The sequence below is a fragment of the Chlamydotis macqueenii genome, chromosome 14, assembly GCF_036417535.1.
Source record: "Chlamydotis macqueenii isolate bChlMac1 chromosome 14, bChlMac1.mat, whole genome shotgun sequence".
In the NCBI taxonomy this organism is placed as follows: Eukaryota; Metazoa; Chordata; class Aves; order Otidiformes; family Otididae; genus Chlamydotis; species Chlamydotis macqueenii.
In genome coordinates, this window is record NC_141569.1 from 375,356 (window position 1) to 447,444 (window position 72,089).

General features: G+C 38.3%; 2 protein-coding genes across 2 annotated transcripts; one reads left to right on the forward strand and one right to left on the reverse strand.

The window, feature by feature from the left end:
- Nucleotides 1-18,167: 18,167 nt before the first annotated feature.
- Nucleotides 18,168-23,020, forward strand: C14H5orf58 (chromosome 14 C5orf58 homolog). Its single transcript, XM_086759221.1, has 5 exons — nucleotides 18,168-18,370; nucleotides 19,171-19,280; nucleotides 19,662-19,744; nucleotides 20,532-20,625; nucleotides 21,065-23,020. The coding sequence occupies exons 1-5, from the start codon at nucleotides 18,168-18,170 to the stop codon at nucleotides 21,169-21,171; spliced, it is 597 nt and encodes a 198-aa protein (XP_086615347.1). The 3' UTR covers nucleotides 21,172-23,020.
- A 134-nt stretch (nucleotides 23,021-23,154) lies between these two features.
- LCP2 (lymphocyte cytosolic protein 2) lies at nucleotides 23,155-53,934 on the reverse strand. The gene is made up of 20 exons (XM_086759131.1): nucleotides 53,668-53,934; nucleotides 51,367-51,429; nucleotides 47,880-47,926; nucleotides 39,693-39,758; nucleotides 38,090-38,121; nucleotides 37,437-37,471; nucleotides 35,865-36,063; nucleotides 35,023-35,123; nucleotides 33,785-33,854; nucleotides 33,492-33,575; nucleotides 32,697-32,722; nucleotides 32,587-32,606; nucleotides 32,376-32,480; nucleotides 31,427-31,488; nucleotides 29,627-29,747; nucleotides 27,311-27,360; nucleotides 26,349-26,452; nucleotides 25,687-25,764; nucleotides 24,464-24,619; nucleotides 23,155-23,730 (listed from the first exon to the last, which is right to left on the reverse strand). Exons 1-20 carry the CDS (start codon nucleotides 53,743-53,745, stop codon nucleotides 23,608-23,610), a joined length of 1,620 nt encoding a protein of 539 aa, XP_086615257.1. The 5' UTR covers nucleotides 53,746-53,934; the 3' UTR covers nucleotides 23,155-23,607.
- Nucleotides 53,935-72,089: the final 18,155 nt, after the last annotated feature.

A 72,089-nucleotide genomic window follows, 5' to 3' on the forward strand; every position in this document is an offset into this window, starting at 1 on the left:
TCGACTTCACTGTTGCAAGTAATAAAGGTTATTAGGATGGATATACACAATAGTGTGCATAATGAAAATGTGAGAAACAGGAAGCTAAATTGCAAAGCCAACAGTGGAAGAAACAAAGACTAGCAATTTTGAGTGACTCCATTTTGGAAGGCCAATATGTTTTCAAGGCCTCGTTTTAAAAAACGTCACTGAAGGTTCCTGCAGTGCTGAGAAAATTTGTCATCATTTCTTACTAATCAGACTAAGTCTGAAAAACACACTCTGTACATTTACAGAATGGGTGTCAAACTACTTAACTAACTGAAAAGAAAATGAAAATCTTCCATTCTCAGAAATGCTGTGACTTTCTTTTCGTATTTCCTACACTAAGATAAGACAAACTGTCCTAGAACTTATGTTCAGTACCTTCAGGAAACACCTCTCACATCAATACAACTCTAATAAATCTTATGAGACTGCCTTCTCAATTGCTTACATGTATGAGAGATTTTTGCCATTTGGTGTTAAAAGTAGGCTTCATAAAGTAGGAAGAGGAAGAAAAAAATCTTTAAAAGTTATCTAGAAATTGATTCTTTCGTTTAGTGAAAAAATGAGACTAAAAAACCAGGAAATTAATAAGCTTTGAAAGAATTCTTAAACAAGAGGATGTATTTTAAAGAATGTGGATAATTATTTCTGAAAATAAAAATCAATTTCTTATTTCTAGGCACATGGCTTAAGATTGAACAGAATTTCCAGCTACCTGGCTTAGGCATCACTAAAATGTAAAAGTAAGTAAAACCAACTTAATTAAACATATATCTTCATGCATTAGAAAACATTTATTAGCTGCAGCACAAAATGTGCATAACTCTTCCATAAAAATAAATGTTTATTGGTCATTTCTTACTCTGTCCCCTCCCAGCGCCACAGTGGCTTTGCTAAATCCCAGAATTACAAGTAGTAATAAAATTATTTTCTTGTTCTCCCCTTCTCATCCTTCCAATGATTATCTAGTAGATTTAAAGCCATAATTAGACCGAAATATCTTAAGATTACTTTGCATTAGGAATATTCACCCTTGAAAATCAATCATGTGAAATAATTTGACTAAAAAAACCCCTTAAAAATAACCTTCCTGAGTTGTACTCCAAACTCATATCCACAATTCTTGCTGAAATAACTATCCCAGAGTCTCAGCCAGTAAACCGTACTGAAATGCCATATGATCACCTGTGTCATTGCATGATGCTATCCCAAGAAACGGGGCTTTCTCAAAGTGAGCTTAGTGGATCTCTGCTCTGGGATTTATAAAATGCAATAAAAAATGACAAAAAACACAAATGCAAATATATTTTAAAATATAATATTAGCATTGTCAACATGAAAGACTTTATTTACTGCACAGAAAAGAAAATATTCAGAATAGTGTAATTTGTTTCAGGGAATGCACAAAAAAGTTTCAACAACCAACACACAGTGTTTCTTTGCAAAATAGCCCTTTGCATGATGCTGAAGCCGAAATGGGTTTTGCCCACTGGTATCTACATTCTTGTAAAAGAAGGTCATTAGTCTCTATTGTGACTGCTCCTTTTGAATTACCTGTCTTTGTCTATACAGAAGTTAAATGATAAATAAAGGTAGTCTGTTAATATAGATTAGAGGTTAAACTGTTATTTATTGCCACATTTTATGGAGAGATTTTGTAGAGGTTGTTATTGACCTTCCCTGCCTACAAAACAAGAGTCATATATTTATCCCAGGCAATCCATTTGCAATGAAAAAGAAATTACAGTCTTCCGGAAGAGGTACTGGCATGCATGCAGAAACTGAGGTACAATGATAAATCCTGAGGAGGAACAGTTCCTAAGTTAAAGTGTGTTACAAATTTACATCATGTTATGTCTCTAAGCATATCAGATGAGGAGATGGTTGAGAAACAACAAATTTCCTCCTGTGGTTTTTGAAATCTTATTTTAAATGTCATCTGGGATTTGGATAGAGTTGAGCATGAGAGAAATATATAGCACATTTTCATTCCTTTGAGTTTATGTAGTAAGGGGCGCTATAAAAGTAAACAAAAAAAAAACCCCCATTCTCTTTCATATGTTCCTTTAAGTAGAAATAGCGGAAGAAAAATCAACTTAACAGCCACCCACTTACTGTGCCTTAATCACATTAACAGCATGGGCTTCTATTGCTTTGTGACAGTACTTCTGCAACATACTCTAAATCAGAATGCAACTCAGAAATAGATCTGCAAGGGTTGCTATGACCTTGGAACCATGAAAGTACTTCCTGACTGCTCATAGTATGGAAGCTTCTCGTTAGAATCAAAAGCAACTCCTTATCTGGACATCCTAAATTGTGAAGATGTCAGAAATGCAGACTAAGCCTCCCATAATGCTATAAATGGAGATGAGAGAAAGAAGACCTCATAAAAATGTAATTTTCTATTGTATAAAGCAGCCACAGCCTTCTGTTTCCTCACCCCATCTGTCTTTCAGGCCCAGACCTGACCAAATTCTGACCATTTAAAAAGCTTTAAAAGCCACTTCCTTCTGTAGGCCTTGCAGACTGGCTAGTTGTCACTTCACCTGTGACCACACCACAGTATTACGGACAGAAGTAAATGGACCGTGATGCCTCTTTGAAGAAGAAATTATATCCATCCAAGACATGGCCTTCTTTCCTAGCCTGGCTTATCAAAGGGTGTGAAAAATTGCTCAGAGGAGGCAGTATGTCTTACAGGCAGCTGGATAACTACTGGTAGTATCGCTTTACATCATAGCAAAAGGAGAGTAGGCAAGGGAGTGCTCTACAGCCAAGTACGAGATAGGTTAGAAGTGGTGGCAAAGAAACTGTCTAACATTGCTTCTGCATTACGTCTTTGCAAAGGATTGCACGACTGCGTTGTTCCCGTGTTGTGCAGAACTAAACAATCTGCAGGACACTGATTGACTGCTCAGGCTAACAGAGGTAAGAGGACAGTTGTGTTACTTACTTCATTTTCCTTGTTTCAAAAGTGAAACACAGAAAAACTAAAATATTTTAAATGCTTGAATAAGTAAGGTCATGGTTCATTTCCCAACTGATGTCTGGGCAAGTACCTCTGAAGTTTGCAGCATGTGACTGCTGGAGAAGCACATTAGGTTAAGATACTTACTTATTCTTCAGAGTAAACCCCAAATTCTCAAATTCATTAAATAAGACGTATAGAGAAGAAAGTCCTTATCCAGTGCTTTCTTACAAAAAGCTTTCTTGCTCTATCTTTACTACAATTCTATGAAAAACAGCCAGGAAACATTATAAGGAAAGTAAGAAACTGTAGCATAAAAACAAGACAACCACATTTTCCAGAAACTTCTGAAGTTCTTAGGAGGATGTTTATCTGGAAAAAAATATTTCTGTAAAGGAGAGTAGGCTAGATCTGACTGTACTAGCCACAACCCTGGAGATAAGGTAAGAAAAATGTGAGATAAGACTTCAGCTCCTCAACAGAATTGTAATGGTATGCTCCTGCGAACAACCTTGTTCTACCTGAAAGTTTCTTGAGTCCGATTGTGTTGCCCTCCTTGCAGCATGTATTCTAATTTGGAAAGAATGTCTACACATTGGAAAGCTTTCAGTAGTCCTGTATTTTTGATACAAATCATACCAATGAGATATTAGTATTTTGTGTGTGAATGGATTGTTATGAAATATGTCTTGCTTTTCATTTTTATAACTGTTTTCTTGGACAATCTGTCAATTTAATGACCAAAGTTTTTCTTTTTCCCCTCTTAAGTCTTGGAAAAGACCAAAATATCCAATGGAATTCTTTTCATGATAGCACACTGGTTCAGATATGTGCTTACTCTTGTTTCGAGACTCCTCAAATCAGGATCTGCTTAATGTCTCCTAATTTTGTTTTTGTTTCACAGACAAAAGATTTGGTACTTCTTTGCTTATCAGGTACTTTAAATTGAATCCTGTCTCCAAACACCTTCCAATATCCCCTAAAAATTTCTTGAGAGTTCATCCTTTATAGATTTCTCACTGGAGTATCCGAGCATTTGTGAATAAGTAAATTCCACCTGACAAGATGTTGACTGAGGAATAAAAGAAATGCTTTAATAAAAGTGATTACCTTCGTCTAAAAGTGACAAAAAGTTCAACAATTTTGTGGGGTGTATCTGGCTCTAGGTTGCCTGTTAAATGCATGAGTTGTACATTAAGATTGTTTTTCAGGGTCAAACAGGTGGTGAGGGACGTTTAGTGAAACACTGCTCCCTTCTGGGAGTTTTGTGTTATTGCGCCGGATTATATTGGGTTTGAAAGCTCATATGGAGATCAGTTTCTCATTCTAATGAGTTCATTCCTAGAGGGAATATTAAACACGTTATTGCTAACCAGACGAACCACCTTGCTTATGTCACTGAATTATATTAGTACTGGCTATACAAAGAGGTGGGTAAGATTAGGAATGAATGATATTCCCTGTTCACAAGCGTACGTGTTAGATCTGTCAAAGTGTACATCTGTAAAACTGACTCACAAATGGCAGTATGGGCTTCTTCCCTGACTGTGCCACAGGAATCCAGACTGTTTGTCTGGATTGTTAACAGTTATTAATTTTTCGTACATCATATGTCCTGGCACACGTGTTCCTGAGTAATGTGCATCATATTTTATGTACACTCACATATACAATGAAAACTCTGTATTTTTCAAACTCAGGAAGGTAATTTGAAATACAACCTTGACTCACTTGTTCTGCTGTCCATGTTATCATAGGTAAATATGGATTTTTTTTTTTTCCTCAAATAAATTTTTTTACTCAGTTATTTCTAATATAGGTCAGCCTTTCTTTGACCTCAAATACAGAGTCACATTTTACTGGCAGGTTACCGCTACTACTGTACTTATTCAGGTTGATTCCTTCTGAAAACAATTGAATGGGTTCTTACTAGGCATACTAACCAGGTTACTGTTCACATCATCAGCTGTTTGCACTGTCCAAAATTTTTAGCCATTTGACATGTTTACCGAGCTTTATTTAAAGTGACCTTATGTCACTTGTCCAGCTACTGTGTCCTGTAGTCACTATGTTACTTGTGGCAAACTTGCTAGGCTAGCAAGCTCTGCAGAGAGACGAGGTAAGAATGCATCGGTGACACATACTCACAATCAAGCTTTGCCTGGGTAGGCAAAGTTTGGAAGTTTAAATTTCTTCTGCATCAGCTGTAATATTTTATTTGCTCATTTTCAGGTTGCCTATTTGCAGCCAAGTAAAATCCCATTTAGGGAGCTTTTTAAACCAAGATTTGAACTTATATATTCCAAGAGCTCTAGAGCTGCATTGCACAGAATGTTAAAGATGCTTCATTGCTGCCAATTCTGCTTCCCAGCAGTAAGGAAAGAGGGATCTATTCAGATGAGAGTGCCTGGAGAAAGTGGTAAATCATACAACACTTTACAACAGTGGGCAATGCCAGTCTAATTAGGCGCAGTAGACTCTATGTCCAAAGTACTTCAAAGACCTAACAGACATAGCAGTTGCCAACAACTCCTTGCTAATGTGATCAAAATGTTAATGAACAATGGCATGAATGTTGCTTCTTGCAGCTTTTTCCAAAAAGTCACCAAGGCCATGCTATCATGCTACTTAGAGAGCAGTGTTCACCTGCTGATAAACTTTTGTGTCAGAGACACTTTTAAGAAGGAAGCAGTAAAACAATCTTACATGAATCATCTTGCTGAAGTAAATTGAGCTCCTTATTTTGGAATGACTACGTACTTGTATTTGTGAAAGTTTTTATGGCACTTTTAGTCTTTTTTTCCACTGGTGTAGTTATCAAACCCAAATGTATAATGGTTAGAAGATGGACTTCTTGAGAGTAAAACCAACAAGTAGTTAATAAAGCATTGACTATCAGAGAACTGATGAATTTGTTTTTCACCAAAGGTTGATTTGCAAGAGGGGCTAGGATTTGTTATAAATATAAAATCCATATTGCTCTGATAAGATACGATGATTGAAATAATATCCCACATCAGCATGGGATTTTACACTTCTAAATTCCTCTCTTTACTGTTTTTTATACTTTTCTTAAACATTTACATTGAAAGTTCTTATAGAGGAAGAAGCTATAAAAAGCAGCCACGAAAACAATACAACCTAGGTGTTATAAAAAGCTTGGGCAGTAAAATGTAATAATTTTTCTCCAGCAAGTAAATGCTCTGATGTCTTTCAGTGGAGGCTCATTGCTTCCTTGAAAGAATAATGTGAGCCAGGAGAGCATGTGGCCAGTGAAAAGAAATAAAAAATGATGAGCACAGAGCAGCGACATTTAAATGATCCTAAAGTTTAGTGATCAGTTGTTGGTATCAGCCATGCCAAGGTAGCTAAAACCACAACTTATCATCATATGATAAAGCATAAAAAATACAATATGTAAATTACTGAAGGATATATACCAGACTAATGTAATTATCTAAGCAGAGCCCTTTTATGCAGTGATACTTATTCTTCCTACTTTCTTTTTTTTTAATGATTTTAGAGACACAAACAGATTTTAACTGTTCAGTTGCTGAAATGACACAGTACTTTAGCCCTTAAAGGCCAAACTTTTTGTTTTATTCAAATCTTCACTAATATAAAGCTAAAAATAAAAATCTTGTACTTCTGTTTGAATACCATTTTTATGCTTTTACATGTTGAGTTCCAGTTCTTCCACTCTTCAGCAGACCCTGGATTCTGAGACAGCTCCTTAGGGTCCCTTTAGGTCTCTCCTTTTGTAGGCAAAGCCCAGGCTGGAGTCTGGGTTCTGCTCTGGGTCCAGGCCTCCACTTTGAGATAGCAACTAGTTTCTATAACTTCTCAAGTCAAGAGATTTTGTGGTTTCTTGGACCACTTCCTAATTCAACCACTGGCTTTTCTGGCCTCTCTCACCTCCGCAAGAACAAGATAGGTTTGTTAAAAATACAGCTGGGCTTGGGTCATCCTTAAAAGCATTAGTTGCCCTGTGGCAAAAGATGATGTTAATTACCTCCCTGTTGTGTTATATTTGCTTGGCTGTTGGTGCTGTGAGGTACTGTACACTTCAGTATTGAACGCATTGTTGGCTAACAAGCCACGAGGTGTTAGGTAGGGAGCATGACGAGTTAGACAAATCGTTGTATCACCTGCTCCTCGTGAAAAGGGTGTTTGTGTGAATCTGCTCTGTGCTTTCTCTCATCTCCTTGAGACACAGAAATGGACAAATGTTAGCAGATCAACATCTCTGTTAAGTCATATTCAGTGGTGGTCTTGAGTCTTTGTGTGACTTCATTTAGAAAATAAAAATACAAACACATGCCCTGGAATCTGTAGTCTTGCTTTCTGAAGAGAGGAAGGTTGCTGGGTAGGAAGTCAATGTTGCAATGTTCCTCAAAATGTCACAACAAAGGAAGGAAATGAATGTCACAATCTTGATTTCTCAAGTTTGTGAAAAAAAATCTGGTCTAATTGGGACAAAATTCAAAACTTAAAAAAATAGTGGCTTGACAAATCAAGACCAAAAAAAAAAACAAACCCAAACTAGTAAAAAACTGTTTATGTCAACATAATGAAACCGTTTACTTCTGATACTTTAAAGATGGGAAGTTCATAGAATCATAGAATGGTTAGAGTTGGAAGGGACCTTCAAAAGTCATCTATTCCAACCCCCCTGCCAGGAGCAGGGACATCTCCAACCAGATCAGGTTGCTCAGTGCCCCATCCCTTGAATGTTTCCAGGGATGGGGCCTCCACCACCTCTCTGGGCAACCTGGGCCAGTGTTCCACCACCCTCATTGTAAAAATTTTTTTCCTAATATCTAATCTAAATCTATCTCCTTCTATTTTAAAACCATTACCCCTCGTCCTATCGCAACAGGCCCTACTAAACAGCCTCTCCCCATCTTTCGTGTAGGCCCCCTTGAGGTACTGGAAGACCGCTATCAGGTCTCCCCGGAGCCTCCTCTTCTCCAGGCTGAACAGCCCCAACTCTCTCAGCCTGTCCTCATAGGAGGGGTGCTCCAGCCCTCTGATCATCTTTGTGGCCCTCCTCTGGACCCTCTCCAACTGGTCCATGTCCTTCTGATGCTGGGGGCTCCAGAACAACAGACCAGGTGGGGTCTCACCAGGGCAGAGTAGAGGGGGAGAATCACCTCCCTCAACCTGCTGGCCACGCTCCTCTTGATGCAGCCCAGGATGCGGTTAAAGAGATTGGCTTCTGAAATTCAGATTCACAGATTCTTACTCAGTTAATCAACAATTGATATTTGAGTCTGCGATTTTTAATAGGATAAGTAGGAGGAAATTTTATAAAAAATTATTGATCAACTGTCCTGACTACCTGAAGACTCTCTTTTAGAGCATTTGTAACTTGCTGTAATTATTTAAATCTACTGTGATGTTTTAAAAACAAATTTGCTATCAGTAAATGTGCTTGTGTTTTATGTATGTCCCGTTACACATAGCCTGCCTACCGGTAACTGGATGTGGGGAAAGGTAGCACAGAGTTCCTCAGAAGCATGTTTCAGGAAAGCTTTGCAGACGCAGGATGTAGAGCATGCAGAATGGAGTACACTGCAGAATACACTCATGAAAGAAGTGCTTGGCTAACCTAAAATAAGACTTGACACAAAACAGGAAAATGTATAAAAAGGCGTGATGGCACTGTCAGGGAGCTGGAAAATCTAATCTGAGGCACAGTAACCTCTGCAGTTCTGTAACAGTGACCTGCAGATTAATTACAGTCATGAACAAGGAGCCTGACCAGCAGTGAACAATTTATTATGTAGCTGCTCATTTTTAAAATAATCTCCATTGCGAGAGTGTAAATTCACAATAAAATATCTTCATGTGCTACTAATTCAAGTGAAAATTACAGGAGGGATAATGTGAACAAAATATTGAAATAAGTTTGCTCAGAAAAAGTAAATACTTAGGTAAAGAAGTTTTCAACTTCAAGGGTGGGTTACTTATTTAGAGTTAGCTCTTACAATTGTCGGCAACAAAAAACCTGCAATATGATGCATAAATTGGCAATTAATGTCAGAGTATTCTTACAATTTCTGTTTTACTTCATTTCAGTATATGACATGTAACTTTAGAAGGAAATTAGTAGTGATTTACATGTCCCAGAGGTGTCAAAAGAGATATTAAGTAGTATTAGGCACAAAGAAATAATCCCGCTTTATTTTCATTCCTTCTGCAGACTGTGCAGTATAATAATGTGAATGGATTAGGAAACTGGTGTAATAGCTGTCAGGTAATGTTATGTGTGAATGTCTATGAACTCTCAAAAGTTAAAGTAACTATTTTATTTTAACTTCCTCAAGTGCTTCAGGAAGAAAGGAACAAAAATAACCTACTGTCAAAGTGGCTTGTAAAGATCCACTTTCAGTTGGCCATTTTTATTTTCTTGGTGCATACAGAGCCTAGTCCAGCGCGTTGTAAACATGCTGCATCTTGCTGAACCCAAAATTCTTTGCTGCAAGGATCTTTCTGCATCTTCATTGAAAGCCAAGCAGAAAAGGGGTTAGCTTTGAACACGTCATTTCAACCTTTGCAGCCACGTCAGAGTGAAAGATCTGCAAATGTTTGAGGGTATGCAACTCTACTGGCACATCCAGTATTTTGTGACAAACTCTCTGCAAGGCTGAATGACTAACCCTGTCCAAGCACATAGTTGGGAGCAAACAGAGCACCCTTTTATTTAGACATTATATCACGCTTCCAGAAGGCATACTTGTGATGTCAAGGGAGAAAGTTTCACAATGTGAAGGTTCAGGAGATGGACTTGTCTCCTACTGAGACAACTAAAGCATCTGCCTGGTCTGGAGTAGGATATTTTGATTGCAAGCATTCAGGAAATATGCAATTCTGTAGAAGAGCTAGACATTCTAGATTTTAAAGAGTATCGGTGATAAGGGTAGAAGGTAGAGTGTGTGAGCAGTGTAGTTCTGGATTTGTCAAAGTCCAAGAAATAACTTTTATTGGTCTTTTTATTGATGTCAGCTGTGTGGTGACTCCAGTAGACTGCAGCAGAAAACATTTTTTTGTGAGTTCACTGAAGTGGCCACAGCTGACATTACAGAAAGCAAAGAGGCAGTTAGTATGGCTAACATGCCATAACTTGTACCCGATGATGACTGGAATCAGTTTCTTACTGTGCTGGAATGATACATCATGTGCAGGGAAAGAAAGAGGTGAGGGCTCTGAAAGGATGCCTGGATTCGTAGGATAAGTATATTGTCAGGTGTTAGTAACTCTTGACAGCCTTATTCCACATTCCACTTTGTTAAATTTATATATGGTGTTATTTCTTGTTCATACGATTTGTGAACATTAGGACTGACTTCCTTTATTTAGAGCTAAAGCCAGCTCCTACATTATTTGTGGGAACTGGAAGCCTACCATTGCTTTGTGCTGTGATGTTATTTGAGGGTGTCTGTAGCATGCAGTAATTTGATAACCAAATTGCATGGATCCTTTTTATGATTTATCTAGCTTCCAAACTTCTTGAGAAATGAGCATAATAAAAAAGGATTGTGAAACATTTCTGTGGTTAAATGTTAGTGCTAATATATCAGAACACCCAGAAATGGGTATTATATATAACTACAGACATTTTGCTGCATTTAAATGTGCCTGATTTGTAATAAAATAATTTCTCTGTGGTTCCAAAGAAATCTAGTAGTGTCATAAGATAATTCACCCATTTAGAGTTTACAGGAGAAATTATAATCTCTCTCTGTTCCTGGAACAGTCTTCCAAATTCTCATTTTTCTCTCTTTGAGGGGTTTTGCATTCTTTTTTCTTTTCGTTATACAATTTGATGATACCTTTTAAATTATTTTTATTAGAGAAAAATTAAAGCAATGGTATTTATGTAAAATTAATCTGAACAGGAGAGACTCTGAAAAGAAGTGTAATTTTAGCATTAATTTTTCGTGAATTTCCTAGCTATAAATCAAGTGTGGTGAAGCAATGGGGAATTTTTGGAAACATGATCAATAATATTTCAAAGAGAGATGTAATTGTTCACTTTACATTTCAGTTTGTGTAGGAACCTCAAGAGAAACCTTAACTTTGACACAAAAGCATTTGTTAAATACTATCTGCCTGCTCATCAGTGGAGTCTGAAATACTGGGAGGACGATATTATCATAACTTAATTGGCCTCTGAGCCAGACAGACTTCTGAGACGTTAATGACTCCATTTATCCTTTGCAGGGAGTTGAAGCTTGATTAGACTTGTGAAGATCTCTTTTGTGTCTTATTTCAGCTGTTTTTCATGTTGACATCCTTGTAAAACTAAACAATAATATGGCATACATCATTGCTCACGATACATCCAGCAGACAAAACAACATTTTTCATCGTTGCTCCCATCTAGACCCACCAAGCCTTGTACATTATGTGTGAAGTTCATTCAGTTGGCACCTGCAGCTCAGTGACACTAATCACACAGCAGCACAGTCTCTCTCTCGCTCAGTGATCCCAGGTGCCAAATGCAAGAGAGAGACAGAGGCCGTTGTTGTCATTTCTTTTCCACACTGCCTCCTCTGCTAAGTGATGTATATGCAGGTACAACCTTCATGGCATGTGATTCAGCTTACTGTTTCAGATATTGGGTCAGGAAAATGAAATTTCTAGCTACTGCATTTGTAGAGGTATGTTAGGTTTCCTTCTCCTTTTGTCACGTACCCATTTCCTCTCTTTCTCACTGAAAGTATTTTAATGTAAATATTGACTTTTATTTCTGTCACTAAGTTCTATTTTTATGGTCTCTTTTGCATATTTGTTTTCAAGCTAACATTCCAATGCTTACCTGTCCTAACTCATTTAACACAACGTGGCCATTGTCATATTGTAAGGAATCCGAGCATGCAAATGTGGGGAGATGAGGTCTCAGTCTTTGATGCTAAGTAGTTGCCACAAAATGATCACAGCTAATAACTTGTTAACTTATGTCATAGTTATTCTGAGCAGTCTTGTTCATATCTGAAAGACTTAAACTCCAGTTGAAATAACTGATTTCACACTACTGATAAAAGAATCTGAGCAGATAGAGGGATTCTTACCAGGGAATTAGAATTCACGTGCTTCCTTCTTTGAATCATGACTTAGCTTAGATAAAACATCAGGCATCTAACTGCTTAGCTAAAGACTGATCTAAAGATGTCTGACTGCTTCTGTTTAGGCATATAAGGAACTCTGTGATCCAGAATGGCAATAGAAATCAATTTTAGCTTTCTCCAGCAATAATCCAGAGCCCAGCAACCAGACAACTTAATATTTGTCTCAGAGAAGGATCCCAAATTGCCAGAAATCTGAAGTTGGAATTTAGAGATTCTGAATCTCCTTTCAAAATGTTCATGTCCTATTAATTTTTCCCAAGTAATTACAGAACCCTGAGTTTCTTGAATTAAAATGCTAATACAATTTGGAAATGAAATAAATTTAATTTACTTAGTAGAAAAATTAGAATTTCTCTCTTCTGATAAAAGAATCTGAGCAGAAGGCTAGGATTTCAGTTTGCTTATTTGTTTCTGAAGATAAAGCAACTTAATCCATGTCTGTATCTACAATACCTCACCCAGGTAGACACATGATGATTTTTGTGCAGACACAGGCACAGCCAGGATATGTATACATGAGATTTTCCACAAGATAAAGGCAAAAGCCAGAGTCAAAGACTACCAACTTACAGTTTGTTAGAGTCAGCAGTCCCCTAAACTTGATGCTTTTTCCTGAGTTCAATAAAGAAAACAAACTGGATGACAGATTTTATTTTTTTTTTAACACAGTATACACAGATAAAAGACAGCAAAGCATATTTGTTTGTGACATGAGACCTGGAGGAATTATTAATCAAAAGCTAACTTCAGTAAGGGGAGATCCAGTTCTCTGAACTGCCGCTGTAGTCAACAGAAGGGAAAAAGCTTCCTTTTGGGTGATTTGAATGAGCCTGAATCACCTGCTGTGGATGGCACTGTGAGGGATTATCACTGACAGTATAGAGAGAGCCTAGTGCGAGTAGCTTTTGTGAGTGTCTTCCTTCCTCTTGCTGCATCCCTTCCCCCTGGGATTACAGTATCACCGAGTGGGAAGCTAATAAGCTATTAAGACAGTGGCATTAATTATCTGACATCTATTACATACTTGTTATTTTCACATTTGGATTAAATCACCAACCTTTTCAGCCAAGCATATTGCTGCTTTCAATTTACTTGTGGCTCATGCATTTTAATTGTGGGAAGGAGGGCCTGTAGCAGCTTCCCTTATGTTGCGCTGTAGTTCTACCACTCCAGTTTTCAGAGAGTGTAATACTTAACTGAGAGTGCATTATGTGGAATTTGTAACATAGCTGTATTTGTACAGCATGAACATCATTGCAAAAATTAAGTCTTTTGTGTTTGTTCCCCGTGCAGGTGAGAACAATCTTACTGAATGGCATTTGGTATGTGAAAGGATGTAGAGAAGTATGTGTGAGTGTATATAAGAACTAGAAGCAGATACAGTTCTATAGCTCTAAATAGCTGCATGCTAGTAAGTTCACAGTTGCTATGAAGTCCTGTGCCATTTCAGTGGTTTTATTATGAATGGGGAAAATATATGATTACATCAGAAATAACTTTTATTGTGAAATCCAAAAAGTATGAGGAATTTCTGAATACTTCTTGAAAATCTTCTGCTCAACTGCCAGATGTACCTGAATTTCCCTTTAAAAAGCCCTGCAAGACTAGTTGTTCTCCCAGATTCCATTGGCTCAGACTTTGCGTGACCAGCAGGACTTCTGCTTTCATGAGTAGTTCTGCCTTTCCATGATATAAGGACCACAAAGAAAGGAAAAATATTTGCGAATATCCCAAAGTTCCATCAAGCATAACAGTTATGATTAATTGCCCAAGCTATGCCACCAGAACCTAACTGACATTTACCGCTTATCAAAAATTCACCACCTAATTACCTGACTTTACTAAAAAACTGAACAGCATAAATGTTATATACGAAAGAGCTGCAGGAAATACGCCTTTACTTTTACATAAAAGTTATTCCTACCAACTAAGACATGCCAACAGATGATTCTGTCTGTATTAGCATTATACATGCACTTGTCTTCAATCATTGATTATTCACAGCTTTAGCATTTAATTAACTTAAATACTACATTTAAGAACTACGTTAAAGCTATAATTTGAAACCTGTTACCACATAAATGAACTTTCCAGATCATCAGATTGATACCTTACAGAGTATCTACAAAGCATAGGCTTACACTGTTTATTATTTAAAAATATTAAAAAAAATATTTCACAGCAACAGGAAGCACCTTGTAGATTTAATGTTAGAATTTAAACTGGCCATGCAAACAAACAGAAGACAAGGACATCTGAGATGTTAAAATCTCATGTGCTATGAACTTGAAAAACACAGCATTGACCAGAAAAATATTTACTGGTCAAGCAACAGAAGGAACCAGGGCTCTATATAGTGATGTCTATCTTTCACTCAGATGCCAGTGCATATTTTTTTAGTTCTTTGCCCACTGTACAGAAGGTACTAAAGTAGATGCTTAGATAGGCATCCTCATGTATTGCCTTCTATAATCTGTTGCTGTTCAGAGTCTCCTTAAATGAAAATCAGTATCTAAAATGGAAGGCAATGATATGCGCTTCTAAGTCTGGTAATAGTACGCATACAACAATCAGCAAATTTAAGTATGCAGACAAGCACTTACTAAATCAGGTGCAGCATTTTACATGATCTGAACAGTTTGGTTTTTTTAAAGGTATGCGTTTAATATAATCAGTTTCTTAGAGCCACACAGATTTAATTACATTGCCGCTCTGAAATGCCGTAATGGTTTTCATTCTGTAGGTGGAACACTAGTGTTTTTAATTTTTTTCTTAATCAAGTATTATTAAAACAGTCTCAGAAAAGTGTATCATGTGTTATACAATTTCTTGAAGTTTTCTGGCTGAGAAGTCCTCAAGGAAAGCACTTTTACAACCCAATGTACTATGTCATAAATACATACATTTTAACTTGGTGCCTATGCCTGCTGGTTCAGGAGCACGTATTAAGGTGAGTCAGTTCACTTAGGAGCCTTTTCTACCTGTCACTCTTTGCCTCAACTAATTGGACTGTAAACTTTTCAGGAAAAAGTTTTTTGCTTTACTGCTTTACTGGCTTTTGCTTTACTGCTTTTTACCATGGTCTGGTCAGGCTTTTTTTGGCCTTCAGCATTTACCAGTTTTCATTAGTGAAAATGTGCTCTACAGCTTATGAAATACATTATTTCATCAGAAATAACTGTCATATGTTGAGGTTGCGTGATTTTGTGTGTGTGTTGGTTTGGTTTCTATTTGACTTTCCTTGCACTCTGGATTAACATTTTTTTATATGCAGGCAGTGGTGAAGAAGCAGTCTCTTTTGTTAGAGCTTTTCATGTGAAAGTTTAATAACGTGCATTGAAACTTCAAACTTTCCTATTAGATCCACTAGGAAATTTTTATGAAGCTAAAGCTTTCAAAGTAACAGCAAATGGTTATATTTTCAGTAAATGTTTATTTCCTTATATCTCATCTCCTATGTATTGCAGTGTTTGTAAATATTATTTCCTTAAAAGACAGACTTTATTGATGTTTATTAAGCCACTCACTAAAATATTGTTTGTCTTTGAAGTTAATAGATTTTTTTTCTACTTCCCATCAGAACAATTTTTTAAAAATATATTGTAACCCTGAGATACAACACGAGATCACAGTCTGTCTCTTTTTACTTCATCTGTGACTATACGGGTAAATAAATTTGGATATCCTTTATTTTGAAATCCTCCTGTTCAATGGTTATGTATTTAATTGTTTTATTTTTCCCTGAAATTATAGTCAAAGTAATATTACTGCAGAGGTGAGGAAGGCAGTTCTGTGAAGTGATCTGCACTGTTTTAGTTGCCTGCAGTGCTTGCTGATTCACATCATAATCCTAAATTCATGACCTGAAATATATTTCTAGTCTTCTTGATGTTTTTTCCTCCTTAGAGAACGGGTTTGGTAGTAATTCTGTCTTTATCTGAGATTCATAAAGGTGGCTGAATGGCTTCACCTTCCATAACTGGATGTGTTCTCAGAAGGATTCCAGGGAGAGAGCTGTTTCGTGTGTTAAAGTAGCATACACAGCCAGATCAGTCCAGGATTAAACAGAGTTACAGTCAACTTCAACTGCATGTATCTTTGCACATAAACTTGTAGGTTTATTTCAGGCAAAGCTGAAACGGCAGTTCACAAACTGACATGCTGATCTGAAATTGTTAGCAACACTTATGAGAACACTTCTCACATAGAGGTAATTTAAATTATTCATTTCAATTTTTTGTTTTGAAATATTAAAGAAATCCAGAATGGATTTCAGTTCCAAGTAAATTTTACTGTAGAAATTAAATATATCTTACTCTCTTTTTTTCTTCTTAAAAGAAAATGCCTTGTACAATCAACCTCCTACACTGTTGGTCATCTTGCTTGTTAATATCTCATTCTGTTCATATTTTGAACCTAATTTTTCTGGTGGTTACAATATTCTAATTTTCTTTATCCAGTTAGTTCACAGAAGAATTTAAGTACAGTGTGAGAGATTAGTTACAGGATGTGGAATAAAAAACAAATGTAGAAGGTAAACTTAAATAAAATCTTTAAGCAGAGGTCAATGTGGAACTCCCTTCCATGTCTTGACAAACTCCCCATTACGCGATAATTCATTTCTCTTGAGGTCAGCTATATCGTTCCTGTTCCCTAATACCATACTAGAATACTACACCTGTTTTTCTTTGCAGTGTCTACAGTAAAGCAAGTGCCTGTTTATCTGCAATGTAGCTTCCTCTGCTAACCCCATTTCTGGCAGCCACATTCTCCTTTACAGGTTATGAAGAAAATAACTTCTGCTTACAACAACACAAATATTTCCAGGAACTCGCTAGGCTACTGTTTTACTTTTTTTTTTTTGTACATATATTTTATGTACACTTTTATATATTCTTTTATACATAGGAGATATATGAAAACACCTTGTTGTATATTTTCTTTGTGCACACCTATACTCTGGTATTCTGCCAGCAAAACCACCAGCTTCTGCAAATTATGGAGAACTTTTTCCTTAGAGGTGTACAGAAAGGTACTTGTTTGCACTGGGGTCCTTGCAAGATCTTATAAGCTGTAAGACTATAGTACAGGAATTAGTGCACATGTAAAGTGTTTCCTGCTCTGCATTTCTCATCTTCAGAAAACCCCACAATCTCAGGAGCATATCATGTTTTCTCTTTGAATCACTTGTGCTTTAACAGAAAATGCTATTCTGAGTTGCAATTTAGCTTCACTCACAGTCACAAAACTACATCTAGAATGCTTTATTTTAAAGAATAAGTTTTGTGAAAGCACACTCCCGAAAAAGGCAGAGAATGGAAGCGTAAGTAAATGTCAGGCAACTGACTTCTCTGTCCATCTGTCCTCTACTGCACATCCAAGTAATTCCACTTTCCTCTGAGATACTGGTAACCATCCTCCACTGGTGCCAAACAGCAATTTCAAAATACAGATGAACACTAAGCAGCAGGAAAAATGGTTGCAATACATTAAATGAAACTGCTGACAGCTATTCCCTTTGCTCGGTGTTCCTGGCTTTAAGTACTATGGGCCACACGCTGGGGAAGAAATGAACAGTTCCCAACTCCAGGTCATTTTTTAGCAGTTTTTGTGGATTTCAACTCAAGTCAGACATGTGCATCTAAGGGCAGCGATTACTGTTGTAGTCTAAATTGATAAATCAGTATAGCAAAGTGTCTTTCTTGTCTTCCTTGAATTTAGGTTCGTAATTTGATCTTTACTCATCATAAATTATTCTTACTCCATGTGAATTTAAATCAATGACAAAAAGGAACTGACTGCTTATAAATCGATTGCTGCAACACGCGGTAAGTGCTCCACAGGCAGAGCCTCAAAGGCCAAGAGGAAATCACCGTTCACTGCTCCCCCATGGACACCTCAGTCCTCTCTTTGCCATTTCTTCTTCAGCTGTTGCAATGTTTGTGGTGACTTTTAACCTCCCACTCCTAAAATCACAACTCCTACAGGGTTCTTGCAACCTACCTATGTTTCCTGTGCTGGAGGAGGCACGCATGATGGGGCTTTCCTTGCTAAGCGAAGCAGAAGGCAACGAAGCACGAGGGCTGCCCGTGCGCGAGGGCACGCACGTCCCCCTGCCTGTGTGGGCTGCTGCCTGCTCCAGGCCAGGGGAGCTGATCGATGCCTCCCAGGGTCGAACTGGAGTAGCCAGCTCGTCCTGCTGCTTGCTAGGAGGAAGCCGTGGCACAGCTAGGCTGTGGTAATGGCCGGCTCCCCACCTCTGGTGGAAAGGGCTGCATTGCTGGCTTCTGGAGACCCCCCCGGCGTCTGTGAGGTGCCGGGGTCAGCCAGACCACGGTTGCCTCAGGGACAGCCCTGCTTGCCTTCATGGCTGCAGAGGAGGAGAAAAATCACCCTGTGGTACCTGGTGTTCTGCAGGTTTTGCTGCTAGCACCCGCTGTGCATGCTGGAGCGTGGGGGCAACTGGCAGGCCTGGCTGTGCTACCGCCCTGGCATTCAAGAGCAGGTGGGCCATCCCTGCGGCTGTACCTGGGACCGCGGCCTGGGGCACTGGCGCCCTGGGAGTTGTGAGGCTTTGTATGCCTGCCTGCCATGGTCGGGTTGGTGCCAGTGGTTCTGACTCTCAGCAAGCGTACCAGCCCATGAAGCACCCCTGAGAGCTGGAGAGGGCTGTCACCATGGCCTGACCAATCTGTGAGGTAGCTGCCATCACTGTGTTTCTGTCCTTGAGCCTTCCCATGAGGCACCCCTTCTGCACTACTGCTTTTTCAGGGCAGCCTCTGGCAACAGGGAAACCCTCAAGCCTTGTGGGGCTCCCTCGTCACAGGCTTCGTGGTGGCTGACACGGACATCAGAGCTGGTGGCCTCCTGGGGAGGTGCTTCCGGCCCTCACTGCAGGCCGTTTCTGTAGAGGAGTTATGAGGGGTGTGCACTTTTGGCTGCCCCTTTAGCTAAGAGTAGGGTCTTTTTCATTTCATGAACACACACAGTACCAGGGTGAAATACCACCCCCCCCCTTTTTTTTTTTTTGCTTTTCAGTGTTGAAGCAGCTTTCCAGTCAGGTCATACGCTCAGATTGCCTGAGGATGTCCTAAAGTGTGAGGAGAGAAGAGCAGAGAGAATGGAGGAACAAAGAGCCCAGAGATCTGGTATTTAATCTCAGCTCTGTTACTGACCAGCAGACATTCATCATTTCACTTCTTTTGTGTGTGTGCTTTAGATTCTTCTTCCATAAATTGATGATAAAACCCATTGCAATGCCTTTTAAAATATTTTATAAAGTTTTCAATTAAAACAGATACAGAATTTTGTTTGAGGAATTCTTTATCACTATTACAAATATGCTTATTCACTACTAGTAGTTCCATGTTTAACTCCTAAAAAATTCTGAAACACTGTTTTTAAAAGAAAGTAAAATAAATAAAACCCAAGATTAAACAAAAAATATTCTTTCCACAAGAAGAAATAAAACTATCCAACCACATATTATAGATGTTATTCCATAACAATTTTTGAGTTTTTCTTTTTAGAACCTTTGGCCCTGACTGATGACCTCAAAGCAAACCCATTGTCTGAAGGGAAGAAAAATTTGGACAAAGAAACTATGTTAAACGTATGTTCAGTTTTTTTCCATACTTCTCAAATATGTTGAGGTTTTATACGTAGGGAGAATTATTTGTGATTCACCCAGAGGTTTTCCAGATTTTATTTTTAGAATTTCTGAATGATAGAAAGCTCATAACTAGGCCAGAAAACATGATATAATGCAATATTCTTTAATATTTTTCTTAAAAAAAACAGAATTCTAAAAAAGAGTGTAATATAAATTTAAAAATTCAAATTATACTTTCTAGTCTTAATTGTCTCCAGAATTTTGGTTTTTTTCATTAAATGTTAAAGGGAGGGAATATGATCTCCAAAATAAGCAAAAATATGTTGTTTATAAAATAATTACTGATACAGACATAAATGTTCCTGAGCAGATATTATCAGTTTCATTGAGTGCTAATATTGACACTTATTTATTTTACACGTTACTATCACAACAGCTCCATCTCGTGGTTGACTAAATATTACTTGATGGTTAATTTTCTATAGGAAAAGTAAGGTTAAAAATAAAAATGAAAAAAATACTGGTGAGGAGAAGAAATTTTAGATATGATCAATTTAATTGCAGGGTTTTTTTTTTTAAAAAAAAAAGGAACAGAAAACAAAAATAAAGCCAGAGGGTTTAGGAGTTGCCATTTGCCATATCAAGGTAGATAATTATAAGAGCAGGGAAGTTTTAGTTAAAATATTATTTTAGAAAATAAATTAAGAATTTTCATAAAGATTATGATTAGCTGTATTATTAAGTCATATGGATCCTGCCAGTTATGTTTTGTTTCTGTTTCATACAGCCATTCAAAAATGCTGCTGCAGACCGTCAGTTTAACCTTGAAGCTGCGATTAAAAATGTTGACAAAATGTCGAACGAGCTGAAGAAACTAAACGGTAACTCTGAGTTCATCATCCACCTAAACAAGAAGCTGTTTACGGCATTGTTTTAAAATGCATGCAGTTGTGAATGGCTCGTGTTTTCTATGACATGCAACTGGTTTTATCTAATGAAACAATACAGTTGCTCCTTTGTTTTGAAAAATTAATGCAGCAGTAGTTACAGAGGAATGGAACCATGTTAGCTAACCATGGAAAAAATCTGTTAGGTAGTCAAAGTCATTCCTTTGAACAGTAATAGTCTCCTGAAATAAATATTACCAGTGTGCTAATACCAAACTTTATTAAACTGTCTTGAAGCAAACAAAACAAGGCAACCCTTCAAATTTTTGAAAGAGTTGATAGATGAACACTTCCAAAAGTGCTGTACATAAATTGCCATTCACTTAGCATCTACCGTTCAATAAATACCATGATGATGCCCTTTATCTTTCAGTGGAAAGCCAGCTACTGCTCTGTGACCTTACTTTGAATTTCAGCCATCCGATGAAGGCCAAAGATTTGAGAGAAGCTGAAGAAAAAACCTGGGGTTTGACAGAATAAGTCGTAACATCCATTTTCATGCATCGTTTTCTATTAATACTGCTTCAGTTTTAACTATAAAATGATAGTATGGTTTCCTGCAGTTAGGCTATATTTATTTTAAACTGAAAATGGGGAGTGGAAAAATACTATAAGTAGGTTATTGATTTCGAGAGCGTTTTTTTTTAATGCAAATTTCCCAAATTAAGCCCACCAGGGCTGGAAAGACTGGGCATGAAGTTTTTCACATGTGGTTGTCTCCTTTTAAACAAAGACATATTGGAACAGTCAAAAAAATATTTTAAATTACTTCAAGTCAAGTCATTGCTCTCTTATCTCGGCTGTGCTCTGGAAAATGGGATAAGAAACAGTCAGTAAAGCAGGAACTGCAACTTGTCATTTGATCTGACTTCCTCATTCTAAAAATGTTGCTGAGGAAAGAGGCCGAAGAGCAGATTACTTCTGGAAAAACAAAAGTACTTTCATTCTGGTTTCTGTAGTGAGTTTCTAATACACTTGGCTATAAAAGAAAGAAAGAGTTAACGGTCTAGATACTCTATCCTGAAGTCTTCTTGGCCCAAAATTTGAGTAGCCAGTATTTTAATGTAGTTCATTACAATGAATATTCAATCATACTTTACTTGTGGACATGTTTGAATGTTGAGATGTGTTTTTATTCATATACAAAATATATTTATCTGATTAATCAATTCAAGATTTACTCTGCTGAAAAAAATATGCTGTGTTATAATTTGTTATGTAGATGTATATTTTATTTCTCTTTCACCAATGAGATGATTTAAAACAAATAAAACACAATTCCATAGAAGGTATTTCTGGGTTGTCAGACTTTTCAAGACAGTGCAATGGAAGAGAATTTCAACCTCTGGCTCACAGAATCAGTGGTAATATGAGAGATATTGTTCTTAATTTTAGCATTTTTTTGAAAAACATATATTATAACTGACTTATCTTCCACAAAATTAATAGTGAGCTTTTAAAAAATATTGGGCTAGAAACAGGTTTCGGCAGCTGAAGAATTTTTAAAATTTTAGGTTTTTCACTCATAGTTGCATGGAAATAAAATTTACTAACTTTGAATTGCAGCTTATAGCTAAATATATTAGAAATTAAGATAATATTTGCAATATATATATATATTTAAAGTAAAACTGTTTATGAAAGCTGATTATCTCATCTGAGAAGCTATATAGATTATATAGAAGATATTTTTCTACATTGAATTTTGATTCAAATGTTTCAAGTGATATACACATGAATGGCTTTAAAGAAGAAAAAGTGTGACAAGGTCTAACATAATTATCAAACCAAGGTCTTGGCAGAGTGCAAAGGTTACTAGAAAACAGAGGCAAAGAGTTGGGTAAATCCCATTTAACGAAGGAGAGGGAATAAGTCTTGATATAGTATGCTTCAGTGGTCCTCAGTTGCAAGTTACATTTTAGAACTGAGAATGTAATTGTTTTTCTTGAAAAAATACAGTAAAACCAGAAAGCAGTTGTATAAGAGGAACTAAGTTTAGCCTGATTGTGTCTCTCTGCTTTCTAAAAGGTTTGGGTGTGTTCTGCCGGTTAAGAATCACATTATGATAATCTTGTTGATGTGTCTCCTATAAAAAAGTAGTTGCTTAATTTAGAGTAAGAAAGACACGGCTAAAGAGAGGCCTGTGTTAAGGGAGAAAAGCTTGTTTCTGAGTGAGGCTGGAGGATCCGAGGAGATACAGAAGTCTAATTTGTAGGCTATGACATGTCATCAGTGAATCTTCAGTGAGAACGTGGAATCTGTAGATATTTTATTTTTTCTAGAAAACTGTGAAGACAGACATTTTCATAGAGCTGAATAACACAGACACAGATCTTGACAGGGAGCTGCATATCCAGAGCTGGGATTTTTTTGATGTCACTGAAATCTAGGTGTCTTCAGGATCTAGGTCAGAGTCCCAGTCTTTTCATGGAAGTTTCATAGTTAGACTTATTGGGAAGTGTGTTGTGGGAAAACCGAGCTTTTATTGTCTTTTGTCTACTCAACACTGACAAGGGTTGGGTCTACTCTGTATCACTTTAAATAACATAATTGCTCCTGCAGTTCTGATCTGAAAAAATAGCTTACTTTCTTCTTCTATGAAAGCTTGTATTGGTATTTATTTCTGGGCCCTCTAATTTGGCGCAGAAATAATTTCAAGAATATACATACATGTTGGAAGATAAAAAATTCTCATGTACTGTATGATTACTGGAGAGTAATAAACACATAGTAGGAAAATCAGATTTATAGGATACTGCATTTAAGGCATAATTTATAAATAACATGGTCTTTCTTCCTTAAAATTAAAAGGGTTTTAATTATTGCATTATTTTAGTTTGCTGAAAAGGAAACATCCTGAAGTTTACAAAGTTCAGTAGGCTGAATCACTGTATGTGATCTTCATTAAAATCTCATTTAAATATGTCCTGCAGCGTATTTTAACATGCACTGGTTTCTTGAACCTCTGTCTTTTCCATCAATCAGAAGAAGAGGCGTTCTTTGGAAGTAGTCAATGATATCTGCTACAGAAGAAAAATCCTGTGGGATGGAAAAAATGAGAAGGCTATGGCAAAAATTTCAGAATTATTAGTAATTAGTAAAACCGAAAGTTGTGGGTTTTTTTAAACTCTAAATATTTGGCAGTCTTAGAAGGTCCAGTAAATACTATCAGATCAGCTGTTTTCATTCCTGCCAAAATCCGTAGCTCAATAACTGTTATTCTATTGTGTGAATGACCTAGTGCAGTGTTGTATCATTAATTTATGTAGTCTAGTCCTGTCTAATACACGGTGTTATCATTCTCTTTGGCATGATGATCGCACTTGAAAGTTCAAAAAGTTGGGCTGATAAGTTCAGAGAGTTCTGACTCGATCAGAACTACAGTACATGTGCTGACCAGTCTGTCTGGTGCCAGTAAATTCAGCGTGATACTGCTGGACCTAACTAAACCAGCAGTCTGGGAGCAAAGCAGTAAAGTTGGCAGATACGGATTTGCTCTCAACTTTGTATTTCCGTCATCTGGTATCTCGGTGGTAGACAAACATTCTCTAACCAGGTATGTGGATTTCTAATAGCTGTATTCTAAGGCTATCCCTTCAATCCCTGAGTGCAAATGAGAGAATCTGATTTTACTTCTATCATGAATAACTGTAAGACAATACGCAGAATTCCACTGGAGTAAAACAGTTGCTAGGTTAAGTAGCCTGACACTGAGGAATGAGACAGGAGATACCTTAAGATGAAGGGAAGCAGTGTGAAAAACACATAGTACCTCTTTTCCTTTTAAGCCGGTTCCTAACAAATATATTTGGTTTTGCTCCTGGTAACGAATCTGGATGTTGTATACTTTATCTCTGTACAGCACCATCAGTACATATGGATGAGTAGCAGTTTTTCTTGAGCTGTCTCTCACCAAGAAAGTTCCATCCTGAAAAATGAAAGAATGAAAGATGACAAACAACTTCTGGGCTTGATCAGCATAACAACCTTAACTACAGCACTCATGCTTTTAAGTGTTTTTTCTTTATGAAATCTCTTTGGTAAGAGAAACTGCATTATTAAAGAGTTTAGGTAATTTCTCAAATGTTTTGTCTTTTAATTTGCTACTCAAAACCTTCCTCTCTGATACAAATGCAGATTTTTAGGGAATCAAGGAATGGTGTTCTATGAGGGAGAGATTCCATTAAAGGAGGACGTAAAATATCAAAGGCCAAACCTCACATCACTTCAACCAGAAAAGAAGTTCATTTCTGGTAAGTGCCAATCAAGATTCCTATGTGATCTATTTACAGACAGCCTAAAATAATTATAGTGTCTATAATTTTGGTAAAGGCAGTGGTATTGTCACTCTCTCTCTGCTTTTCTTCATTTCAGATCTGTTTTAACAAGTCTTCCATAGAAACACCCTTTTTTTAAAGGCATTGAATGTGATCTCGTAAGCTAGACCTTACTGCAAGTCACTGAAATGCTGCACATGGCTGTACATGGCATCTTCAGCTCATGGCACGCGCTGTGAAGCATCACAGAGTAAAGAGATTTCCCACAGTGATGGGATGCAATTTGGTTTATCTCCACAGTTAAGCCTGGGTTTCATGTGTTTGAATCTGTACTTCGTTTTACTTGGCCTAGAAACGGTGGGATTCATCTCATCTAATTAACGCTCTCCAAAACGTGCAATTTGCAACAGATTTCTCGCTGGTGAAAGAGAACAATTTCCAGAGAACAAGTCACTCCCCCTAAGAGAGGTGAGGTGAAACTGCTTTCTGGAGACGCAGAATTAGTTCTCTGGGACTATGGAAAACAGCAGCCTTCACGGCTGGTTTAGAGTAGATGTGTAACTTTTATGTGGGTACAGATATTCCAGGTGAATCTCTCACTCTAAGTATCTACACTGAGGCTATAACCTTACCATGTTATTTACCTTTACTCTTCCCACATGACTGCAAGGACATCTAGCTAGGAGATGGCGTGAATCACCAGCAATGTAAAGAGTACCTTGTTTATTTTTCGAAGAGCTGCTTCTGCTTCTGGCCGGCTAACATAAGCAACATACCATTCATCATTGAGTGAGTCCTGTGTTTTTTGTGAGAGAGGATAAAGGAGAAAGTCAGCTGTCAATTAATTACCTTGTGATGTTAATAACATACAAAGTAAGTAGAGAGAAATTTTAATGTGAGGGATACTTGGGTTTATGTCCAGAATCTCTGCAGGTATGAGCATCAGGGATCACGCTGGTACATATGACTGTACAGTAAGTGCCCAGCAGTGTTATCACCAGGAGTGGTTTGCTCTCAACTTGTCATATTTAAAGAAATGTGAAACAAAAATGCACTTAAAGGGTATGAATTCTTTAGTCACCAAGGTTTTGTGGAAGAACTGAATATGTAATGCTAGTTGAAGGTAATTGTGCAAAACAAGCAATCCAGCAAACAAGTTTTTCTCTTCTTTTGTTCTACTGGGTTTTTGCTATTGTTGTTGTTCTTGGTGAAGACAAAATAAGGCACAAAGGTTTGACACAGAAAGGGAAACTGAAAGCACCTACTAACATCCTGACAGTGGCTACTAACTAGAAAAACAACTTTTAAAAATGATTTCTCTTGAAATCAGAAAACTGCTGTGTTTAGCAGTTACGGTTAATACTTGTCATGTTTTTGTACCTCATCTTCCTCCACGTTTGCTTGGTGAACAGTCTGTCTGCTAGGAATTGGCAAGGGAGGTCTTATATCAGCTGTGCCTCTTGAAGGAGATCTGCTGTTGTTGCCTTCAAAGATATAAAAGTAGAAAACATGTTAAAACTAGGACAAGAATTCCATTTGTGGGGTGCATATATGATGTAGAATCTTGATTTTTGTGAGGCATGAAGAATTCATGTCACTCTGATACTGAGATACTGTGAATTGATAGAAATCAGATTTAGGCTACCGTGTGAGCATCAGGTTCTTTACACAGATTCATCCTTAGTGCACAGGGACTTCAACTGAACTCCTGGAGTTTAGGTTTCCTTCAACTCAGATGAACTTGAAATAGGGATTACATCTTTTTAGTTTCTGTACCACAATTACTCAGTTGAGAGCATCTCCGGTTTCTTTAGAGACAGTTAGAAATAAGGTTGTCTCTTTGCATTCCTTGCCTTCTTAGCATGTAGAAACTAAAATGTCACTCACTGTGAGACACTGGCAGATGTTACCATTGGCAAAAAATTATTTGCAGAGTAATTGATTTCTAAGCTTTCTTTATTTTTTACTTGCTCTTGCAAGATAAATATCCAGTGTATTTCACATGGGAAGTATTTTCTCCCTTCTTCAAGCGTATTGGTATACCACAGTGACCGCAGGTCACTTGCCCAGCTCTCAGTAGTGTTAGCTATATTGAAAAAGATGCTTACGTGAAGTTTTGACAATGGTTTTATTAGGCAGTAAGTCCAAACTTCATGGGAGAAAAGTATCTTAGATTCAGACTAAGCAAGTTATGCAGGATGCCTTTCAGGAACTTGACAGTTTTCTGTTCACAGCCCAACCAGAAGCATCCATTAAATAAAGATTATTCTAACTGCACTGAATCCACCTTTCAACCTTCAGTCATTTTCTGTACAAAAAATGCAGGAATGCAGGATACAAACCTAGAGGTAAGCGTGGTGGTAGTGAGCCACTTGAAGACAGGTTTCTGGCACTGTTTAAAAAAAAAAAAAAGAAAAAAATACTCAGTAGAAATATTACATTACTGTACAACGTTTCTGTACTCTGAAGAATTGATCTGGACTTTGTGCCTGTTTTACAGAACGTAAGATCCTCTTGAGACCTATGCCAGATGAGGATAGCCTTCTCTTTCTTCTTTTCATTTTTCTCTCCTTCTTTTTATGTAAGTAGATCTACCATTAAATTTACTTAAAGCTCAGTATCAGGGAATAAGGTAGAGGGAATCTGTAATGGGGCACCAAGACTTCTGTATCAGGATCAATGCAGAAAACTACTTCAGCTTGTTGAGTTTTCACAGGGAATGACTACTTTATTCCCCTAAAGCAGGAAGCACAGGCAACAGCTTGCTTGTTTCTTTCAGTGGGATTCCACTTATAGAGTCATTTTTCTTTTGGCTTCTTTAACATTGTTGATGAAAATCCAGTTTCTCATCATTAATGTTGCAACTATGGATGTGGAGCTACTGGAAAGAGTGCAGTGAAGGGCCACTAACATGATAAGAGGCTGGAGCACCTCACGTATGAAGGAAGGCTGAGGGAGCTGGGACTGTAAACAGCCCCTGGAAAAAGAAGTCTCAGGAAGGAATCTTATTAATGTATATAAATACCTGAAGGGAGACCCAGGCTCTTCTTGCTGGTACCCAGTGACAGGACCAGAGGCAATGGGCACAAACTGAAACTCAGGAGGTCTCCTCTGAACATTGGAAAACACTTTTTTGCTATGAGGGCAACTGAGCACTGGAGCAGGTTGCTGAGAAAGGTTGTGGAGTCTCCATTCTTGGAGATATTAAAAAGCCACCTGGACATGGTGCTGGGCAGCCTGCTCTAGGTGACCCTGCTTGAGCAGAGGGGTTGGACCAGATGACATCTGGAGGTCCCTGCCAACCTCAGCCATTCTGTGATTCTGGGAGCTATGAGCTGACAGTGGCATAGAGCTCATACCCACAGCACCATAACACTTCCCTGTGCCCGTGCTTAGTTTACTTTCCCTGCTGTGTTCATTTTTCTGCTTTTTGTTAGAAAATCTACAATTTCCTTTTATGGCCTGACCTCAGAACCCACATCCAAAACTTCTTAAAATGAAAAATCCCTTTTTTTTTTTTTTTATTTCTTCACCTAATGGTGAACAAACTGCCTACACAGTTTTCCTTTAGAGTTCATATTTCTCTTCTGCTTAAATAAACAGCATAAAAAGCTCTGAGATGAATATGTTAATTATGTTTGCAGAACAAAAACACCCTATTATGACTTGTGATTTGTGGGAGAGAATCAGCCTCTGCTTTAACAAAATTTGGCAACACCGTTTGAATATAAGCAGAAGTGTTCATCATAGGAATAGTTCATATTTGCATACGACCTTGCTGTTGCTACGGCAGTATTAGTTCTAATTGAGTGTCAGCAGTTCCAGAGGATAATGGTAAATGGGAGGAATCCATCAAAGAGCCATTATAAAAATCCAGAGATTAGAAAATGTACTTCTGACTTAGAATCAAGGAGCCCACTCTAACTCATCAAAGGCTAAGTCTGTTGCACACTACATCAGAAATAAAAATTTAATTAAGGGGTCTTCCATCTAGCAAATGAAGACATAAAAATCTAATATTTGGAAGTTGAAGCTAGAAGAAATCATAGTTGAAGCAATGTTCACAATTTTAAATAAGAATTATTAACCACTGGAGTAAAATTTAGTAAAAGGGTGGGAAAATCCTTTCAAACTCAACTCTACCCAGCTAAGGTTGTGGGGTTTTTTTTAAGTTTTGAGGCAATTAGTAGTCACAGGTCTAGCACTTAGGCTCCTAGAGTGTGCAGAATCCTTTTAAAGAAGGACCTCTTTGACCTACATCCTGCACAGTTTTGTAGGAGATCCTTTCCCAAAGGGTTTGTCATTCTTATGGATGCTGCAGGCAATGGGAGAGGTGTCTCAAGAATGGAAGTGTTGTACCACGTAGGCCCTAAAATTCTTCCTTGACATAAACCTGAGAGATTTGAATTTCTTCTTGGTTGCCTAACGTACACTCTCTGCTTCACTGAATACGGAGCTTCAATTATATTAAGAATTCTCCTTGATAGTAGGAAAACCACAAATTATCATGTGGTGGAGGCAAGGGTATAGCCTGAAAAACAGTGGACTACCTAAAGTAGTTACCTGTGTTCGCCTGGAGCCATGTGTATACTATTATTTGCTAAACTGCAAAAAGATTGAGATTCAAAAGGAATGACACAACAATAGGTGAAACAAACCTTTCTGCACCAGGCATACTGTTGGATCCTGGCTTAGGTGGCGGCTTGACTGATTTGGATGGGAATGTATTGGAGCTGTACGGGGGCAAAGATAGCTGTGGCACTGGTCTCTGTGGTGCGGCTGTGGAGAGAAAGAAACGTAAAACTGATGTGAGACATTCTTAAATGAGGTAGAATGAAGAAATCCTGTCACATTACTGCTGTTTAATTAGATACATGTAATAGAGTAAACTGTTCTATAGAAAGTGCTTGATATGTTAGTTACAGATTGTAAACTCATATGGTCAACTGAGAACTTAAAATTAAGTATTAAAAATAAACTGGAACAGGCTTGAGCAACATTTACATTTTCTAAGTTCTGTTCTGGAAGAGCCACAGTTCAGATACCTGAACCGCAGTAGTGCTGAAAGTGGTACGTAACCGTGTCTTCTCTCTTATGTTGCTTCTCAATAGCGTATTTGAGGTTACCTTTTTGAACTTCATTCCTTTGTGAGATTTCTCCCGTATTACCATAAACACAGCATGAACTACAACATTTTCTTTCGCAGTGTCCTCAGACCTCAACTACTGGTAAGAGGGGAACAGATTACCTGTGCTCTGCGTAGCTTAAATAGCCCTGTTCTTTATAGAGTCTTAGAGGTTGTGATAATTTGTAGAGACTTGGTCAAATGTTCTGCGTCTGCTATGGCATCACTTTACCAACTTACTTAATTTTAGGAACCAGGATTCTGAAGTAATTTATAAATACTATTATTACATGAAACAAGTTCTGCTTCTGTTCTTTAGAGCAAATAACATTACACAGAAGACCAGTACCAGCAGGGTTTGACTGAACATTATGTTGGAAACTGGGAGGATACCAGGTTTACATGCCTAGCTTTTTGATGCGGTGTGCAGATCACAAATCTCTAAAATGTGATATGTTTCAAAATAAGAAATCTTGCTGTCTTCTAACTGGCTGACTGAAGGAAGCTGTTAGCTATTGATTTCCTATGTTTTGCGACTTTGATATATAAATCTGCATGAATTACTTCGTAAGCATTCTAAAACCTGTCAGGGTACCACATGACTTCTTGAAATGGCTCTAAAGAAGCAACTCTGCGATTTATTTTTTTTTTTTTACAACTAAGAAAGACTTTTTAGGTTTTAAAAATCACTGTAGAAATACTTACTGTCTTCTTCTTCCTGGGGAGCCAAAAGAAAATAAACATTAGCAACTTATTATAGCACAATTCTTAGGAATATTTTACAAAAGAAAACTCTGGACCTTGGAAGTTGGTGAATTTTGAGTATACAAGGACTTTAATATCTATACTGTCACTTTCATCTAAAATGCTGGTGTTTCTATCTTCATGCAACACCAAATAATTTTTAAAGTTCCCGCATTAAGGTGCAACTGTTATTTACAAATAAGCTGTGATGTAGATGTCCCATAATGAATCTTGACCCATAATAGTTAGAAACTCTCAGCAGATTTAACTTTCCTCATTCCTTAGGTATGTATAGGCTCTCAGAGTTATCTGAAAGTGAAATCCGTAGGTCAGCTTAAGCTGAAAACAAAACCAAAAACCCAAACCTCTGGCCACCTTCTTCCTGATATCTAAGATAAAGTACCCAGGGAATAAACTGAGCTTAACAGAGAAGAACTGTTTAAAATGAAACCATGTGCTATGAAAGATCCATCAGTATTCATTATGACTGATAAAAGAAACGAGTTTACCTTTTTCATAATAAATAATTATTTCATAATAATAAATTATTCATTTATACAGCTACTTCATTTTATTGTAGTCCCTGTACCTTTACATATTTGCTTTGAGACTACACTTACTTCATTTTTTTTGTGTGGTGGCCAACCCTGCCTGAAATGAAGCAGAGAAAACAAAACATGAATCATAGATGGAATACTACTCACCCACTTTATGTTCATTAGGCCAGATTTTCAACTAAGACATGAATTTATATTAAGTTTTACAGACCAAATGAATGCAGAAATATTTTTTCCTCTCATAGAAATATCTAAGATTTTAATTTTCATCCATAATCTAAGATACTATGCTAGTCCTTAGTCCATCTTGATTCTGTCAAAAATGAAATTGTCTGATGAATTGATTATACGATTAGAACTTAAAACAACTTTTTACAATGATGAAACATTAGACTTTAAGTCGTGAACTCTTAGCAACACTACTGGAGCACATGATCAGCCTTCCAGTCTTTATTTCTCTGATAAATTATCCTGGCTGATTAGCAGATCTCAATTACTTTTTACATTTTGTTTTAAGATCAGTCACACTGTTCAGCCCACAAGTTACCTAGCAAATGCTAGAGAACTATCTGGTTCTCCTAGAGAATGCTATTTGCTATTAAGGAGTTTTGCAGACTAGTAAAAATCAATGGTAGGAAAGTAAAGCTTTCTTTTTCTAACATCCTAAGTGGGAAAGACTGTTCCCTAGAGCAAGAACATGATATAGTGGAGAAAATATGGATCATGTATTTCTTTGTGCAGCTTGGAAGTGAGTCATGCCCTGCGTAATGGCTGTTTGAGATATGACTGGATCAAGACCTTTTTCTGCATTCACGGTTTCCTGTAGCTTACAGCACATCCCATGCCTACTCATAAAGCAAAACTGTGTTATCTGCAGACACTACTGTCATGCAGTAAGTTATACTATTCTGCATTGCTTATCCATATTTTTCTTAAATTTGGTTTATACTTTCATTACATTTCAAATAAACAAACACTTACTTTACAGGGGTCTGCTTCCTTAGAGGAGATGGATTGCCTCTTTCATATCTATCACTCGGTGGGACAGGAGGTTTTGGCATCATTGCTAGCTGTTCCCCCAGGGACCTAAAGCAGGAGCAAGATGATGAAATAACAGCCAAAAGCTGCTTACTGTGAAATAGCTGGGTAATACTGGCATCAAGAGTCTCATTTCCAGAGGCAAAACTCTTACCTTAGCTGCGAAGTCAGGGGCTGTAAAACAACAAGGAATAATTAAGAGAATGTGTAAGTGTATCAAAATAGGTGAAAACATCAATAAGCACCAAACAAAAGAGGCCTTACCTTTTCAGGAAAGCCTGGCTTCCTCCCTGAAAACAGTAAAATCTTACATTTAGAAAAAATGAAATTCAAGATACTTGATTAAGCTTTCTATGAAACAAACAAGTTTTGAATATCATAGAAAGTCAGTTTTGCAGATTGAAGCACTCAGCCTCCTGCCAGAAAAATATTTTGGCTTTGTAAGAGATGGCAATATTGCAATATCTCTTTCTTTTTAAAAGAAAATTTAAAAATTTTCAAATCATATTTTCTATGACTCAACTTCAAATTAGTGGATACTTTTATGTCATTATGTACCAGATGAAAGTGTTTAGACAATAAGTAAAAGTTGTAGAGTAGTATCTTCAGATTCTCTGTAAAATATGGTTTTCAGGTCTGAAACAAATGCCATTTTTTTCTGTATTTTTTCAGTTCTCAGCATTCTTTTAAGTCTGGATGCCAAGTTACATATAGTAGTGTACATAGAGTTGCATTAGCTTTGTATGCAAAAGTTAATTCCTCTTTTAACCTACCAAATATTCCCTTGTTCATTCACTTAAATATTACATCAAACATTTTTTGTACAGGGATCTTATAATATCTTTCTGTCCAACCAGTCCTGAGCTAGGGTTGCTACTTTCTAGATACAATTTCTCTCACTTTATAAGTACTGCTGACATTATATATTCATCAACAGATCACTTTGTGTGTGATTGGATTACAGTTGGTTGATCCTTGCTCTTTTGCATGAATGATATTCAAACTAATAATTTTGAATAATTAAAAACCCCATTGATATTAGCATAAGCGAATACTGACCTGATACTGGGCTTTCTCTTTCAAACGGTGGAGCAAGGCGATCCAGTGGGGGTTTTGTGCTTCTGTCTATAGAAGGAGCTGCGGCTAAACACAAAAACTGAGTAAGATAATTTGCTGGTATAGGTCGATATATCTTTATTTTGCATAGCCATGAACTGGTGTTACTTCTTAGAATAAGAAGTGAGGCATCTGTATAAATAGCAGAAGAGCGTGGAACTGAGGAGATACAGGCAGAAGTGAATTGCTATAGCCTGTGGGAAAAGCTTTGCAAAGAGAAAACCAGCTGTACTTACGTTTTAAAGGCTTGATATTTCTGTCTCTACTCAAGTCGTTGTTGCTTGGTGGAGGAGGAAAAGCTGGCACCTAAACCAAACATTTTACATGTGGTTAAAGTGTGTTTTCACCCTTCTGTTTTAATTTCAGTATATTAACCCCACCACACCACACCGTTAATGCTCCTGAAGAATGACCTACATACATAGTTTTTTGATAGATGCAGAATTGCCTCCGTCTGTTTCATCGTACAAGAAATATTCTAGTGGGGCGTTATCTTCGGGGAGGGCATGAGTATTGTCAAAGGAAAGAAACAGGAGCATCAACAATGCTGTTGTATCTTTGCCGCTTCAGGGTGGCAGTTTGAAAACTGGTATTGAAATTAGTGGACATAAATTTGAAGTTGAGAAATAAGTCTATGTTACTGACTGTTGCTGACTGAGGTGGGGGAGAAAGGACTGTTCTTTGTTACTGGGACAGCTGGGGTCTAACAGCATTGTGTTGTCACCAGCTGCAAAAGATGTTTGCATCTAAACATAAATTCCTCCAATGTTTGTTCTTACACCAAAAAAACAAAGCAGCAATGTAGGACAGCAGCCTTCAGGACTCATGACACCTAAGAGTCCTGTGTGTTTTATTTCCATGAACTATGACACTGGGTCAGGCCAAAATTTCCTCTATCACATCCTAGAATTACCTTTACTTGTGCACATGGGTAGGTCGGATATACATCTGTTCTGGTGTACAGTGAACCTATAGTGCCCGTTGTAAACAGCACAATAGCTTTCAGTTTTGAGGTATTCACAGGACCAAAAAAAAAAAAAGGTAAAACAACCTGGGTCGTCAGGGTTCTCATTATACAGTCCCTTATACTTTCATGTGGTCTTAATTCATTTGAACAATTGCTAGAAGTACAGCTTGGAAAGACTTAGCCTTTTTTTTCTTTTTACAAATATCACTAATGAAACAAAGAGGCATCTATTATAAATCTATAATTTATATGGGAGAGGCCTTCACAAGTGGGTACAAATTTCCACTGTAAGAAATGGCCAAGTAATGTGAAATAATTTAATATATTTGTCCCATGAAATTTAATTGTTCCATGAAAAAATGGTCACCCTCTAACAGAGTTCAAATCTATTCTGATGGCTGAAATTCTTCCTCTACATACACTGTCTGAATAAAGATGGCATTACACTTGGTCTTCTAGGAAGGTACTGGCAAAGGAAAAAGATGAAATACTAAAAAAGAAACATACAGTAGCACCTCTTCCCCCAAATGAGGCTGGTACTGGGGATGGGCCAGGTCGCTGGGGTGGTACTGGAGGCTGATGTGGTGATCTAGTTGTTGGAGGTCTGTCTAAAGAAAACAAAAATCCCAAACTAAACAATTACACAAAGAGTTTGGTTATTTTATTCTCATTAGATCTTTATGAACAAGAGCCCTTGCAAAAACCTGCATATTTAAGTTACTATATCATAAATACGTTGGTTTTGTATCTAGTGGACAGTTGCTTTATGATCAATGTTTTGCGAGTTACAGGCTCTTCTGTCCCTTTGGCAGTGAGGTGACTCTGGTGCTCTGCTGGCCCACACTATTCCTTTTCATTCACTGCCATGCAGTGACTGTGTGAAACACAAGCCGGTCTAAATGGCAGATTTGCACTCCTGTGTTTGACTCCACAACTGCAGGTTGATGAAGAATCATGTTAAAAAATGACAGGCAGGGAAAGCTTTTCCCAATTTTCACTCGAGTTTTTTGCCACTGTTGTGACATCTTGCTCAGTTCAAGCTTGCACTACTAAAGCTAATACAGTATGCACATATTTTTAACTTCATGCAGATTCAAAGGCCAAATAATGCACACATCATGCAAAACTAATTTTAATCCAACAGAGCATGTCTGGAGTAGAAAACTTAGCTTTAAAAGTCACAAGGCCGTCAACATGCAGTAAATCTGTGTCGCTATATCCTGTTCATGAACCACACCGTTGACTTCAAGGAAAAACCTTCCATATTCCATTAGCAGCAACCTAAAGTGTGGCTGATAATGTGTGAAAAGATAATTTACAAATTATAAATAATAATTTTTAGTAATTACCTATATAATCCGTGTTGTTTGCAAGTGACTTGGCAGGAAATATGACGTTGTGGTGTGCTTCATCGTTATTGGATGGAGGTGGCTCATAGCCATCACTGTCATGTTCCGCTTCCTCAGGTTCTTCGGTTGGTGATTCATAGTCAGCCTCATCTTCCTTTTCCTGGTCATCATCAGGGCTTTCATAGTCATCATCTTCATCCTGGCAAACGTACAGAAAGGATGGATGCTGTAACAGGATACTGCACACTGCAGTGCAATTTCCTTGTGGCCTTTCCCTGTATTATTTTTCACTCTGGAGGATATCAAGTTTTTACAACCTATATGAGTGACAAAAAATCTGCTAAAATAAAATGGGGCAAGGAGGCAGCATTTTATTAATGCATACAGCACTCAACAGCTGAAGAAAGGAAATGAGTATCATTTTCTAACAGTAACTGCAGTGGAAGGTTAAGATAAGGTGACAGCTTATTGAAGTGCACGGTGCCTTTGTTTTAGGTAACAGACAAGGCACCAGCAAACAATTCAGAGTTTTATACGTGTCCTGGAAACACACTGGAGCAGCAGACCCTGCCTGTTGATATTCATTCTTACTTAACAGCACGTACTCTACAGCCTGCACCTCAACTTTTTAAAAACGCTTCACACAAAATAGTCTTTGCTATGGGTCTTGGTGCCCTCTGCTGACCAGAACCAAAACAGCTTCGTACACGCAGGACCTAGTAAGATCCCAGCGAGACCGTGGGAGTGAGTGGTCACTGCACACACCTTCTGTGCAATCTGCCAAGGCTTACAAGGAAAAGAATACTCAGTTTGTCATGGGTATCTTGGCTGAAACTGCCGGACCAGCTCTGTATTGGCATAGAGCCCAGGTGCTCTATGTGGGGTTACTATTACCTTTCATGCTCCGCAAATAGCAGCAAATCTCCTGCAAACTTAGCAGCAAGTGGTTTTTAAATATCTCTTTCCCTTTTCTTGCAAAAAAAAAAAAAATTGGCACTGGTCAATGCAAGAGATCTTCATAACCCCTGATGTGTTTATAAGCCAATTCGTTGAGCTAGCTGAGTTGTGTATGCTTTCTGTAAAGATGTTTACCAATGCATTTTCTATGTTGAAAGGCAAAAGGAACTTTCGCAGTCTAGCTGGCTTCAAAAATCTAGAGTCTCAACAAATCAACTCTAGAGAATAAAATGGCAAGAATTTGCCATTGAATAACATAGCAAACCTTCCTTTACTAGCTCCTCTTTTAAGAGCTTGAAATAAGTATATAAAATGCAGCTAAGGTTCTGTGGAGACCTGGTCGTAGGCTGTGAGCTTCTACTTGAGCCAGTGTTATAGCACTGCCACTCTGAAGCTCCGCCTCCCTTTACTGGGAGAGACCCTTTTCTCAGTGAAGACATTTATATGCAGCTACTCCCATCATTCGTGCTCCTGTTTCACTTTCTCCTCATCCTAACACCCCATCCTGGAGCTCACTCCATCTGTGCTGCCCAAATTAGATAAAGCAAGAAATGATGGACCTTAGAGAAGAGATAATCCGTTCAACCAGTAGGTTCTGTTAATCCTCATACTCACAAATGAAGACCAGCCACCGTCTTCTTGACTGTATCCTGCGTAAGGAAGCAGAACCACATGTTTCTTAGAATGTACAGCTTTAAACTATCAAGACATGGCTTGACAAAAAGGACACAACAAACCCCAGATCAGTTCTGAACCCCAATTCTATGTCACAGGAACAAGAGGGCCTTTCAAAGGCAGGCGTTCATGAAGGGCACTATGAATAACATTCTGATTCAAAAATAAGAGTATCACTGTCCTTGTATGAGATGATACATGTGCTGTCACTTCAAGTTTGTCTTATGCTTCCAGTTATAAATATAATTTGAAATAGAATGCTTTCAGAGTGAACACAGACTTCTTATCTCTCCGTTCAATACTATTTTAGCTTTCATATCAAAGGGTTTTTTTAATTTCAGTAGGACTGGGGGAACATGGTAGCTTGCAGAAGTTTTAAGTGCTCATGGCCAATTGAGAAAAGAATTGAAATAATTGTTCTCCTGTAACTACTCTTTATTCTTTTTGCAATTTCTTTATGCTTTCATCTTTTCCTGTTTGTTGTTTTGGGTTCCCCCCATCCCCATTTACTCTGCCCTGCAAGGATTAACTTAATATTTTAATATTTTTGAACACTTTTTGTTGTTAGAGACAATCTGTCAGAACACACTTACCTGGATTTTCAGGAGATTTTTGTGTTTGGCCCCTACAACAAAGACACAAACAAATAAGTTCCTTCCATTTTCAATTTTTAAACGTTTGATGCATACTAAACTCTATTGCAAATAAGGTAATGGTTAGCTTTAACAGTAGAATGAAGTTTATGTAGATGAGTTTAACTCTGCTCCAAATGCCAAAACCACACTACTTCATGTTTCACATACAGGATCCTCATGTAAGCTAAATGGTCTTGAAAAAAATTCCTGTTAGTGAGGTCGAGTGTCTGGAAACAAGGGGACTCAGTACATAAATTTACCAGGGGCCTCAGTCCTGAAAATAGAAACTTTCTTTACTAATTCTACTCAAGCTGCTGAAAATCAAGTTCATAAATATTTGTAGGGTTGATAAATATTTTTATGGTTTTCAATTCTAGTTTTGAACTCTAGTTAATGCAAAGGTGTAAAATCATGTTATCGGATGGTATAAAACCATGTTATGTGGACTAGACTTAGGTTTTCATTGTATATGAATATAACTTGTTATTTTCTCTGCATTGTTCTTGCAATTTTTGCTTTTTTTCTTTCGTAAGAATATTATATTCAAAGATAAGTCATAAATTATTAAAAAGTGTGACAATGTATAGGTCTGTGAAATGCATTCATGATTATTTATTAATGCAATAATACATGCCTAGGCTTTATAGCATTCCTAAAGATAGATTAACTGAGGTGGGGAATTGTATGAAATGTATATGTGTCGTGGTTTAGCTCCAGTCAGCAATGGAGTACCACACAGCTGCTCATCACCCTCCCCTGCCCCAGGGGGTGGGGAAGAGAGCTGGGAAGAAAAGAAAACTCGTGGGCTGAGATAAAGGCAGTTTTCTAGGATAGCAAAGGAAAAGATAATAATATATATAAAAACAATGGTAATAATAATAGAAAAATAATAAAAATAATAATTTAAAAACAATCAACAAAACAACAAACAAACAAAAAAACAAATGATGCACCGATTTCTCGACACACAACGACTTGATGACTGATACAGCCCATTCTGAGCAGCAATCACAGAACGAAAAAAAAACTGTAAATGATCCAGGAACGATTCCGAACAGAGAAACAAAAGAGAGCCAGCTCACCAGCCCACTCCCCACTTAAGTACTGAGGGTAACGTTTATGGCATGGAATACTCTCCCTGGCCAGTTTGGGTCAATTATTCTGGCTGTACCCCTCCCAGCCCCCTGCACCTGCACATCAGCGAGAGCTGGGGAGCCAGACAGTGACCTTGGTCTCTTTAGCAACACCTAACAACATCAGTGTGCTTATCAACATCTTCACATAGGAAACCCAAACCACATCAGCTACCGAGAGGAAAATTAACTCCACCCCTGCCGAAACCAGGACAATGTTACTTGGTTCTGGACAGGGCAGAAGCATCTGGGGTGTTCATGGGCTCAGGCTTTCCTATTCTTAACCAACGACACTAACAAAACAAAGGTTTATTTTATGCAATCTCCAGGCTGTGCCTCTGACCCAGGTATTACTGATCAAATGGAAAACACTCCAGAAAAGAGATATCTGAAAGCTCTGAAAAAGAACGCTGAATTGTTTTACTTACCATTTTGGAAAGAAAGACAGCCTCCCTTCATTTCTGTTTATGTCTTGACTTAATTTACTTACAATTCTATTTAAAAGAAACACAAAAATAGTTTTAAAAAATACCTTGAAACTTGTCAGTCATTTTCTTAGCTACTTTCTCTCAATATTTACTAAATTAAATCTGGTAATTCAGAATAATTATTATTACTATGTGGTAAGAATATTGAATTTATCATCTTATGGCAAACTTGCACCATGGCATATCCAATTGAAAACTTTTTTTTAACATAGGTAAAACCCAATATTGTTGGATCAAGTTTAAAAATAAACATTAAAGCCAGCAAGCTTTAGAAAATTTGAGTGTGGTAGACGTCATGCATTAGAAGACTGCTTTAAATAATAGCAATTGTATTTGTATTATTTTGCATGGAAGAAGCAGGTAATGCCTCAGGAAACAAGCTTATGGTTGCAAAAAATGTATCCTGTGTCTACTCTCTATCCTTTTTGTCTCCCTCCTGCTGCAACCAAGCCTTACATAACGCAGAATCCCTTCTGTAAAGAAAGTGAAAAGTTGATTTAGTTCCATGTTCTAACACATTTGCGGGGCAAGGCAGAAATATGCATGGAAGAGATTAAGAATATAGCTTTATGTCTAGAGAGATTTTTTCTGACTAGATGTGTTTGTCATCACTCATGTGTGGTTTGTGTACAGCAGCAGGGTGAAAAACAACCAAGGAAACACAATCCTGAGGAAAATTTTGGTCAAGAGCATGCATTTATGCTGCTAACATTGCTGGCATTCATAGCCAGCAGAGATGTCTGGGACCGAGAGTTTTTGTATTGACTGACTCCCTGAGAATATCTCTGAGGTTACAGGACAGACATTACTGAGATCAATAGAATTAACTTAATCCTTAATTCTCATTATTTCTTTTTGAGGAAAGTCCCACCAAGAAAGTCCAGTGACAACCAAAGCAAATTGGTTACATACATCTGGTTAAAAATATCCCATTTTACTTCTAGCTTACATTATTTAGGTCTATCAGACACAGTAATCGTGGAAATAAAAGTAGTATGAAAAAAAATCAGGAACTCAACATCTCTGTTTATCTCAGAGTCTAAATTCTGTAAAATCTTAACTTTATTGTTTGTCAGTGCAGAATTCTTTTCCATACATCTAGGATCTGGTTGTTCAACATTATATCAGTATTGTAAACTCTGTTTATTGCCAGGCAGTTACCACTCTATTTTGCTTTTCTTCTTCTTTCATCTTTTTCTGCTGCTCAGCAATAATAATCCCCTAGTGTTTTTCCAAATGACCTCATTTGTGCATCTCTTTCATGTCTAACTGCTTTTCTGGGCTGGAACTTGAGGAAGACAAGCTTTCAAACAATCTAGTATTTAAAAAAAAAAACAACAAAACCACTATTTTTTAAAAATCCTGAACAATGCTAAAAATCTTTCTTTTATTTTGAATATCCCTTCTATTCCCCTTGCTACATTCCTAATATTTACCTTAATGTAATTCAGATTAAAAGATAAATTCAAGGCATAGGGTTGCTCTGTTTTATTATGGAAAATGCAATGGGAACAGATCAAGATGCCAGCAAATATCAGAGAACAAGGAATTTCAGGTCAGTATGTTCGTGCTGTCTGAAAAGGATGAAGATGGGTAACTTGAAGGTAAGGATATGCACTCAAAGATCCAAGTATGAAAACAGAGAGGCAGAGGAATAATATTTTTTGGTTTATCCTCTTTAAGACAGTACTTTGCAATTTTCTGATTTGAAGAAAATACTGTCATACTTGCTCCTTTTGAAATAAGCAGATGCACAAATGTCAATAATTTAAGAAGGAGTACAGCTGTCTAAATCTGACATCATTACCCAAGCAAATTGTACAAAAAGAGAAAAATGCCAAATTATAGGCACAGGACTCCTCTTGCTCTTCTTTCCCATGCAATCAACACTTCTCTGCACAAGAAACATCCTTCTGCTGGAGGTGAGAAGGAAGTTGCTGTGTGAATATCAAATGCCATGTGAAACATCAGGAAGGGTTCTGGGGTGAACAGTGCGCTGCCTGTACCAGTGCTTTGGTTGAGAAGCGCGTTACAGAACTTGTGTGTGGCTCGTTCTCTGTGGCAGAGGAGATGGAGGAAGGATCTTTCATAATGTTGTGTTTATTTTCAGCTAAAGTAGTAAAATGAAGGTCACTGGTTTTAGAGCTAATAATTCTTCCATGGGTCTGAAAGAGACCTGAATGTTTGGAAGCTTTCTGGACGAAACCTGGGCTGGCTGCTATGAGGATTTACACCAACTAGTTTTTGAGGAAAAACTGCAAGGAAAATGTTGCTCATCTTATCTTGCTACCAAAAAATTAATTGTTTGCTGCTTAAAATACAGTGTCTAATCTTTACTGCAAGTTTATTTGAAATGCTTCAACCACTGGCTTACAGAGGTTATTAGAAGAAAGCAACGTTTAGAATGCTTACACTTTACAAGCAACGTTATTTCAGAAGGTCCATGCATGAGCCGCTGAGTCTGTAGCCATGTGAGGAAGGAAGTACCAAAACCACACTGCTTTCTGAGTTGTGGGAGTGGATGATAGGAGAGGATAAGGCAACAGCACTTGCAGAAAATGTTACTCAGACTTCTCTTTCTCTTTTTACCTCCTCCAGAAGATGCTAAGCTTAAAACTGGCAGGAAGTCGAAAATTTAAAAAACCCACCACAGAAGCAACCCCCAAAGCAGTACTCCAAAACTGGCTTTTGTTTGCTTAACTGCAGATATTGGAGTTGTGAGCAGAATCCATTCTACCTGTACTGGGATAAAGGACTTGGGTGAGAGAGATGGAAGGCCAAGTCCTCTAGGGCCAGGAAGCTGCATAGCTGCACACTGAACACTGTCAAGAACGCAGTTTGTGATGACGTCTTTGTTTTGGCCTTTGTGAAAAGTCTGTTGGGCAGATGCGATGCTACTATGTTGGCTTCAAAACTGACTGAATATCATTTATGTTCTAAGCCTTTCAACAACCTCTAGCATCCCATCTGAGAGCATGTGTGCACACCTCAAGGCATACCTTCTTAAAAGAGAGGGGCACCATAGATTTCTCATTTTTTGTTTGCACTTTGATTCTCCTGAAAGTAGGATGACTTTCAGACTGTGTCATGTTTGTAGGCTCTGAATGTGTACGATCCAGAACTCAGCACACTTGCTACGTTTGAACTGGCAGATGCAATTATGTAATTTAGTGCAATGATGCTTTTTTATTACTGTAAAGTTTCACAAATGCTATGGGACATGCCATAAGCTTTCTTACCAAGGTTGAAAATTTCAAATCTTAGGTATTCCAGCAGCCTGCCACAGAGAAGAGCCAAGGGGATCAACAGCCTGTATTAGTACCTTGACTTACTTGAAAACTTGGGAAAGTTTTATCTCAAGATAGTAAACAATAAGAGTGACTAAAACTAACTTCAGTGTTTAGATCAGGGTTCAGGAGGTGACCAACCACCAACATGATTTTGAGTGGGATCTTTGCTTTTTCTTGTTTATGAATTCTGACCACATTAAGTGAGGCACATTCTGTTGGATGCACTTGAAAATATTTTGCAAGACTCACGTTTGTTATCCACACATAGAAACCTTTATGACCTTCTTTATGCCAATAGCGATAATGGGAAATAAGAAAGATCTATGTGTCATTGAAGCTGTATAGTGGCCTTTTGTTTCATTAGATTTATTATCAAAATGTTAATTACACCCTCACGATTAGGTCTGAGTTTCAGACAGACATGCAGTGTCTGCTCTGTGTAAAATATACCATATCCCTTCCCTGTTTCACCAATGTACTGCTTACTCTTTCAGGGTGCGCTGGGTTGTTTGTGAAGCCCCAGCTGTGTACGTTTACCTCATGGCGTTAATGTTCACTGAAATAGTTCTTTCACAAGATCTACCAAGTACAAGAGTAATATAAAGGAGCTCCACAAAAGCACTACAGTTTTTATCAGTTTTTCATATTGTTACAGAAATGCCAACCCTTAAGCATACTGTATGTTTGAAAAAAACAGGCTGCAACTGAGCTAAGCTATTAATAACTGAACAGTGTTAGGTCAACTGTGATGCCATCTCGTACTTAGGATGACAGCTAAGTTTATGATAACCCAATCTCTAAAGGTGATGGTCATGCCACAGTTATTTATTTTAATTTCTCAGTGGGAAAAGGAAAAAAATGTATGTGTTAGATGTTCCTACCAATAGATTACTTGGCCTAAATGTTGCTGCTTCTTAAAGGTCTGTGGCAATGTGGTAACTTCAGGGCAATGGCTGATATCTCCTAGGCCATAGATGTCAACTAAATCTGTGAACACGTGAAGTAGGGAAAACCTTTAGTGGTCTGGAACCTGGAGACTGGGTTCCACCAGATGTAATCATGCAGTATCAGGTCTTCAAAGATCAGTGCCATAGCAGATCTCTGTGGGTCACTGGAACAGACAGGCATGTGTCTTTTTACAGAATGGCAACTAAACTTAAATTCTTAAGATATGGCTAGTATTCCTAAAAATAAATTTTTACCAAGTGATTTAAAGCTGATACTCTGTATCTTCAAACAGAAATGTATATATTCAAGTAGTTATGTGGTGGCATTTTCTATTTAGCTTGAAGAAGTGCCTGAAGCTCAGCCTGTGGCCAAGTACTGCCTTTTGAACTGGAGCCTTAAACCAGTCCAAGTATCTCTCTTCACTCTCTTCCCTGTGTCCACCCAGAGCACTTCAACTACAACAGAGAACTGGCAAAGACCAGGTGACGTTTTCCCACCTCCTTCTTGTCTAAAGGAAAGTGTGACGGGGAAGCGGTGAGTGGAGCTGTACTCTGCCTTTCACTTTGGCACCCTGTGCCTGAGCTAGGCCGTTGATTCTACCGTGCATCTACGTGGGAATGAAAGAAAAGCTCCCATGCGAAATGGAAGTATAGAATTAAGCAAAGATAATTTTCTAAACTTCTCCCTAAGATTGCTTTAATAGCAACATAAGTGCAAGAGGTCTCAGGGTTCCAACAAGTAACAGCATCATTAGTGTTAATATTCTGAACGAGGGTGAAAACTTCATATTTATCAGCAAAGCCCCAAATGCAATAATAGTTTCAAACTTGCAGGTTTATTTAAAGGCCTAGATACTGCAAGGAAAGAAGGGCATGTGGGTTTCCAGCCGTTCAATGCTCTGTTTGGCACAGCTTTATGCATAACTCAAAGATGAGGACAACTTTTGGGCTTGATCCTCTCAATGGAAGAGGCGTTACTGGAAGAAAACCTGCAGAACTGGCTGGATGCATCAGCCACTTTTATATGGTGCCCTGATGTATGTAAATTTTTAAGCAAAGTTTTCAATAAAGATTTCAGCCCTTTTAATGGAGAGTTTTAAAGATTTTATGAAGTATTTTAACTTTCAAAAAAGTGTTTAAATCCTTTTTTGGTGTTGAAAAATAAACCAAAAGAAGATTCACGAAGATGTGCACCTGTGACATGGCTGGTGGAGATTAACTTTCAAAATAATAATTCTGTTCATAATAACAGAAGATGGTTTGGGTTTTTTAAATTAGTTTCAGGAAATGGCCCATCATACTTTATAATGGCAACTGCTACCTACTTAGACACTTGAAGATCCTTGTAAAAGTCAGAGCATAATCACCAAGTAATGACAGAGTTATATTCAAAACCTGAGCAGTAGATTTGCTCAAACGTATATATTTAGAAAAACCACACACCCACCTCAGGGTGTCTGTATGGATGTAGGCTGTGGTTTGCAAACCTCCTATATTTGCAAGTGCTGGGTTCCGTTCTCAGCACATGTAGGTCAGCGTAACCCTGCTAAAGTTACTGGAGAACAATCTCCCTTGTAGATGCACTTTTTCTTCATTCCACTGGCCAATGCTCTGAGTGTGATGCTTGCAATTTATATGAAGCGTTTTTAAAGAACATCCTCAGATTTTTGCACTGTTGTTCAGTAGCAGCTACTGTAACTGCAACATGCTAATGTGTACTTCTGCTTGTAGAAAAACTCTTCCTACTGGGTGAGGTTTGCATTATGATATAAAAGTAAGGCGTGAATGTTTTCTAGCAGAAGTCAACAGCAAGCACTTTCTATTTGGGTGAAAGCATGGAGCTTCTGAAGTAATGAAATTAATGTTAAAAAATTACAGATTCTTCTACCTACAAATTTTATTCTGTTAGGGTTTTGTTTGGGTTTGGGTTTGGTTGTTGTTTGTTTGGTTTTTTTTTTTTTGGCAACCAGTTCTCTTTCCTATTAAAGCTCTAGATTCTTGTTTTAAACAGGGGTAATTACATGGAGGACACCACATCACACCAAGCTTTTCCCATGTATATTCACAATATTAGAGTGAATTGTATCCCTGTTTGTAAGTGTGGAGAAAGCAGAGAACAAGGGCATTAGTTCCAGAACTTTCATTCAGATTTATTAATTTACTTATTTCTTCAGTTCTTGAAGTTGTGCACCAAGCTTCACTCTTCTTTTAAAGCTCTTGATTTCAAGTTCTCTTCTTGTTGAGAAACCCAAAAGATCTGACTAGAAAAGGCTTTCTAGCACTTTCTGCTAGAGTGTTACAAGATAAGCAGGCTGTGAAAATGGAACTTTCAAAACATTTTTTGAGATATCAGTAGATTAGATGAGGATTTAGGAGCAACGCCACACTGTTAGCTTTCATTTTAACTATTCATCTATGACATTAATATCTCTTGTGTGTGTGTGTTTATAAGACCTTCCGCTGACCACTTTTGACTCAGGTATTTGAAAGGATATCACCAAAAGTTCTCAAAATTGGAAGTTCAAACAAGGAGACAACATGGCAATTTTGCCCAAGCACTGTAAGGAGGGACAAATTATCAGTGATTTACAAGCAATGTGTTTCACACTATGGTAAGATGAGTTTTTCACAGACAATCTGGTGTAACTCTGGTCCCTCAGTCTCAGTAACCGTAGTTAAATGTTGCTTTTAATTGACAGTAAGTTCAAAAATGCTGAGACATTTAGGCATCTTTTTTCTAATAGCAGCTGGGCCCCCTTACTAACACATCATACACCACCAATCTCTATTACTGGGAAATTTACTATGTGAAAATACAGCTATGATCTTAAAAAACAGGTCATGTCTGAAGCTTTCAAGTTCAAGTCCTTGCATATCTGATCCAAACAGTGGTATTCTCCTGCCCTCAGGTCTGGCCACAAGCTCACCCATGAGCACATGAACATGACAGGCTATGCAGGTATTTCGAAGTTTTTCAGTATTCTTAGCTTCACCAAAACTTCTCGCACAAGCTCTGATGCACCAGAAAAGGCAAAGCAGACTATATCTCCCATAACAAAATACAGATAGGCGTAGAGGGATCGAGTCTGAAACTGGGAAATAAGCAACAAAGAAACAGCCACATTGGAACATCTGGAGTTCCTTTTTTTCCTCCTTACTTTGTTTAGAAGGCCACGAAGAGCTCCATGTGTCTCATGGTTAGGAACCTTTTAACTTCCAGGTTAAATATATACCAGAGAACTCATAGCAAAATAAAAGCCTTCATTTTTCACCATGAAGTATTAGAAGAAGCTAATTTCTTAGTTCCTCAGTATTGACCTAATGTGGCTATTGTTCTTCATTTAGTAACTTCTATGAAACTGAAAGCTATTCAGATAAATTCAAGGTTTTTTTTCAAGGCCTGCCTATAATCCATAGGAGCTAAGGAAAGCTGTTTAAAATGAATCAAATGTTCCAGGCTGATTTATCTTTAACGCCTACCTAAGGGAAAAGCACATGATGAAAATCACTTGAACTCCTCAACTGTTGTGTACATAGCTGACATTATTTTGTCCTTTGAGTTAAAGTTAACAGTTAAGCAGCAAACAATTAAATTATACTTGGAAGGTAAAAAAGATTAACCTTTGTGTAGCTGCTGTCAGCCACAGAATTTATGGATGGGGTCTTTTGAACGTTCCCCAGACAATTTTTGGTTTTATTTTATCATTGTGCTTGAGCAGTCATGACAACTCTCCTTTGATTTTGGAACATTCTTTTTTTTTTTCTCTCTGTACACTGCAATAAACAGGTCTGTAACTAATCACTTGCAAATCATTTGTCTAATATCTCCTGTGAGTTTTCACTGCAGACCAGCATTATTTTTAATGTTAAATTGGTTTGGCTTTACTTACGGCACTCTGAGTTTGGGAAATTTCTGAATATCATTTTCAGACATGTTCTGAAAAGGAAACACATGGTATATATCACAAAATTGTCCACGGAACACCCTGCGACTTACAGAAGTTTGCATATTCAAAAATGTGTCATAAAGTTTCAACTGATAGGAATATAAAGTGCATAGAAAAGCAATGCAAAATAACAGCCTACCCATCCCATGGGTCATCAGAGAAGCGAACCCAATTTCATAAAAAATCCTTGCTACATTTTTTCTGTTTTGCTGAATGTTGGTTTTTACTTTCTGTTGCTGCCAGTTGTATTAAACTAGCTAGGAGGTTAATGAACACCATGTGTATTGGTTTACACACAAAGGACTTCCACAAAATAATCACATCTAACTTCAAAGGAAGTATTTCTGTAGCTAAAATGTTTTAACATTCTGCTTCTGAAAAGAACTGGAAATAAAGTGCTTTTCTGCCACGGATTTCTCCCTTGATTGACAGAGATACATAAGCTAGAGTAGGTGAGCAGACAGTAAACCAAAAGAATTCCAGAACTATTTTGAAGTCTTCTATTTTTAAAAGTCTTTTCGTTCTCTTGCTTTCTGGATGTTGGTTTTGACTGTACATTGCCATCCCCTAGCATACAGGAAAACTCTTTATGTATTTATTATTGAAGAAGACTTGAGATACTATAATCTATCTCAGTGGAGAGTGTCAATGGAGAGCTACATCCTGGTACCATCCTGGGCTGCTGATCACAGGTGAGAGCTCAGCAGAACATGCAAGGGCTCTTTGAAGTCATCGTCAGTGGCATTTTTCCTGGCAATTTTGGAATAATGCTTCTCACAGTAAATATAAAAGGACAGAATATTTAAAATGCTTTTTTAAACACTTGTAGTTTTAAGGCCATGTGCAATGAAATGCCCTTTGTAAAGGGCGGTCCCTGGTAGGGAAGGCAAACCTCTACCACAGATTCTGATTTTATGCTATTTTCTTCACGTCTTTCCAGTACAGCTAAAAAATATAGTATTTAAGTGACTTCTGAAGTTAGATGTATTAAATTCCTTCATGTCTGCTTAGTGAAATCACACAAAGCTGGTAAAACTGTAAATTTTAAAATAGAGCACCATTTGCTAGAGTTTTGTGCTAAGAACCTTATCTGTAACACCACAGTATATGTAAAATCACATGTTCTAGTGGAGATGTAGCTGGAAAACTCCTTGAACTTAAGAGCAGCCTTGGCAGCCTAACAAAAATCTTTCTAGAAACTGAGATGGGAGGGAGAGGTTTCTTCCCCCTTCAGCCATAATACAGCAATCAGATTGCAGAGCACCCCCGACCTGAGCTGAGCTGTGCCAAGTCTTGAGAGCTTTACCGATGCTCCTGGAGAGAGTCAGCTCCTCTCTTCTTCCACCACGTGCATCTCCAAGTTTAGGACAGATCAGTGCATTATGAAAAGTTTTGATAAAGTGGTTTGGTTTTTTTTTTTTTTTTTTTTTAATTAATCACGAGCTTTGCAAACTCTCTTTGGAACATGGATGACAGTCTGGTTCTTTCTGTCTTACTGCCAACAACAGGAAGTTTCTAATTATACATTGGTTCACAATGCTATCAATGACTTTCAGGACAGAACGGATCCTACCTGATCTTCCAGCACTATTTTGCCTCTGGGAGTACTTAGAGGAGTAGAACACAGAAAAAATGTACTCCCTTTATGGAAATGTCCTGCAGGATTTACTGAAGACTCATAATTTTTTTCTAAAGATTTTTAAAGTGTCTCTCTGGAATTCTGTTCTGGTGATAAACCTGACAAATATTGTGGGTTTAAACTGTCATAAAAGGGCCGTGTTGCCATTTTAAATATTAGATATTTTTATTAGAATGAGTTACATGGAATCTCTCTGGTTTTATTCCTACTCCATCTAAACTGGGCATTTCTTGTGGTAGCCAGTGGAATCAGAAATGTGACTTTGAAACTGGGCTGTTGTTTAGATGAATAAGACGGCAACATTCTTACAGTCAGCTTTCCCATATAGATCTGACAATAGATACAAAACCTGCAAACAGTCAAACAGTTTCTTCTGTGCCAATGTAATTTGGCAGTTTCCATTAAAGTACAAAATGTAAAAAAATATTTCTTAGAAAAACCATTCATGCAGAGAAGCCATTTTTTATTCAAAATTGTATTGTACTCTAGAATGTTCCATTCAAAGTCTCCTCTTGTTGTTTGTTTAACAGGTGAACCTTTTTTGCATTATACAATTGACAAATAGGTCAAAACCTTAAAAAAAAAAGTCAACAGACGTGAGCAGCTGCTCGCTTACTTCATGGAAACACATCCTTTGAGTCTACTAGGATGCTTCTGAAGAAATGCTGCACTCTGAGCTATGTATTTACAGAAATAATTAAAAAATTACAAAAATCACTTAGGAATCACACAGTTCCTGCTCTTGTTATTTGTTCCTCACAAACTTCCAGAATTTCATAATGCTTCCACAGCCAGAACTCCCACTCCAGCCACGGATCCTTAGTGCTTGAGCTAAGGAGAATCTCTTGGGGGTGAGGAGGAGAAATCCTATGACACTTCTAAATAATTCTGCCACCACCCAGTAGGAGGGAGGTGTAATATCCTCTTCCTACAAAAGGTGTTTGAAAATTTTTATGTTGCGTTTCAATGAAATGTCAAAAAGCTTGATACATTAGGACAAGTAAATAAAAAATAAGAAGGCTTTAGAAGAGGTGTGTATAGATTTCCCCATTGTAACTAATTCTACTGATGATCAAAATGACTACTTTTGGGGAAAATAGAATAGTTACTATTTGGAAAAATAAAGCGGAAGGAAAATGGAGTAATAATAAAAGCTGTTACAGATCTTCACGGATGTGTGTTTAAGACCCGAAAACAGCAGCTATGTCAATGGCAGTTGTCAGCTTTTCTAAAGTTAAGCCAAGTTGTTGGTAAAGCCTGGAGCAATGTTGATTTAAACCCACTGGGACTTAGCTTACTCGTTTTGGTGCTCTTCAAGTTCATTCACTTTGTGTATTACTGCAGAAGAAATGTAATTTTAACTACAGAGGCATGAAATAGTGACTGCAATAGAAGGCCAGTCATTCTGACCAGCTCCGTGTCTTCCTCGGTAGGAGAGGACAATTAATAAATGTGAGTTTTCTGTAGTTAGTATTTGAAAACAAGCACTTCCTATCAAGGAAGAGATGAATTCAAGACAAGATTGTGGTTTTGTAACTTCCCTTCCCCCTTTAAACTTCAGTTTAAAAAATACTCAAATACATGCATATTAAACCACACGCTTGGGTTCCCAGCATTCCATACTTAAGCAGGCTGTCTGGCTGATTTTAGCAAAGGCGTTTGCTTCTCGTGTTTATACTGCAGTAACCATCGCGAGCGAAGGACTTTGCATCTGCCAGTGCAAAGTAAGGAGGAGTAGAGACAATCACCTGAGTGGAACTTTACAGGAAGGAATTTTACAACTGTACTTACCAAGAACCTTTGTCCATTGATGCTGTGCTTTCTCACGACTTTCTCACAGTCCTTATACTTTAACTGGCAATGAAAAGAAGATGCTTATTACACCCTCACTTAAAAGAACAGATTAAGAGACTTAGACATACAGCTAGCTTTGAGTAAATGCTTCAAGTTACCCTTTCCTATTTTGAACGCATGGTTTTAACACAGGCTTTAAGCTAACACACCTAAAATGATAAATTAGCATGTTATTACTGTTAAGTATGAAGAATTCTTATTTGACAGAAATTGAGGACTGTATTCACGCCAGTAACACATCATAGTATTGTTACATAAATTACTGATGTGTATGCTGGCTGAATTTTGCTAATATGAAGATGTAAGCTAATAATGAATTGACAGAAATCTTACCACTGCCCTGTGTCATCACCCATCACTTCATGAGAGAGAAGATTTGAATGTGACTGTCGTTTGAAAATCATCCCACAATGAGGGAAAAAGATTAGCAGGGGAAAAAAAAATTGCTTAGCTCTCTTGGACTTGAATCCTGAATTTTGAACATATGGCTGCATCTGACAATATATCTGACATATATATTTGTCAGATGCAAATAAAGCATTCCTAAGGTGTAACTTTTGACATTTGAGCCTTTAATAATAAGTGTGAGGGAAAGTGTATGAGTTTATCTGGGGAGACAATCTGGTCACTTATGGCAGTTGCCCGGAGCTGGCTGACTAGGCTGACGTTATTGTCTTACACAGATTTCTTGATTGACTTTAAGCAGCTTTTGCCCTGATTCACCTCCCCAGAAGTGGAAAGCCAAGATTATCTCTGTCCTAGGAGGTATCTGGGTCGGTAGAGGGGAGGTGCTCACAAATGAACGTAACTGTGCCCATTCAGTTAGTCTTTTTATCATTGTTAAGTATTTCATTATCAACTCTTTCAGGAAGCCATTTCCCTTCTTAATCTCTTGGAAATGGTGATCCAAACCACCACACACCAGTGTTGTAATGTTTTTTTTTTGTGTTTGTCTGAAGTTGCCTGTAGATAATGATCTCATCTGTTCCATCTCCAATTCTTCTTTTCACTTTCCTGTGCCACTAAGCTCTGCACCCTAAAATTAGAGGTTTGCAAGTAGATGGCAGTTTCATTTCTCTGGAGATTTGGTAGGCATAGCCATTGTGTTTGATCTGCTTGTCTTTATTAGCTAGTTTTGCATTCTAGTATCAAATTTGCCTCAAGTCCCCACAGAAAACTCTCATACAGGAGCCGTTGAAACAATCAGTTTCATATGATTTCAAAATGAAACCCAAACCGTTCCAGGTTTTACATGTCTAGGCTGACAGCTCAGTTGAAAATTAGCCAGTTATGCTGGCATTACTTCAAAATCTTCCCAAATCTTCTTATTGATCTGAATGTTAAATTTCAGGCTGACAATTTTGGACTTTGGGAGGAACGTACTCAGTTGCAAGGGAGACGGTGCAGGGAATATCTCTGATGTGAACCGAAGAATGAGCAATTGACAGAGAACACACAGGAATGAAATGTCAGGGAAATTGGCTCAGTTACATATTCCTGGGCAATTACAAAGGTGTCAGCATTGCTGTGCAGAGGATATATAGGCAGTGAATTCCTGAATTGCCTTTTAAAGTATTTATTCAATGTGGAAACTGTTCTGTGTTGTAAAATGAAATGTATAGATCGTCACAAGTGAAAAAGATGTCAAAAGAAACAGAAGTTCCTAGCTAGTTGCACAAAGTAACATCAGAAAAACAGTCACAGGAAAGAAGGGACAGCTAGTCATCTTGAGCCATGAATTTTGCCCAAGAAGTTTTAGAATAGGGAAGTCAAACCAAAAGTTTTTTTCCAGTTGAGTCTAAAATACTAGGAGTCCATGTATCCACAACTGCTAAGTTCCTGGCTGGATTCTCATGGACGTGATTAGCAAAGACATTCAGAGGCTTATTTGTGACCATCGAGCAATTTGAAAAAAGTTCTCTCTTCTGAAAATCAAGACTTAGCAAGCTTGCAGTCTTCATACATTAATGTCTTCTACAGCTGTTAATCAACAATTGTTGTAGAAACAACTTTCTCTGAAAAAACAGTGAGTTTCTCTTCTACTCAATTTAAAACACACTTTCAAGATTCATTTATAGATTTCACTGGCCAGTTTAGCTCAGCTTCTTAATTGTCAGTGGTTTTGCTTTTAGTTTTGCAGCAAGCTTTCCCCATTATAAAAATATGTAAATTTAGCACAAACATTGTTACAGTAGTTTGCACCTCCATCATACAAAGACGAAATGTAGTTAAACTTACCGTCCTAAAATATTCTGCTAAGTCATCTGGGTTCCACATAACCACGTCTGAACGATAGGGAAGATTTCGCAAATCCATTGTAAGTTTTCTCCTCGAGGCAGTCAGAGAACGTTCATAGCAGTACTGTCCATGAAACAGCCATGTATTCCCTGTGCGCAGCCACCTCCAGCCTGTCCAGTACTTCCTTGCCTAATCCCCAGCTTCTTCTGTTTAAGTCCTGTTTTTTTGATTCAGACTGACGTTGCCAGGACATCGAAGAGAGATACTGCTTCCTCTAACACAAAATGGTCTCTTCTCAGAAAAGTTGTCAGCTAGTCAGCCTTACCACTTCCTTTGTCTGAATATAAATAAGTAAACAAGGAAGCAGAGCAAAGTGGTGAAAATGTTCTGCCTGCTACATATAAGCAAGCTCCTATGGACCCTATTTGCATGTAATTGCATGCACAAATGTTTGCATATTTGTACACTCTGTACAGTATTAAAATATTGATGTATTTTCTGTACAGACATCGGTTACTGCTTCTGGGCAAGTCTAGCCCAGATGAGCCCCCTCAAAACAAGAAAATATTCACTTAAGAGAAACTTCTTCAACGTACCTCACTACCTGAAGTGTCATATTGGCTTTCTGGGATTTGTACAACGATAAAGGGTTATTGTTGGAGTTGTACATAAGGAGGTATCTGTGAATTAAGGATGGAATTAGAGTCAGCATCGAATCTAAAAAACGGACAAGCTTAGATGAAAAATGATTGCATTGTCATTGTTTCAGTGCTCCATTTTTCAGCTACCTTTCATGAGAATTTTGGGTGTGAAAAAGAATCCACAGAACCATAATATTACCACAGAGACATGGCAGACTGCATCTGTCATGTACAGCACATACCAGGCACCATCCTGTCAGTAGGTCCCCTTGGAGACTACAGTTAGTCCAAATGGGGCTGGTTTTTAAAGAAAGACAACATGTCCGTTCTCCATTTTATTGACATGGAGCTCCCTCCCAGAGTTGTGCTGGTATGAATGCTTGAGGCCGCTGTTCAAATCTGCTCCAGTAGACTGCACAAAAGATGGTATTTTCTGCGCTTCCTGTATTAGTGAGAATAGATGTGTAGTTCTGAAGCACTGGGAAGGAAAGTTTCTCTTCTTTCTAAGGAAATGCATCGCTCTTGCTATGTCTAGTCATTGAAGACCTTCTAACTGTGGGTCCGTCATTTGGAAGTGCAGTACATACAAGTGCAGGTACTTGAGATCATAGCTACAAGTCTCCAGAGTAGTGTACATATAAATTTTCCTTTTGAAATTCACCGTCTGATTTAAAGTAGCTTCCTTTTTTTCTGGAGAAATTTTGGTAAATGATGGCAGCACGGTATTTAAAACTGTCTAAAGCTAAACTGCTGCAACAGCTGTTCTAAACAATGTAGCATTTATCAAATACATGCTACAGCAGTGTTTTATGAGTTCTTACTTGAAATGACCTGTATAAATCATCTGAGGCATGTACTGACAGTATCACAGAAATATCATCGCTTCTTCATTGTAAATCTAGGTCTGGGGACACAACAGGACTAAACTAACTTGTGACAAAGAATCCCCAAAGGAGAAGTTGTTTTGATGGTGCATTATCAGCGGTGGAAAAAGGAAGATTGCACAGCACACATCTCCGACACCCCATCACACCCCATGTCTTTCAACAGAGAAACAAGTTTCTTAAAGTACAGAGACAGGAAGAAGCCTATGCTATAATCTCTTGTTGTTCGTTCTGTTACAGTATTTCATTACCTTCTAATTTGATTTTTATCCCAAATCCAGCACAGCAGCTCTAATTTCAACTGTTATTCCTTATGTGTACTAATAGAAAACTAATTAGTCTGGTCATAATTTATTCTAATGATGTTATAGAAGAATCATACCATCATTTATTCTGACGCTGAGAAAAGCAGTCACCTTTAAAGTCAATCTCCTGGTCTAGAGAGCAACTAGCACAGCAATTCTAACCGACTTATCTGATCATTATTATTTGCTTAGATCCTGTCTATGTCACTGTGAGTTCATTATAGCAACGTGCATATTTCATGCATTTTGCAGAATCCAGCTGCACACGTACCTGAGCTGTGTCTTTGTCTAGAACTTCTTGTGTAATGTGATAAACACATAGGATGTGGTGGTGAACTGAGGCTTGCTGAGGAAACATCACTTTGTATTTTCTATACTTGAATTTTCAGATATACTGCTAGATTAGTGAAACAATTTTAAATTGCATTTCCCACCTGTATGTGTATTTGAACATATCAATGGAAAATGTTGTTCAGCTCTCAAATAACCATGCTTGAGTCACGGCCCCCAGCCAGACTGCAGAAGACTGTCTGAAAAATGCTTTTAAATATCTGTCTTTTTGTGGCCCAGAAATGCAATGATGTGGCAAATCTCATATTCCATGAAAGGAAAATCTTGATACCGGAAAAAAGACCTCACCTTACGTCCTTCTTTTAATTGTTCTTGTGTTCACTCTTCCTGTATTTTTTCACTTGTTCATTATTTCCCTTTCTCTCTTCAGAATAACTGTTGTTACCTCCAGAACTGGCACTTTCTCCCAGGTGCTCCTGTTGCCTCCAGTGTCCCCTGTTCAAAGAGACCACTTCAACACTGACGGTCACTGAGAGAGGAAATTGAGAGAGAATTTGAATGTTCACGCTTGTGCAAGGCTACATGCCAGAATCTCTAGTCAGATATGGGTAGGAGCGTAAGGGAGGATGTCTGGGAAGTAACCACATTCGATTTTTATGGAGGAAGACAGAACGACTGCAGGGACAGCATTAGGGTAGTTACATGAACTGCAGCCAACAGACAGGGCCACAGAGAGTTCCTGGGGAAGGATGTCCAGTTTGATAGGCTACATGCAGAAATCTGGTTGATAACTAAATATATTTTGGAGGTGACAATCCTAACGGTCTGCTGGGAAAGATCATATGCTTTGAATCTTAGTAATTCAATCTTATATTGCAAGAAACGAAGACACCATAAGTTGGCAGCACAAGGTACATCTGTTGCATAATACAATCTATTGTATACTCCAGTTGGCAATCTTCCATGAAATGGATTTTAAGCTCTTAGATTTTCAAATGCTGAGAAACATTGACATTACAACTATTGTCACATGCAGACCTTTTCCATTGTGACTTTTTTTTACCCTCTTTTTAAAGAATTAGGTCTTTTATAGTTGATGCCTGCAGTGATACCACCTCCACATAAAAAAAATGTGTTTCTTCAAGTAACAGCTGCCAATGGTACCGTTCTTTCAGATGTTGCAGTGGTCTGGGTGATTGATCTTTGACAATGTGAGTCTAACCATTGCAGGCACTGCAGGAGGGAAATTCACACTGCCTTCAAAGAGCCTCAATATTTTCCATTTTCTCTCACTTCTTTCTGGTGGTCTGTTCCGCAGCACTCTGGTTTAAGCGGAGCCAAGGGCTTACTTTGAACAGCTTTCAGAATGGCTTATCTTTCTAGAATAACTTAGTTTATGTGTCAATTTTCCTACAGCAGAGCAGAAAAAAATTCAAACTTCACAACAATTTAGTCTTCATGTTCATCTCAGTCCCAAAGCAACGTGGATCTTTATGACACATTTTTCTTTTGCCCTGCCCAATTTTGTCTTTAGACAAAAGAAGTACTTTACTTGAAGTACTTTCTTCCTTTTATCCTGGGAATATTTACCACTGCCAGCCTGTATGTCCTCATTTAACATTGCATGCTTTATTTCCAAGTGTATGCCTACCTATAACACATGGGAAAAATGCTTTCATTTTTATACCCTTCAGAAATCACCGTGGTATTGTTATGTATTCCTTGCTGTCTTTAATAATTACTTAGCCACAGTTTCTACTCCTCAAATGTCCTTACCCATTATTTCCTTAATTCTTGTAGTCAAGTGTTAACCGTGACTTTGCAATCTCTGTGCATTAATACAAGATCCAAACTCGAGTCTTTACCAACTTGAAAAGCTCTTTTGTAGGACTGGAACTGCGACTCTCCCTCACCACCCGGTGGTAGGTCACAGCCCGACACCAAACACTGGTGACTGCTGCTTTCAAGCACGGAACGGACACTGAATTGCTGACACTGTACAAACTGGACACTTGGGTTATGTACATGACACTTCAATGGCACTAGCACTTGAGGTAGATGCTAACCAGCCTACCTGCATCTGAAATATATGGTCTGAATAAAACTATGTCTGACATACTGGCTTCAAATCCAATTTCACAAAAGAAATTCTGCATACTCTTTCTGAACTCAACCCTCAGCAATGATTTTCCTGGATGGAAAAAAACCTGCATACTTGAAGAAGCGTATTTTGCCTTGCTAGTGACTGTGAATAGGTGGAAATACGATTTCAGCAATTCCAAAAGGCCTGAAATCATAGAATGCAGCCACTAGAGTGCAGCTGAACTCTATTCAGAAAACAGACAGAATTTACCTGTTCCGGTGCTGTAAAAAAAAAAAAAAAAAAAAAAAAAAAAAAAAAGGCAAATAGAGATATTCTGGCAAGAGTACTGTGTTTTTCAGGCACATATTTTGTTCCATACTGTTGGAGCCATAAGTTGCATAACATGTCTATTTTGTCTAGGGATGCTGCAGACAAATGCAGAGGAGAACAACTAGCAGACCTCAGAAATGATGTCTACTGAGGAAGGCCTGAAAGAAATGTTTTGCTTAGTGAGGGAAAGAGAAGTTGGAGATGAAGGAAGGAAAAAGGAGCCAGACTTAGTGACTTTGGGTGACAGCAATCAGTTGTTCTTGTGACCTGCAAAAGGCTCTGCTAAAAAGAAAAACAGCTCCAAGCTTGAAAAACAGGTATTGCAGATTGAAGAACTCTCCTGCCCAGTATTTGGACTGTTCAGTGCAATTCAACAGCTCAATTCATAAACTGCCAAACGATGTGTGCTGTGACTTGGAAACTAAGTGGGGTAAAAGGATGTTCCATTTTTGGATATGATATTCCATTTTAATATAGTGTCTTCCAGGTACAGAGCACTTCCAGCAAACACAGAGGTTTTGAAATTGAATATGCAAGTTTGACAGAGACATGGGAGTTATTTAAGGTGAAGATGAAGAAAGTTAGAAATATACCATTGAGCCTGGGGTAACTGCTCGGACCCTTTCCACCTGTGCTATCAAAAAGTACAGGTTTTCTCCCACCAGCTCCAGATAAGCCTGCTGTCAAGGGGGCAGCAGCCAAAACCTTGGCTCTGCAGGGCTCCAGTTCCCCTCAAGACCCTCTCCTTTTTGCTGTAAGAGCTCCTGCTCTGGCTCCCACCTGATCCCTGACACTCCTGTCTCCTCTGCACCACTGCAGAACGGGGCTGTGCTGTGCTGTGGGAACCTATCAATCAGCTCTACAGCCAGACCTCACCCAGTGGCAATTGCTTTGAGCATTTGGGGATTTCTTAAAAAGGAAAATTAAAACAAGGCTAAATGTTGCTGTTATGGTGAGTTAGGTCTAAATATAAGGAGAGGTGACCAGGCTCAAATTATTTTTATCAATGCTGTAGTCAAAAGAGGTGAGCAATGGAGTCCCTGAACAAAGTGACAAGAGCTGGGAAAGGAAGAAAAAAAAGACAGAAGTGAATTCAAATGGGGATGTTTCCTTTCCGTGTCATGGGTCCTATATGCTCCAGTTTCCCTCTGAAGAGCTGAAGCAGGGTGGAAGGTGCTGTGACACGACCAGCAGTGTGCAGACGGCAGTACCAAGCAGTGGCCATGAGTGGTGGGACACATGAAAAGTGCCCACCTCTACAGCTACTTGGATGGAGAAAAAAGCTGGGTTCAGGACTGTTGCTAAAGCATGCCCTAAAGGGTGATAGTTTTGCCTACTATTGGACTTAGCAGACTGCTTTTTCTTGTTGTGGTTTCTCCTTTCCCTGAAAGAAATCTGTTGTTCCAAATCCTTTTGAGTCAGTGCTTGTAAGTGCGCTAATACTGGGGAGTATTTAACGTTCTTTAATTTCTCTTCTCTGAAACAGCACCTGGCAATGGTTATACATGGCTCTGTAATTACGCAGTGTATCTGAGTTGCACACAGCTTGTTACCTGGATGCTGACTGAGCCATGGCCATGTTCATGTTGAATGCTCTTGTGCAACCCCAGGACTGCCCTGCAGGCCCTAGGAACCCACTTCAGTACTCCCCATGTCACAAATAGTGTGTTTCAAGTTAAAAGTGATCTTCAGCTGCAAGGAGGAGAAGCTTTCACTGCCGTTGCGTAGAATACATGCAAGATGTGGGTTGCTTTTGATTTTTTTTTTGGTTGTGAGCATGACTTTGAAAGGAGCTTCCAGGAGTGCAAGTGCAAGAAAAGATATTTGTGCAAACCATGGCAAGGGCCTGCCTGCCGTGCTCACCTTTGGTATGGACATCAGTGGCCGCAGGAGCCAGGGTCCCCAAACGGCGCCGAAGCCTGAGGTACTCCCCTTCCGTGCTTCTGTACAAAGCTCTCAGTTCACTTTGCCTTGGTTTTGGTAAGTGTTTATTTAAAATAAAATAAAATTAAAACTGTTCTCTTTCAGCAAAGATGACTGGAGAGTAACAAAAACCATTATTTTTATTTCTTCAGGTTTTTTAACAGCAGTATTTCAATTTTATCGAACTATTCTGACAACTAAATATATGATAATTATTTTCACTCAGCCCATTTTGTTCTTTTTATCAAATGAAAAATTGACACCAATAACCATCTTATTGGCTCTGACATTCAAATTGTAAGTGACGTCTTTTTATTTAAACAAGACATTTTTTTCTTATCCTAAACAAAGGTAACTTTATAGGACTTGTAGGGTTTACACTGCTTTCAGCTCAGAGCTGTACTGGTTAACAACATCAGATTTTGTCATTGTACCCATCACAAGGAAGGCCTGACAACTCAATAAAGAAGAAAACAGTTGCTGTTAAATTCAAAGTGAAAATCTGGAGTGAATGTTGCAATTGCAGAGTGTCTGATCCATACACAAACTCAGAATTGATTCTGATCCTAGCACATTGTAAATTGTCTAAATATTTAAACGGCTTTGTGAACAATAAGAAAACCACTAGTGATTTTGCAATGCTCAGAAAAAGAAACAAAGCTGCAACAAACCACAACTGGTATGTGTTGATTTCAGACCTTCATGGGAAAAGTTATTGTCAATCCTGGAAGTTTGTGAGAGTGAATTTCAAGCCAGATCAGAAAATAGGCTATTTGTGAGACCATTTTGATTAAAATAATGGTATTTCAGCTTCTTAGTTACCCTTGCAACCCAGTGCTGCTATTGGCACTTTCCTGGATTCCTGCCGTGCTCCTAGCAGACAGAGCAAGAAGCCAGGACTCAGAAGAAATGCATAACATTCTCATCTTTGCAGCTGATTTTTTTTCTTGCAGGCAGAGAAGACACCATCCGATCAATGCCAGAACAATTCTTCCTCTACAGATTTCCTGAGGGCTTCTGAACCTGTAGTTTAGATGCATCTAAACCAGCATGGTCTGGAGGCACAGATGTCCAGGAGAAAAAAAGAGCTGCTGCTAACCAACATAGTCTTGGGTACAGTTTCGCTTTTAGTGTTAGTTTTGTTTTCAGTATTTCTATTCCTCTCTATGACTGGCTCAGAGTTTCCAAGGACCTGAATTCTTGCACACCCCATGCTTTTCAAATTTTCAGTGTCCCTTAGTGTTCAATATAAAGTATGTTCCTAATAAGAGATTTTTTTTTCTCCCAAAGCATTTTGCATATATTTTAATTGGCATACATGTAGAGTACTGTGAGTGGACTTAGAAACCATTCTTTTTAATCCTCTGGCTTATTATGAAGGAGAGTCAGCACAGATCCAAAATAATTTTCCAGTTGGGGCAGTCCTAATCAGTTAGGTCTCTCATCCAAAATGCCGACTAAAGTAACAGCAATGTCAGAGGAGGATCTCACCTTGCTGCTTGTTGATAAGCATTACAATATATTTTGTCACTAGGCACAGGAGTGTCCACTGCCCAGAGCAGGGCTGGATGTCATTTCGGCTTCCTTCATTGGCTACAGGGGTGTAAAAGCTCAAAACCTCAGAAGGAAGAGCCATGACTGTTGAACGTTCACACGCACTTGAAGACAGCATTAGCTGGTGCTGCAACTGCAAGACATGGTCCTTTCCACTCCTCTTGGTTCTGTATTTGTGCTGCTCCTGCTTGTGCCAGCATAAGCATCGTTGTGACTACGTGAGGAAAGAGGATCAGGGATCTGGCTGTCTTAGCTAATCTAACAAACATTAATGATGAAATGCTTAGTTTCAGACTGTAGTTCTTCCCTAACATGACTTTGCTGTATGATCATGCAAGTGGTTATGCCTGCACACAATAAGAGGCATAGCAAGAAAAATGTTTGGCGCTGGGTCTGCAGGGAAGTCTGGGCTGCTTCTTTTGGCAGCAAGGGCAGTTCAGACTGTACATTACACTGTAACATAGGCAGAGTGGATCAATCATCCAGAAAAAAATGGGAACCCTTTTCATTTTTACTGGGTAGTTAATCTCATTTCACCATCTTGCTCTGGCTGATGGAACATGCAATATTTGTTTAGGATTTAAACTTAGAGAATTAAAATCCTATTTCCCAGAGGAAGTTGAGCATTCTTTTATGTAGTTCTAACTTTTTGACTGTTATCCTCTGTATAGTTTAGTATGTTGCAGAATTTAGACATTAGTTTCAGGTAGTTTTATTATAAGTGACATTTATAAGCTGTGACACTGAAAGAAAACTAAAGGCAGACACTGAAGTGTCCGAACTGTCTGCTACTTAACTCATTACAGTAAGAGCTGAAAGTTTCCTAGAATTGTCTATTTTTAACTATTCTGCAAAACTCCCACTTGTTTCTCATCCTATATCAGTTTTACTCTTCAATTATTTAGGTTCAATAAAAAAGATTCTGCATTAAGTGCCTGGATGTTTGTGTGAACTAGATATATGATACCAAGTCTGTGAAGAAATAGAACTGCTCTTTATTATACTTACTTGTCTTACACTTGGGTTTTTTTGTTTGTTTGTTTGTTTTTATTGTTTTTTTTTGTCCTACAGAAAGGCACAGTTTGTCACTGAACTTAGGTTCTGTGAACAGGTTTTCTTTCTTAGTGTCCATATACTATCCTGCTGAGCACTTCTGCTCACCATACTGAATTGTGATGAAGTTCTGGTGATTACAAGTCTCAGATGCTATTTCTGGCCTACATGCTCTGGATTGCAGGAGTTCAGACATGAGAAGCTGGTCTGCCTTCAGTGGTAGCAGCTCATCATCCAAGGACTTGCTCTCTGGTTATGTCATATAGATTTGACTGTCTTCTGCTGTCACCTTGTGCCACTGCATTTGCACTGTCTGCCTACCGCAGAAGTTAAAGACAAGGCAAGCAAGCCTCACATTTGAAAAGATGCTTGCAGTCTTCCATACAGGGAGCTCCTGATCTCAAACAGTTTTTATAAGCTAATAGATTTTCCAAGCCACTATGTCACTCACAAATTAATCTTGCTCAGGTTACAGCATGTCTGGATGCAGAAGTAATGAGTGTGTATCAGGAGGCTGCAAGCACCTGCTCTGCCAGCAGAAATCTCTTAATGTCTCTGCATGTCAATACAAAAGATTTAGCTCTACTTTTCACCTAGTACTCACTTAGAGAAATTCTGCCATATCCTGTGTTCCTGTGTATCAGAGTCCTGAGCAGACTAATAGGCCCTAATGGCCCTGACTAGCTTCAGCTGGGCCTCCACCCATGGTCTGGGGCTCTATTTAAGCTCAGATCAGGACTTTGCTAAGATATTTGCCACTGAAAATTTCAATGGGCAGAGAGAGATCTCCTCAGGTAAGGTAGTATTTGCTTTCCAGTGAAACTTTTGCTTTCATGCAAAAGTTTCTGCTTTCCATTCTTTGTTACATCAGTCAGAGGCTTGATACAGTACATAAATGGAGATGATAAATGTCTGGAGTGCTCTAATTATAGCCATTTAAAGATATGGGCTGCTCAGTGTTCTTATTTAGGTTGCCATATTACTTTATGATGGTCTTGAAAATGAATTGCTTACTAATCCCGCTAGTTTCTGGAGGGTGAACTTGAGGGTAAGTTCCCTGATGCTGTTACAAAGTGTGTGTGTGGGACTGTTGGATGCTTTCTCTCTTTCCCAGTATTTGCTCTGACTTAATGGTGCGGGGGAGCTGAACTTTTTCCTCTGTAGATAAGAGGGAATGTAAGTAAGGAGTTGCATGAATCTAGTTCCTTATTGTGTAAGATGTATAAACAGCATACAGGTGCAAGATGACAGAGATCAAGTGTGCATCCTCTGCAGCTGGGTGCACACAGGCTGCATGTTTGTGGTGCAACTCCAGTTGAGAACCTATTTCAGCTGGCAGTCGAGCACAGACTATTAATTCCTGACAGGGAGTGGGACTCCATAGCCCCTGTGTCACAATGTGCAGTTCTAATGGCTTTCTAGCTTAGTTTTCACTCCTCTGGCTGGTGTGGCCATGAGAAGAAGGGCTGTACTTCTTCCCTTCTGTCGGCTGTAGGTTTGCCTACACCTGCAAGAATTGAATTTCTTATGTATTGTCCAGTCTGATTAATCCAGACTGCTTGAACGTTTGTGCAAAGTCCTGTTAAAGGTTGGCTATGTAAGTTCATATGTACGTACATCAGCTCTGGAAAGTTTTTTGCAGTCCCTTCATTAACAGATGAACATTTTAAGGAATGCTGAATTTTTCATGCTGCTGTTGTTGCTGCTGCTGCTGTTCTTAAGACAAGTCCAAGTGAGACTGGATGTCGTCAAGATACCTACTGTGACTCGGTAAATCAAGGCACACATTTGCCAAGGCAGGCTTGTTCTTGCTTACTAGTTTGACTATTTATAGGTCAGAAGCAATTTAAATGATTCTTGCAAAATGAGAAACAGGTATCTCTAGTGACAAGAGTAAATTTAAAACCCTTCCTAAAACTTGTGAACAGAACTTGTTAGGCACAGTGTGAGACACCTACTTTATTCCTCTGCCTCAAAGCAAATGCCCTGTAAGCATAATTTGGAGCAGATCTGGGGCCATTTTTCTCTCCCTATCTAGGCAATATCCATAAAATATCTCATTTCATCTTTGTGTATTTCTACAACAACAGACTTACCTTTGTGCTTTAATGTGTTCTGTGGTATGGATGCAGTCCTCCAGAGGTTATTAGGTGAACTGATGTTTTTTTTGTCTTGATCCAACCAAGACAGAATCATTATTGATCAGCATGAAGTTCTGTAAAGAGATGAATATAGTGTTAAGGCTCCTGGAAATGGATCTGTATAGAAATCTTGAATTTACTTGGCCTTTCCTCAGATACTATGTCTAAAGAAAAATTGTTATTATTATTTACATGGAGACAAATATCTATAAATAGGAGCAAAGAGAGGGTATCTTCCATGGCACATATCCCACGTACACAACTTGCTAAGCTGAGCGCTCGTGCTGCTCAGTGAAACAAACAGCTGCCAGTTGCAGACTGCTTTTGGATGTTTGAGCATCTAACGGACAGCGTAATTCTAGAATGTGCTTTGGCTGCCTGCGTTAGCGGGTGGACAGGTTAACAAGAGAAGCCATTTGTAGAAAGGGAGCTCAGGTTTCTATTTGTGCTCAACACCAACCAGAGCTATGTTACTACAGCATCTGTCATAATGCAACTGCACGTATCACATTCACTTTGCAGGAGAGCATGTATTAATGAGCTATTAATAAAAATCAGTTCTCTTTAGGTATTCTTAGCTTCAGGCTCTAGTTACTTAAATCTCAACATTTATTGAGACAATATTTGTTAAGTGCAGAAGTTTATTTTAAATCAATAAAAGCAATAGTGTGCTTCTGTGGCTGTGAACCAAATAAAGCTCGATCACCCTGGGCTGGTTGTCAGAGCTCAGGGTAACGTCCTTTAAGTCTTTTAAGACCCCAGTCCCTCCTTAAGGAGGAGGGGCTGGGGTGTGTGGCAGAACCAGCATGGAGGTGTTGGTGGGGAAAACAGGTGTGTGCTGAATATGTGTCTTGAGGTCATGAGGGTGGCAAGGACATCCTGTCTGCTCGCTCAGTGTTCGTAGGGTTACTGAGGAAAAAGTTCCCAGGAGTAGTTCTCACAGAAGGAAGTGAAACTGGATTATGAGGGGTAGAACTGGAGGTGGTAATCTTGGGGCCAGATCTGTTATGAGGGCATTTGACTGGTGACCTCCTGATATTTACTGGTTTTGATGACAGATTCAGTGATTCTGCTATGAGAAGAGGGACAAGCCCCAGCCCTTGACTGGTGCAGCAAGGGAGCATGCCAGGCTTATCTGGTCTCCCCATAGGCTCTACTGTGGGATGAGATGTTCCAGCCTGAAGCCAAGTGCAAAGCAGAAAGCTGTATGAGGTTCAGAAAAATGCAATTTATTGGAAATGTACCTTAATGATGTTAGAAATACATTCTTCGGAAAACATGAGAAACTTTGTACCCCATCTTAAGGGTGATATAAAATTAGTGAACAGTGTACAGAGTCCCCGGTTGCAGGGACAGGAAAACAGAGCACTTCTGAGGCAAATGCTTGCAGGATCGTGAGCAGTAAGAAAGATGAGAGCATTAACTACAGTCATTGAGGGTTCAAATCAGTTCAAATCTTCAGCGGGACATGATATTTTTTCAGTTCTCTTGAAATACTTCGTTTTTGCTTTAGGTGCTATATGTTTGCTCATGGATCATTGACAGGCAACAGAGGACCTGATCCAAAGCCAGTTGGATGGCATGGAAAGGCCCAGGCTGGGTCTTACTATACATTTTGGCTAGAACTAGTGTCCTTGCTTTGCTATTAATAAACATACTGTGCAGACTTAAAAAAATGCTCTGGTTCCAGCAGTTAATATCACATCCTGAATTCCTTCTGCTAAACTCCGAAGGTAAAAATTGTAGTAAGAAATTGCTGGGAGGAGCAGGGTAGAAAAAGCACTGAGGTAGAAGCTGGGCATGATCCACTTCATGTGTGGCTTTGGGTATTTATAGTTTGAAAGGGTTCATGAAAGGAAGAAAAATCACCTGCGACTTCTCAAATGGTAAGAATTAGCCCCAGGTGGGGAATGTATAAAGAGAAGGCTGGGTGGGATGGGGAATAAAAGTTGATTATACAATTATAGGTATTCATTTTACTGCAGCACTTGCTGAAAAAGGTATAAAATAATTCTGTTGTGTTTTAAATGGGCACAGGTTTTTGGTGACTGCATTGCTTACAATGAGATGATACTTGCTATTTTTCTTCAGAGAAAGCCCACTAGGCAGCTGTTAATTTTGTAATGTAACCTATGGGAGCAGTTTTACCATGGCTACAATGTATTTTAAGGTAAATATTTTTATTTATGAAAAAGCTGTAAGCAAGCTAAAATTGTGGGTAGGGCTGGGAAAGAATTCAAATGCTTTAAGCATAGTGCTTTCTGAGACCAAGTTACTTACATTCATATCTTGAGCCACAGCATTTCCATTTCCCAGCGTTCATTATAACAGAATTATTCGTCAATTTAAATCAAGTCTTAACACTGGTCTTTGACAGAAAGATTCTAGCTTTCCTCTCCCAACCAGGCATATCACCATTTTTCAAAGCAAACTGTTGGCAATATGGTATGTATAGTATAACATTTAGTAATTTAATTATTTCTAAAGATGTTTGTTTTTTTTTTTTTTCTGAAAAGCAGAAGTCTCTGAGTCTTGTAATAGAGAAAGCTAATTTGCTGCATAAGCTGCTGGTCAGAGATCAGGTGATGAGGAATCTTGCATGGGGAATGTAAGTGTCTGCGTAACTGATGGTTTTCATTACACTTGTTTTCCCCTGTAAGCTCTGCATATAAAGAGGACACACATCTAAAGTGTAGCAGGAAAGAAAATCGTGTCTATTTCCTCCTATACCCCAGTGATACCTTCAGTATCTCCTTTACAGCTTTCCTTTACAATACTGCTTTGCTCCAACATGTGGGCCTTATTGTAGCAGCTACTTCCCAAAGGCATAGTTCTCACCCCAGATAACTTACGGCAAGATCCTTCAGGGCTTACAGAACTTCTTGGGATCCAAAGATCCACAAAGCCCACTACCTAATATTCAGGTATTTCAGTCTGCTTAGACAGGTTACATTTTTACTGAAGTACTTTGCATGTATATGAAGCACTGCTGTTCTTGTGCTGGCTGGAGTGTCATAAATTTGCATTCCTCACAGCTGGCTAGTGCAAAGGGTTGTGAGATGAAGCACACAATGCCATATCCTTTTATAGACCTTGTAATAGGGATGACTAGCTAAGTTGAGAAGAGAAAGGAGGCTAATTTACATTTTACACATAAGGGATTGAAAACTTCTCCAGAACAATTTAATTTTCTAGGAATGACTGACTATCATCATAGAGAACATCTTCCTGTGTGGGTGCAAGATCTGTTCCTTTAACCTTTCCCTTTTGCGAATGAAAATGTGCAAGTGTGGATGAGCTGGAAAGTGCTTGGCATGTCAGATAGTTGAGCATGGCATAAGAACCTGTATAGCATAGAATATCACCAAGGTCACACAGAAGGCACGTAGCAGAGCAGCAGCTTTAATCCATGCGGTCTGAGTTCCAGTCCAGTGCATTAACTGTCTTCCAGAATTAGTCATCACTTGGCATAAATCTGAACAAATTTGCAATTTTGTGGTACAGAGGTGCTATTTAGTTATTAAAGCAGGTATTTCCTGCACTGTGGTAGCATCCAATGCACATGGATTGACTTCCTGACTAGGAAGCCATTTTCCTATTACTTATCCTTAGTAAGAAAGGATCTCTTGTGTTGGTGAGGTGTTGCTGTGCATCCACTCACCACTGCAGCACCTGGTGATAGATTCATGAGAGCACAGGTAACAGTGTGGCTGTTTTGATTTGTGTGAAGATACCGGTATGCCCAGAGCAACTTGCAGAGAGGGAGAGTGTAAAGATGACTTAGCTTTGTATAGCCATGGTTGTCTTTGGCTTGAGGGAGAATCATTCTCTTCCCCCATTCAAGTCCTATTCTTCTGGTTTTACCCTGTTACCACCTGTGAGTGAGAGTTTGCTTTGAGTGGATGTGAATTCAATGACAAGTCAGATGACTTGGAACCAACAGCCTTTGTTAGGCTGAACGCAGTAAGACAGGCCCACTTCAGAAGTCCTTTGAACCTGTTCATAGGTAGCTTCTGATAAGCTGCGTTTAAAAGGAGTTGCAAGTGACACATAATTAATCTAAATTTAATTTCGCCCTTCACAAAAGACCAATTTTGAAAAGGAAAATATGGTAAAAAATTGAATTAGATTTCTCACTGTTGAAAGCTCATGAACAACAGCTTAATATAGTAAGCCTGATAATGAGGATGGAGTGCAGTGTTAGCAAGGCATTGACATTAAGGGAAAAAACAGATGATTCTATGGGACTGTGGTGTTGCAAACAAACGATCTGTGTTCAAAAGAAAGTATAGAGAAAACATTAAACTTTAATTGAATAATCTCAGGGGGAAGGTTATTTTCATGCAACTGAACATTTTTCTTATTAGCATAACACATGGCCACTTTTGCAACAAGCATAATACTGTTGTTCATCACCCACTTGTTCAGCATAAAGGCTAAGTCTCCTTGTAAGTATAGCCAAATAAACTAGTTTACTATCCACTTTGTAATGCAGTCCTCCCTATGATGAGGGCATATTTGAGTTCTAGGCACTATTTCAATGCCAGTGGAAACTACACTTTTTCTTTTAATATTTGAAGAAAAGCTATTGCTAATGCAAAGCATTGGCCACTTCTGGAGATCAGACTTCCTTATGAAAAGTCTGTAGGTACTCATCTTAATGTGTCCCTTGTGAGATAAACGGGATTCTTACTCTACATGGAAAGCATGGAGAATGATTTTAGTCCCAACATTTCAAAGCTGAGTACATGAAGTGAGGCACCGGATTTCTTAACAAGGAATTATGTTCTGAAGAGATCAGTGGTGGCAGGTACTGGCTTGTTAAAGATGCCTAGAAGTTGAGACTCCATTTTGCTTATTTTTGAGCCCCACTGACTGCTGAGGTTGGACAGGGCTGGTTGGTTATAATTTCAGGAGTAAGTTGAGGTGCATAGCTCTGGTAATAGAGCATGCATTGCACTGGGAGTCACTGTGAGTGGGTGACTGTTTGATTCTATTAGTTCAGAAGGATGGTAACCGCTGGGAGCCTTTTCCCTTTCTGTGCTGTTTCAGCTGTGCTGCCTTCTTCATTTGTGAGAAAGAGGAGGAATGGCTTTACAGGCTTACTATGGCCTGCAGTCTTGATAATGGAATTAAAATACTATTGTTAAGTAGCAAGTTCAATAAGGAATTGGTGAGCACTGAAGCTGTAATTACTGGAGGCTGAAAATCACTTAAGATCAATAATATATGCTAGCTGATATCTGGGCCCCAGATGAAAGCACTCTCTGAAAGTTAAATATTTGTTGCAGTGAAGTTTGTTCTAAGAATATTCTTTGCCCAGTCTATGGTACAAGTCTATTACTTTCAGGGTTTTTTAAGAATTTCATATAACAGCTAGCTAGCGGCAGTAAGTTGTTGCAGTCCATGCTTTGTACTTGGTCCACTGTTTGCTTTTTATCTATTCTCATTCTCGCTGTTACGAGCAGCACAGACTGCCTTTTTCACACAGAATCTCTGCCTAGCTCTACTCTTTCCTTACTCCCTCCTAAACTAGTAGCCACTATTTTTTATAACCATTAAAACTAAACTCAGTTCTACAAAGATGCATGTATACACAGTGTAAACACAAACTGTATGTGAGTTTAAGCTTGATTTCAAGTTATAGACTTATTACACAGGAAGCTAGGTAATCTATTGATAAAAGCAGAAGACTAAACATGGATGAAATCAGACAAATGTCTTGAGCCTTTGATCAGTCATCTGTGAAATGGTTCTACCGATATCCTCATCGTGGGAGGAGTTAATTTCCAGGACTGATCCTGGTAGGTCTTGAGTTCCCCAGCTCCTGCTGCATTTCCTCACTGAAACACCGAGTCACTCACAGGGATGCCTAGGACCTTGCTGGCTCTGGCTGATAATCAGCAGAAAGGACACATACAGAACACTCCATTACTACTCATTGCTTTGGGAACACTAACATATAAATATGTATTTGTTGCAAATATGACTGTGACTCATTTATGAATTCCCTGAATGATGGCTGGCCATGTTGTATCAGGAGTTCAATTTTTGCATATAGAAAAACTCACTGTGAATTCAACTCTAAATTGGCAGGATTAGTGCTCCTAATTTGGAAGCTTTCGTAAATCCTACGTAGGAAGTCTATTTCCCATTCTTCCCTCTTAATATGGTAAATCACGGTTAAGCTCTTCCAGTGTACAAGTTTGTATCCTGAACTGGTGAAAACTGCATGGTCAGGTTTTTTCCAATTCTATAATGAACCTTACAATACAAATTTTTCTCTTTTAAAGCTCAAGTGTTTGGAGGGTTTAGATTTTTAACAAAAAATTATTTCTGACCTTTGCAGTGGAGATGAGCATCCAAAGATCTCCATTAACAGAACTTGAACACACACTTAAAATGTACTTTAATATGTAAAAAATAATTTATGCTGCTTGCTAGATGTCTCTAATAGTAAAGACTAGAGACTACATACTGCTAACACTTAAGTTGGTTCTAAAAACAGGTGATTACTAGGCTTTGGTCCTTTCATCAGTTTATTTATGTTACTCCACTTGAGGACTTGGAATATCGTTTATTCTGTCATTCAACAATCAACTGGAGGCACAATTCAAAGTGAGTTTAAAAAAAAAAAAAATCCCTAAAAACTATATGGGAGATGACTAACAATGCTTAGGTTTTTGATTTATGACTGTAGACGATGCCAAACTTCAGTGGAACTGCAAAGCAAATCCATATTTTGTTACAAACGCCAGCCAGCATAAAAGAAGAATCTAAAACATCTACCAGCAGTAAGGACATCACCAAAAATTGCCTAAACTATCAAGTATGTAGTCAAAAAAAGTGAACATGTCAGCTAGTCTTGACTTCTAAGGTATGCTTTTCTGCTAGTTTTCAAATGGCTGGAATATTTTCCTGATGGAGACCCTTGAAGCTTTGCAGTTTGTCTTTACAAATTAAGATGGGCAAGGCATTTATGCAATCCTGTCCTGTTTACTGTTTTCTGAGACTGAGAGTGACTGCATGATTTTACAGACTCTCTTCTGGTTTTGATTTATATGCTGATCTTCCAATTCACTAATTTGTCTTATGATGGCAGAAGTAACTATGATGTCTGTTATCTGTGTACCCTATGGGAAGCATATTGAATGGCTTTCAGTTTGTTTTCATTTTATATAAATACTGACCTTCTTGTAGCACAGGAAATAACCTCT

Coding starts and splice junctions, on each gene's coding strand:
- C14H5orf58 (XM_086759221.1), top strand. CDS start 18,168: ATGGGGCTTTCCTTGCTAAGCGAAGCAGAAGGCAACGAAGCACGAGGG. Junction 19,281..19,661: donor ACAAAGAGCCCAGAGATCTG/GTATTTAATCTC, acceptor TTTTCTTTTTAG/AACCTTTGGCCCTGACTGAT. Junction 20,626..21,064: donor CGAGCTGAAGAAACTAAACG/GTAACTCTGAGT, acceptor TTTATCTTTCAG/TGGAAAGCCAGCTACTGCTC.
- LCP2 (XM_086759131.1), bottom strand. CDS start 53,745: ATGGATTTGCGAAATCTTCCCTATCGTTCAGACGTGGTTATGTGGAAC. Junction 51,430..53,667: donor TAGCAGAATATTTTAGGACG/GTAAGTTTAACT, acceptor TTTCATTGCCAG/TTAAAGTATAAGGACTGTGA. Junction 36,064..37,436: donor ACGGTGGCTGGTCTTCATTT/GTGAGTATGAGG, acceptor TACGTTTGCCAG/GATGAAGATGATGACTATGA.